The following is a 72,089-nucleotide window of genomic DNA, read 5'->3' as shown; positions in this document are numbered from 1 at the left end:
TCACGATATGTTTAACTCAACGAGCAAAATAAGAAACATTGCCGGTGAATAAGTTCCGGACATGTTCGCCATTTATATCTATCCAATAGGCGTAAAATAACACTAATTGTCAAAGAAAACCATTAAACTATGAAATTATTCAATTAGTTGATATACAATGTATATGCAGGCCCGGGCGAGTAACTTGACAGGTATTTGACGTTTGAGCTGGTCAGCGGAGCTTATAAACAGACATTCGGTCTGACTCTGGTCACGGAAATCTATCCAAACGATCGTAACCTTTGCTAATACAGAATCATAGCAAAGGTCTCGATCTCCATTTAAATTGTACAATTGGCTTTGACAGTTTAATTGATCCTTATTTGGTAATTAAAATTAATTAAATACATAATATTCACAGATAATTGAATATTATGTACGGAACAAGTTTATGAATATTAATTTTCTCTGGTGAATTTGATAGAGTTAATTTTTTTCTACGTTCCCACGATAGGATTAATTATCAATACTACACTTTAGGGGGTAATTATCAATAGTTTTCTTGACAAGCAACATAAATAATACATAATTAATTATATCTAACTACAATAGCAAATTATGATATGTGAATCAAGCGAATTGTCCAAAACTAATTGATACATGTAAATGCATCATGGCTATATAGTCGATCTTTGTGTATTGCATGGAGTCAAAGATTTTATTGCGATAATCAAAAACATGGATTTCATCCTTAATTGAAAGAAGTACTAACTTACCTCTCAATTACACTGATTAGTGGATTTGGTATGTTTATTGCGTTTGTCGTCAACTTTATTTAGGCAGCGTCTCCTTGTACTAGCTGATGGCTGTCTCACTGAACGCTATACAAAAGGACCGCTAAATGCCTTCCATAGTAATTTGGGTAAAGTGCCTGTCTAGGAAAACAATAACCACAACTCGTGATGGTGCATTTCTTCCTGACAGACATAACCGCCCGAGTAAAACTTCGATCCACAGCCCTAGGATCTTCCCGAAAATTATCGCAAGTCAAAACGTTCTACTGACTAAGATGTCGTGCCCACTGTCCAACTAATGCTTCTATTATTTTTTATCATACCTGTTATCCCGTAATTTCATCCATGTAATACTTCTATAGCGAGTGTAATATACCATTGACCGTTTTTCACTGGCTTTACCGGTCAGAATGATTGTAATATCATAATATGTAAATATGAAAATGCCGCAACAAAACGGCTGTCTCCGGTTGAAAATCTGTTAAAATTGAACGATTCTTAGTTCTATTGTAGAAAGTTCCCGATAAATGCAATGTTTAAATTTCATATGAGATTTTATAAAACTCGTTTCGAAGTTAAACTTATTCTCGCAAAGGCTCACAAAAGAAAAAGTAGACAGATAAATTAAATTATATAGATCAAAAAGATGGAAGACTCGTTTTATTAAATCACATATGAAACGAAAGATGAATTTAAACTGTATGCTATATTCACATACCTATATGCATTTCAAACAGTTGACATTTAAACAATAAAAAGAAGTTTGATGTAACCTACTTAATCTAAAAAATAACTTAATGTTAAGCAAGTCTACATCATACCATGCACTGACAAGATAAACAAATTATTACAGCAATGTCTATACATATAACGTACAATTGTTATAAATCTGCTGCAGGATTTTTGAATTATTTAATTGGATACGATTATGTTCTTTATTTTGAATTTTATATCCCATGCTCAGAGTATTTGATAGTAATGTTGTAATGTACATGGGATATGAAAACGACTAAAGAACACGAGAGCATTAAAAATAGTCCAGTGTGTGAAGTTGTGAAATGCATTGGTGTTTATGTTTTGGGTCATCAAAGCTGAACCCGTTCATAGAAATTTACACCAAACATTGTCAGATTTCACGAAAGGTGATAAATATATCACCGATTTCCGTTTCGACAATTGTAATTGTGCCGTATTTTGACGTCTGTTATCATACAAAGACACCTTTAAAATAGATGTCATCGTTAAGAGATGTCAGTTTCGAACGGGGCACACGTAAAGTTTTAACTGGTACTATTAAATTATCCCGATTATCTCAAGATTTTCTTTGTCAGAGCGTTGACATGGAAGATAGCATTATCAATATAACATTGTCTACTTTGACAAATTTTAATTCACATGACAGTAGCGAATTGTCAACAGAAAAGACGTGATCATAAAAATACCAGTTACGCTCATACACCAGATGGGCTAGATTTCTGCAATCAAAATGACTTATTGGACATTTTAGACCAAAGTAGAAAGATTTCAATTGCTCAAGTGACATATTTAGCATAACGAGGGGAAATATATTCCGAGTCGTCAACTATCCCATTTCATGGTGACACGCTGTTGTCAATTTCCCTTGCAGAGCGTGCGCCGGAAGTTAGTCCATCGTCTTGCTAATAAACCAGGCTTGTACACTTGTGGTCAGTGTTAATTAACTGTCTCTAAGTTCTGTACAGTTTTCCTAAATCAATTAGAACACAGAAACAAGATAGTGCTTGAAGCTCGAAGGCATATAATTTTCGTATTGTATTGCCATATGAATATTTCTTAATTTTCCATTGTTTTCTTATCCTCAATTTCCTAAAGTGACTTGTGAGACATGCCCCGCCCACAGCATTGAAATAAATTAATGCGATGAGACGACCCCCTTTATGTATTGCACGCGCTCTCTAAACCGGATATTGATTAAAATGGGACGAAACTAACTAATTGTAGGGTAGGAACCGGAAAAGTAAATTTCTACCGAAAAATGCCCAAAGATTTAAAACATCAAAATCATAACAATTATTCACAAGATGACAAATATGGACACAACACTGTTTTCTTTCCAATTTCCTTTCAGAACCAGTCTGCTTAGTAAAAATAACGAAATAATTAGCTAGGTCGTAAAATCGTCATAATAGAAAGTGGCTATAATCAGATAATTTGAGAAGGATCAGAGAAATAGATTCACCGAGTTGAGTAAAGAATTAAAAGAAATGAAAATTTCGATGTCAGATAATTACTGACAAATCCATTTACAGGACGAGTGAAATAGCGTGACACGTCACAATGATGTTGTTTTAAGCTCGAGTTTTACGGAATCATAACACCCATTAAAGCTAAGAATTGCTATTTCATCGTTTATCTGCTTGTGTTGTGACCATTAAGGCCGATCTTATTTTTAATGAATCAGTGTAGCGACGCTTTCTGCATTCATTCGGTCTTTTTAGTAAACGTGTGTCGTTTATCTGAATTTAGTATCGGAGGGTACATTTTTTTAATATATATATATATATTTTTTTTTTTTGAATTTATCTATATTTGTGTTATACTCGCTGTTCTTGATTTGACCTCTTCACAAACCCCTCTACATGTCTCATTTTCTTACTTTGTGTGTGTAGGAGAGGTGTTATTGTTGTATTTATTTATTTGTTCATTTATTGTTCTGATATTCGAATAGCACGAAGCAACTCAATCTCAGAAGCCTATTTTAGGAGCACTTTTAGAGTGCTACTCTAAACAATTTATTGGAGCATAATTTGTTTGCACAGTTTGGTTTTTGTGAATAATAAAATCTACATGTAGTTAATCCGTATATTCGGGTTTCTGTTTACAGCACCATAACTCCTTAGTACGGAAGATTCGGTCTGCGTGATTATGAAACGTTGATTTTAGTTCATATACAGTGGAAAATTGTCAGTTTGGAAACTTGTGTTAGTGTGGATCCTAGGACCTTGTTTGTCCAGACTATTTAGTAAGGATGGACGGTGAAGCATTGCTAATCCGGACCATCTTAAAAAACTCATGACGGAACCTTGTTAGTCCGTGAATGTGGGCAGTGAATCCTTGATATTTTGATATTTCTGGGAGCTCTGTGGAACCAACCCCCCCCCCCCCCCTTCCCCCCCCCCTTTTTTTTTCTGACACTTTAGTTTGGGTGTATAATGCAACCTTGTTAGTCGGGACAACAAGGCTTGAGTGTTCATATAGACTTTGTAGGTACAAACTATCCCGTTCTTATGATTTACACATAAAGTCATGCCAATTAGCACAGACAATTTAATATGTGTGTACCTGGGATCCTCGGAAGTAATGATTTAATTTGTGTATTCTGATAGAGCTAGTTAATACGGACATATTTATATAGATTGGAGCCTCGTTAATCACAAGACTTTTATCATTCTGTCCGGAATTAAAACCGTATAAGTCCGGAAAAATGAGCTTGTATCTACTAGATAAGAAAAGATAGTCGCTAGTAATGATCCTATTGTTTATTTTGCAAATGAACCTGGTTAATCTTTCATTTTCGTTAACTTGAACATAGTTTCAAGTCCGGTACTTTTATTTCTGTTAACAGTGGACACTCGTTAGTCCGGTACAATTATTTCTGTTAAAAGTGGACACTCGTTAGTCCGGTACTTTTATTTCTGTTAACAATAGACTCTCGTTAGTCCGGTACTTTTATTTCTGTTAACAATGGACTCTCGTTATTCCGCTACTTTTATTTCTGTTAACAGTAGACTCTCTTTAGTCCGGTATAATTATTTCTATTAACAGTGAACACTCGTTAGTCCGGTACTTTTATTTCTGTTAACAGAAGACACTCGTTAGTCCGGTATAACTATTTCTGCTAACAGTGGACTCTCGTTAGTCCGGTATTTTATTTCTGTTAACAATGGATACTCGTTAGTCCGGTATTTTTATTTCTGTTAACAGAGGACACTCATTAGTCCGGTACAATTATTTCTATTAACAGTGGCCACTCGTTAGTCCGGTACTTCTATTTCTGTTAACAGTGGAGACTCGTTAGTCCAGTACTTTTATTTCTGTTAACAGTGGACACTCGTTAGTCCGGTATAATTATTTCTGTTAACAGTAGACTCTCGGTAGTTCGGTACTTTTATTTCTGTTGACAATGGACTCTCGTTAGTTCGGTACTTTTATTTCTGTTAACATTTGATACTCGTTAGTCCGTTACTTTTATTTCTGTTAACAGTGGACTCTCGTTAGTCCAGTACTTCTATTTCTGTAAAGGGTGGACTCTCGTTAGTCCGGTACTTCTATTTCTGTTAACAGTTGACATTCATTAGTTCTGTACTTTTTTTCTGTTAAGAATGGACTCTCGTTAGTCCGGTACTTTTATTTCTGTTAACAGTGGACTCTCATTAGTCCGGTACAGTCATTTCTGTGTACAGTGAACACTCGTTAGTCCGGTACTTTTATTTCTGTTAACAGTGGACTCTGGTTAGTCCGGTACTTTTATTTCTGTTAACATTGGACATTCGTTAGTCCGGTACTTTTATTTCTGTTAACAATAGACTCTCGTTAGTCCGGTACATTTATTTCTGTTAACAGTAGACTCTCGTTAGTCCGGTACTTTTATTTCTGTTAACACTGGACACTCGTTCGTCCCGTACTTTTATTTCTGTTAATGGTGGACTCTAGTTAGTCCGGTACTTTTATTTCTGTTAACATTAGACTCTCGTTAATCCGGTACAGGTATTTCTGTCAACAGTGAACACTCGTTAGTCCGGTACTTTTATTTCTGTTAACAGTGAACACTTGTTAGTCCGGTTCAGTTATTTCTGTTATCGGTGAACACTCGTTAGTCCGGTACAATTATTTCCGTATATAGTAGACACTCGTTAGTCCGGTACTTTTATTTCTGTTAACACTGGACACTCGTTCGTCCCGTAGTTCTATTTCTGTTAACAGTTGACATTCATCAGTCCTGTACTTTTATTTCTATTAACAGTTGAGATTCGTTAGTCCGGCACTTTAATTTCTGATAATAGACGACTCTCGTTATTCCGGTACTTGTATTTCTGTTAACAATGGACTCTCGTTAGTCCGGTACTTTTATTTCTGTTAACATTGGATACTCGTTAGTCCGGTACTTTTATTTCTGTTAACAGTGGACTCTCGTTAGTCCGGTACTTCTATTTCTGTAAAGGTGGACTCTCGTTAGGCCGGTACTTCTATTTCTGTTAACAGTTGACATTCATTAGTCCTGTACTTTTTTTCTGTTAACAATGGAGACTCGTTAGTCCGGTACTTTTATTTCTGTTTACATAGGACATTCGTTAGTTCTGTACATTTTATTTCTTTTATTACTGGACAATCGTTAGTCCGGTACAATTATTTCTGTTAAGAGAGGACACTCGTTTGTCCGATACAATATATGTGTGTTTAGAATGGACACTCGTTAGTCCGGTACTTCTTTTTCTGTTAACGGTGGACTCTCGTTAGTCGGTACTTCTATTTTTGTTAACAGTTGACATTCATCAGTCCTGTACTTTTATTTCTGTTAACAGTGGTCCATCGTTAGTCCGGTATTTTATTTCTGTTAACAGTGGATACTCGTTAGTTCGGAACTTTTATTTCTGTTAACAGAGGACACTCGTTAGTCCGGTACTTTGATTGCTGTTAACACTGGACACTTGTTCGTCCGTTAAAATTATTTCTATTAACAGTGGACTTTCGTTAGTCCGGTTCAATTATTTCTGTTATCAGTGGAGACTCGTTAGTCCGGTACTTTTATTCCTGTTAACAGTGGATGCTCGTTAATCCAGTACCTTTATTTCTGTTAACAGTGAAGTCTCGTTATTCCGGAACTTTAATTTCTGTTAACAGTGGAGACTCGTTAGTCCGGTACTTTTATTTCTGTTTACATAGGACATTCGTTAGTTCTGTATTTTTTATTTCTTTTCTTACTGGATAATCGTTAGTCCGGTACAATTATTTCTGTTAAGAGAGGACACTCGTTAGTCCGATACAATAGATGTGTGTTTAGAATGGACACTCGTTAGTCCCGTACTTTTATTTCTGTTAAGAATGGACAATCGTTAGTCCGGTACTTCTATTTTTGTTAACAGTTGACATTCATTAGTCCTGTACTTTTATTTCTGTTAACAGTGGAGACTCGTTAGTCCGGTAGTTATATTTCTGTTAACAGTGGAGACTGGTTATTCCGGTACTTCTATTTCTGTTTACATAGGACATTCGTTTGTTCTGTACTTTTTATTTCTTTTATTACTGGACAATCGTTAGTTCGGTACAATTATTTCTGTTAAGAGAGGACACTCGTTAGTCCGATAAAATATGTGTGTTCAGAATGGACACTCGTTAGTCCGGTACAATTATTTCTGTTAAGAGAGGACACTCGTTAGTCCGATACAATAGATGTGTGTTTAGAATGGACACTCGTTAGTCCCGTACTTTTATTTCTGTTCAGAGTGGACACTCGTTAGTCCGGTACTTTTATATTTGTTAACAGTGAACTCTCTTTAGTCCGGTATTTTAATTTTTGTTAACAGTGGAGACTGGTTAGTCCGGTACTTTTATTTCTGTTTACATAGGACATTCGTTAGTTCTGTACTTTTTTATTTCTTTTATTACTGGACAATCGTTAGTCCGGTACAATTATTTCTGCTAAGAGAGGACACTCGTTAGTCCGGTACTTCTATTTTTGTTAACAGTGGACATTCATTAGTCCTGTACTTTTATTTCTGTTAACAGTGGAGACTCGTTAGTCCGGTACTTAAATTTCTGGTAACAGTGGACACTCGTTAGTACGGTACTTTTATTTCTGTTAACAGTGGTCCATCGTTAGTCCGGTATTTTATTTCTGTTAACAGTGGATACTCGTTAGTTTGGAACTTTTATTTCTGTTAACAGAGGACACTCGTTAGTCCGGTACTTTGATTGCTGTTAACACTGGACACTTGTTCGTCCGTTAAAATTATTTCTATTAACAGTGGACTCTCGTTAGTCCGGTTCAATTATTTCTGTTATCAGTGGAGACTCGTTAGTTCGGTACATTTATTCCTGTTAACAGTGGATGCTCGTTAATCCGGTACCTTTATTTCTGTTTACATAGGACATTCGTTAGTTCTGTACTTTTTATTTCTTTTATTACTGGACAATCGTTAGTCCGGTATAATTATTTCTGCTAAGAGAGGACACTCGTTAGTCCGATACAATAGATGTGTGTTTAGAATGGACACTCGTTAGTCCCGTACTTTTATTTCTGTTCAGAGTGGACACTCCTTAGTCCGGTACTTCTATTTCTGTTAACGGTGGACTCTCGTTAGTCCGGTACTTCTATTTTTGTTAACAGTTGACATTCATTAGTCCTGTACTTTTATTTCTGTTAACACTGGACACTCGTTAGTCCGGTACTTATATTTCTGGTAACAATGGACACTCGTTAGTCCGGTACTTTAATTTCTGTTAACAGTGGTCCATCGTTAGTCCGGTATTTTATTTCTGTTAACAGTGGATACTCGTTAGTTCGGAACTTTTATTTCTGTTAACAGAGGACACTCGTTAGTCCGGTACTTTGATTGCTGTTAACACTGGACACTTGTTCGTCCGTTAAAATTATTTCTATTAACTGTGGACTTTCGTTAGTCCGGTTCAATTATTTCTGTTATCAGTGGAGACTCGTTAGTCCGGTACTTTTATTCCTGTTAACAGTGGATGCTCGTTAATCCAGTACCTTTATTTCTGTTAACAGTGAAGTCTCGTTATTCCGGAACTTTAATTTCTGTTAACAGTGGAGACTCGTTAGTCCGGTACTTTTATTTCTGTTTACATAGGACATTCGTTAGTTCTGTACTTTTTATTTCTTTTCTTACTGGATAATCGTTAGTCCGGTACAATTATTTCTGTTAAGAGAGGACACTCGTTAGTCCGATACAATAGATGTGTGTTTAGAATGGACACTCGTTAGTCCCGTACTTTTATTTCTGTTAAGAATGGACAATCGTTAGTCCGGTACTTCTATTTTTGTTAACAGTTGACATTCATTAGTCCTGTACTTTTATTTCTGTTAACAGTGGAGACTCGTTAGTCCGGTAGTTATATTTCTGTTAACAGTGGAGACTGGTTATTCCGGTACTTCTATTTCTGTTTACATAGGACATTCGTTTGTTCTGTACTTTTTATTTCTTTTATTACTGGACAATCGTTAGTTCGGTACAATTATTTCTGTTAAGAGAGGACACTCGTTAGTCCGATAAAATATGTGTGTTCAGAATGGACACTCGTTAGTCCGGTACAATAGATGTGTGTTTAGAATGGACACTCGTTAGTCCCGTACTTTTATTTCTGTTCAGAGTGGACACTCGTTAGTCCGGTACTTCTATTTTTGTTAACAGTGGACATTCATTAGTCCTGTACTTTTATTTCTGTTAACAGTGGAGACTCGTTAGTCCGGTACTTAAATTTCTGGTAACAGTGGACACTCGTTAGTACGGTACTTTTATTTCTGTTAACAGTGGTCCATCGTTAGTCCGGTATTTTATTTCTGTTAACAGTGGATACTCGTTAGTTTGGAACTTTTATTTCTGTTAACAGAGGACACTCGTTAGTCCGGTACTTTGATTGCTGTTAACACTGGACACTTGTTCGTCCGTTAAAATTATTTCTATTAACAGTGGACTCTCGTTAGTCCGGTTCAATTATTTCTGTTATCAGTGGAGACTCGTTAGTTCGGTACATTTATTCCTGTTAACAGTGGATGCTCGTTAATCCGGTACCTTTATTTCTGTTTACATAGGACATTCGTTAGTTCTGTACTTTTTATTTCTTTTATTACTGGACAATCGTTAGTCCGGTATAATTATTTCTGCTAAGAGAGGACACTCGTTAGTCCGATACAATAGATGTGTGTTTAGAATGGACACTCGTTAGTCCCGTACTTTTATTTCTGTTCAGAGTGGACACTCCTTAGTCCGGTACTTCTATTTCTGTTAACGGTGGACTCTCGTTAGTCCGGTACTTCTATTTTTGTTAACAGTTGACATTCATTAGTCCTGTACTTTTATTTCTGTTAACACTGGACACTCGTTAGTCCGGTACTTATATTTCTGGTAACAATGGACACTCGTTAGTCCGGTACTTTAATTTCTGTTAACAGTGGTCCATCGTTAGTCCGGTATTTTATTTCTGTTAACAGTGGATACTCGTTAGTTCGGAACTTTTATTTCTGTTAACAGAGGACACTCGTTAGTCCGGTACTTTGATTGCTGTTAACACTGGACACTTGTTCGTCCGTTAAAATTATTTCTATTAACTGTGGACTTTCGTTAGTCCGGTTCAATTATTTCTGTTATCAGTGGAGACTCGTTAGTCCGGTACTTTTATTCCTGTTAACAGTGGATGCTCGTTAATCCAGTACCTTTATTTCTGTTAACAGTGAAGTCTCGTTATTCCGGAACTTTAATTTCTGTTAACAGTGGAGACTCGTTAGTCCGGTACTTTGATTTCTGTTTACACAGGACATTCGTTAGTTCTGTACTTTTTATTTCTTTTATTACTGGACAATCGTTAGTCCGGTACAATTATTTCTGTTAAGAGAGGACACTCGTTAGTCCGATACAATATATGTGTGTTTAGAATGGACACTCGTTAGTCCGGTATAATTATTTCTGTTAACAGTGGAGACTCGTTAGTCCGGTACTTCTTTTTCTGTTAACAGTTGACATTCATTAGTCCGGTACTTCTATTTCTGTTAATAATTGACATTCATTAGTCCTGTACTTTTATTTCTGTTAACAGTGGAGACTCCGTTAGTCCGGTACTTAAATTTCTGGTAACAGTGGACACTCGTTAGTCCGGTACTTATATTTCTGGTAACAATGGACTCTCTTTAGTCCGGTATTTTAATTTTTGTTAACAGTGGAGACTGGTTAGTCCGGTACTTTTATTTCTGTTTACATAGGACATTCGTTAGTTCTGTACTTTTTATTTCTTTTATTACTGGACAATCGTTAGTCCGGTACAATTATTTCTGCTAAAAGAGGACACTCGTTAGTCCGATACAATAGATGTGTGTTTAGAATGGACACTCGTTAGTCCCGTACTTTTATTTCTGTTCAGAGTGGACACTCGTTAGTCCGGTACTTCTATTTCTGTTAACGGTGGACTCTCGTTAGTCCGGTACTTCTATTTTTGTTAATAGTTGACATTCATTAGTCCTGTACTTTTATTTTTGTTAACAGTGGAGACTCGTTAGTCCGGTACTTATATTTCTGGTAACACTGGAAATTCGTTAGTCCGGTACTTTAATTTCTGTTAACACTGGACACTCGTTAGTCCGGTACTTTTATTTCTGTTAACAATCGACACTCGTTACTCCGGTACTTTTATTTCTGTTAACAGTGGACTCTCGCTAGTCCAGTTCTTTTATTTCTGTTAACAGAATAACGAGTGGTCACTGATAACAGAAATAATTGTACAGGGCTAACGAGTGTCCACTGTTCTTTTATTACTGGACAATCGTTATTCCGGTACAATTATATCTGTTAAGACAGGACACTCGTTATTCCGATACAATATATATGTATTTAGAATGGACACTCGTTAGTCTGGTACTTTTATTTCTGTTAACACTGGACACTCGTTAGTCCGGTACTTTTATATCTGTTAACAGTGGACTCTCGTTAGTCCGATATAATATATGTGTGTTTAGAATGGACACTCGTTATTCCGGTACAATTATTTCTGTTAACAGTGGACTCTCGTTAGTCCGGTTCTTTTATTTCTGTTAACAGTGGACTCTCGTTTTTCCGGTACAATTATTTCCGTATGTAGCAGACACTCGTTATTCGGTACTTTTATTTCTGTTAACAGTGGAGACTCGTTAGTCCGGTATTTTAATTTTTGTTAACAGTGGAGACTGGTTAGTCCGGTACTTTTATTTCTGTTTACATAGGACATTCGTTAGTTCTGTACTTTTTATTTCTTTTATTACTGGACAATCGTTAGTGCGGTACAATTATTTCTGCTAAGGGAGGACACTCGTTAGTCCGATACAATAGATGTGTGTTTAGAATGGACACTCGTTAGTCCCGTACTTTTATTTCTGTTCAGAGTGGACACTCGTTAGTCCGGTACTTCTATTTTTGTTAACAGTGGACATTCATTAGTCCTGTACTTTTATTTCTGTTAACAGTGGAGACTCGTTAGTCCGTTACTTAATTTTCTGGTAACAGTGGACACTCGTTAGTACGGTACTTTTATTTCTGTTAACAGTGGTCCATCGTTAGTCCGGTATTTTATTTCTGTTAACAGTGGATACTCGTTAGTTTGGAACTTTTATTTCTGTTAACAGAGGACACTCGTTAGTCCGGTACTTTGATTGCTGTTAACACTGGACATTTGTTCGTCCGTTAAAATTATTTCTATTAATAGTGGACTCTCGTTAGTCCGGTTCAATTATTTCTGTCAACAGTGGAGACTCGTTAGTCCGGTACATTTATTCCTGTTAACAGTGGATGCTCGTTAATCCGGTACTTCTATTTTTGTTAACAGTGGACATTCATTAGTCCTGTACTTTTATTTCTGTTAACACTGGACACTCGTTAGTCCGGTACTTATATTTCTGGTAACAATGGACACTCGTTAGTCCGGTACTTTAATTTCTGTTAACAGTGGTCCATCGTTAGTCCGGTATTTTATTTCTGTTAACAGTGGATACTCGTTAGTTCGGAACTTTTATTTCTGTTAACAGAGGACACTCGTTAGTCCGGTACTTTGATTGCTGTTAACACTGGACACTTGTTCGTCCGTTAAAATTATTTCTATTAACAGTGGACTCTCGTTAGTCCGGTTCAATTATTTCTGTTATCAGTGGAGACTCGTTAGTCCGGTACATTTATTCCTGTTAACAGTGGATGCTCGTTAATCCGGTACCTTTATTTATGTTAACAGTGAAGACTCGTTATTCCGGAACTTTAATTTCTGTTAACAGTGGAGACTCGTTAGTCCGGTACTTTTATTTCTGTTTACATAGGACATTCGTTAGTTCTGTACTTTTTATTTCTTTTATTACTGGACAATCGTTAGTCCGGTACAATTATTTCTGCTAAGAGAGGACACTCGTTAGTCCGATACAATAGATGTGTTTAGAATGGACACTCGTTAGTCCCGTACTTTTATTTCTGTTCAGAGTGGACACTCCTTAGTCCGGTACTTCTATTTCTGTTAACGGTGGACTCTCGTTAGTCCGGTACTTCTATTTTTGTTAACAGTTGACATTCATTAGTCCTGTACTTTTATTTCTGTTAACAGTGGAGACTCGTTAGTCCGGTACTTCTATTTTTGTTAACAGTTGACATTCATTAGTCCTGTACTTTTATTTCTGTTAACAGTGGAGACTCGTTAGTCCGGTACTTAAATTTCTGGTAACAGTGGACACTCGTTAGTCCGGTACTTATATTTCTGGTAACAATGGACACTCGTTAGTCCGGTACTTTAATTTCTGTTAACAGTGGTCCATCGTTAGTCCGGTATTTTATTTCTGTTAACAGTGGATACTCGTTAGTTCGGAACTTTTATTTCTGTTAACAGAGGACACTCGTTAGTCCGGTACTTTGATTGCTGTTAACACTGGACACTTGTTCGTCCGTTAAAATTATTTCTATTAACAGTGGACTTTCGTTAGTCCGGTTCAATTATTCCTGTTAACAGTGGATGCTCGTTAATCCAGTACCTTTATTTCTGTTAACAGTGAAGTCTCGTTATTCCGGAACTTTTATTTCTTTTTAACAGTGGAGACTCGTTAGTCCGGTACTTTTATTTCTGTTTACATAGGACATTCGTTAGTTCTGTACTTTTTATTTCTTTTATTACTGGACAATCGTTAGTCCGGTACAATTATTTCTGTTAAGAGAGGACACTCGTTAGTCCGATACAATAGATGTGTGTTTAGAATGGACACTCGTTAGTCCGGTATAATTATTTCTGTTAACAGTGGAGACTCGTTAGTCCGGTACTTCTTTTTCTGTTAATAATTGACATTCATTAGTCCTGTACTTTTATTTCTGTTAACAGTGGAGACTCCGTTAGTCCGGTACAATTATTTCTGTTAACACTGGGCACTTGTTAGTCCGGTACTTTTATATTTGTTAACAGTGGACTCTCGTTAGTCCGGTATTTTAATTTTTGTTAACAGTGGAGACTGGTTAGTCCGGTACTTTTATTTCTGTTTACATAGGACATTCGTTAGTTCTGTACTTTTTATTTCTTTTATTACTGGACAATCGTTAGTCCGGTACAATTATATCTGTTAAGACAGGACACTCGTTAGTCCGATACAATAGATATGTATTTAGAATGGACACTCGTTAGTCTGGTACTTTTATTTCTGTTAACAGTGGACTCTCGTTAGTCCGATATAATATATGTGTGTTTAGAATGGACACTCGTTATTCCGGTACAATTATTTCTGTTAACAGTGTACTCTCGTTAGTCCGGTTCTTTTATTTCTGTTAACAGTGTACTCTCGTTATTCGGTACTTTTATTTCTGTTAACAGAGGACACTCGTTAGTCCGGTACTTTGATTGCTGTTAACACTGGACACTAGTTCGTCCGTTAAAATTATTTCTATTAACAGTGGACTTTCGTTAGTCCTGTTCTGTAAAAAGTGGGCACTCATTAGTTCGGTACTTTTATTTCTGTTAACAGTGGACACTCGTTAGTCCGATATAATATATGTGTGTTTAGAATGGACACTCGTTAGTCCGGTACAATTATTTCTGATTAGACATTCCTTAGTGTGTTATAATTATTTCTGTAAACAATGAACACTTGTTAGTCGGGTACTTTTATTTATGTTAACAGTGGACACTCGTTAGTCCCATACAGTATATGTTGTGTTGAGAATGGACACTCGTTATTCCGGTACAATTATTTCTGTTAACAGTGGACTCTCGTTAGTCCGGTACTTTTATTTCTGTTAACAGTGGACACTCGTTAGTCCCATACAGTATATGTTGTGTTGAGAATGGACACTCGTTATTCCGGTACAATTATTTCTGTTAACAGTGGACTCTCGTTAGTCCGGTACTTCTTTTTCTGTTAACAGTTGACATTCATTAGTCCGGTACTTCTATTTCTGTTAATAATTGACATTCATTAGTCCTGTACTTTTATTTCTGTTAACAGTGGAGACTCCGTTAGTCCGGTACAATAATTTCTGTTAACACTGGACACTTGTTAGTCCGGTACTTTTATATTTGTTAACAGTGGACTCTCTTTAGTCCGGTATTTTAATTTTTGTTAACAGTGGAGACTGGTTAGTCCGGTACTTTTATTACTGTTCAGAGTGGACACTCGTTAGTCCGGTACTTCTATTTCTGTTAACGTTGGACTCTCGTTAGTCCGGTACGTCTATTTTTGTTAACAGTTGACATTCATTAGTCCTGTACTTTTATTTTTGTTAACAGTGGAGACTCGTTAGTCCGGTACTTATATTTCTGGTAACACTGGAAATTCGTTAGTCCGGTACTTTAATTTCTGTTAACACCGGACACTCGTTAGTCCGGTACTTTTATTTCTGTTAACAATCGACACTCGTTACTCCGGTACTTTTATTTCTGTTAACAGTGGACTCTCGTTAGTCCAGTTCTTTTATTTCTGTTAACAGAATAACGAGTGGTCACTGATAACAGAAATAATTGTACAGGGCTAACGAGTGTCCACTGTTCTTTTATTACTGGACAATCGTTATTCCGGTACAATTATATCTGTTAAGACAGGACACTCGTTAGTCCGATACAATATATATGTATTTAGAATGGACACTCGTTAGTCTGGTACTTTTATTTCTGTTAACAGTGGACTCTCGTTAGTCCGATATAATATATGTGTGTTTAGAATGAACACTCGTTATTCCGGTACAATTATTTCTGTTAACAGTGGACTCTCGTTAGTCCGGTTCTTTTATTTCTGTTAACAGTGGACTCTCGTTTGTCCGGTACAATTATTTCCGTATGTAGCAGACACTCGTTATTCGGTACTTTTATTTCTGTTAACAGTGGTCCATCGTTAGTCCGGTATTTTATTTCTGTTAACAGTGGATACTCGTTAGTTTGGAACTTTTATTTCTGTTAACAGTGGACACTCGTTAGTCCGGTACAATTATTTCTGATTAGACATTCCTTAGTGTGTTATAATTATTTCTGTAAACAATGAACACTTGTTAGTCGGGTACTTTTATTTATGTTAACAGTGGACACTCGTTAGTCCGATATAATATATGTGTGTTTAGAATGGACACTCGTTAGTCCGGTACAATTATTTCTGATTAGACATTCCTTAGTGTGTTATAATTATTTCTGTAAACAATGAACACTTGTTAGTCGGGTACTTTTATTTATGTTAACAGTGGACACTCGTTAGTCCGATATAATATATGTGTGTTTAGAATGGACACTCGTTAGTCCGGTACAATTATTTCTGATTAGACATTCCTTAGTGTGTTCTAATTATTTCTGTAAACAATGAACACTTGTTAGTCGGGTACTTTTATTTATGTTAACAGTGGACACTCGTTAGTCCGATATAATATATGTGTGTTTAGAATGGACACTCGTTAGTCCGGTACAATTATTTCTGATTAGACATTCCTTAGTGTGTTATAATTATTTCTGTAAACAATGAACACTTGTTAGTCGGGTACTTTTATTTATGTTAACAGTGGACACTCGTTAGTCTGATACAATATATGTGTTTAGAATGGACACTCGTTATTCCGGTACAATTATTTCTGTTAACAGTGGACTCTCGTTAGTCCGGTACTTTTATTTCTGTTAACAGTGGACACTCGTTTGTCCGGTACAATTATTTCCGTATATAGTAGACACTCGTTATTCGGTACTTTCATTTTTGTAAAAAGTGGACACTCATGAGTCCGGTACTTTTATTTCTGTTAACAGTGGATACTCGTTAGTCCGGTACTTTTATTTCCGTTAACAGTGGACTCTCGTTAGTCCGGTTCAATTATTTCTGTTATCAGTGAACACTCGTTAGTCCGGTACTTTTATTTCTGTTAACAATGGACACTCGTTAGTCCGGTAATTGTATTTCTGTTAACAGTGGACATTTGTTAGTCCGTACTTTTATTTCTGTTAACAGTGGACACTCGTTAGTCTGATACAATATATGTGTTTAGAATGGACACTCGTTATTCCGGTACAATTATTTCTGTTAACAGTGGACTCTCGTTAGTCCGGTACTTTTATTTCTGTTAACAGTGGACACTCGTTTGTCCGGTACAATTATTTCCGTATATAGTAGACACTCGTTATTCGGTACTTTCATTTTTGTAAAAAGTGGACACTCATGAGTCCGGTACTTTTATTTCTGTTAACAGTGGACACTCGTTAGTCCGGTACTTTTATTTCCGTTAACAGTGGACTCTCGTTAGTCCGGTTCAATTATTTCTGTTATCAGTGAACACTCGTTAGTCCGGTACTTTTATTTCTGTTAACAATGGACACTCGTTAGTCCGGTAATTGTATTTCTGTTAACAGTGGACATTTGTTAGTCCGTACTTTTATTTCTGTTAACAGTGACCAATCGTAAGTCCGGTGTCCGTTAACAGTGGACACTTGTAAGTTCAGTACTCTATGTTATGTTAGTCCTCCTTAGTCTGGTTCAAGTAGATCTGCGCTGGTCGGATATTTCTCCCTGAACATTAAACACTTGTAGGTCCGTTATTTTATTTTTTTTTCTGTTGAATGTAGACCCTCATTCATCCGGCGTTTTGCTGGTGTTAACGATGGATCATCTTCAGTCTGATGCCTTTTAACAATTTGAACGCCGAACCCTCGCTAATTTGATCTTTTTTTCATGAAAAGTAGAACCACGTTAGTTCAATTTAGTTTCCGTTATAGAGGGCGTATGATGTGTTTACACTAACAAGTACGGACCGCCATTAATCAGAACCAAGGAATGTCGTTTTAAGTTTCGAATTTTGATTTTTGTGTTTTAATGTGTCATTTATCATCCTCGAAATTGCAAAGTTATGATAATTTAGATCTTTACATAAATCGTAAGTTTTCGTAACACATGGAATCGGTCATTGATCTTTTACATTGAACAACTCGAACCAATAAGTGTCAGAATACAATCGATTAAGATATTTTATTCTGACCGTTTTTGTCTCCGAACCTATACCACACGTTTCTGTGTTAATATACATTGTGTGGCCTTATTGTATCTAATAGTAACCGTGGAATGAAAAAGAAAAATCAATCGTGATAAAATTTACACCTATATTGTATAATAATTCAATATTCATTTGTTGTAGAATAAAGGAGCTCTGATGAGACGCGGACACGTGCACTTCAATCGCTGTTCTCTGTTAAAAGAAACAATAGTTCGATAAAGGTGGGGTGATGACAAACAAAATAATTTAAAGGAAAAACTAATGTTCTAGAGTGGTGAGCCCAAATCTTTCAGGGGTTTGAATTGAACCTTTTTTTATGATAAATGGTACATACATCTATGTAAGTCCTTTAACACAAAATACTGCGAGTATATCTTATGATGCATTCTGTGAAGTCTTGTGGAAGATGTATGTATTGATCAAGACTAGTCCTCGGTTGAGATCCGCGGTGCGTGGTTCGATGCTCCCTATCGGTTGCGGTTTATGCTCTCAGAAAGCTGAGAAACGGACCGGTCTATGCTGACGTGGCTGTGTCTTTTTGCGAGCCACTTTACCCTTACTGCTCTGAATGACATGCTGTCAATATCGCCTCTTCGAGTCATTCCGTAATACGGCCAGATGATGATGGAAGGGAGATAACTCTCCAAAGATAGCTAAATAATTTTGGGAACTGCTCCTGACGAAGTTGGTTTTCATTCTCTTACGTCCTATTTAATAGACGTTGAACACATAATATCAATATATGTCAACAGAGGCCAGTGAGTGTCCATTCTCCTAAAGCCCTGAAGGATCACTGTCTCTCACGTACACCGGCGAACCCAAGAGTAAAACCTGGTGCATGCTTACACATTAGCAACCCTGTGATAGGGGATGGACATAGTGCAGGTGATCTCAGGAGACCACTATTATGGTCTAGTGCACAACATAGAATTAGGAGTCACTAATGTCACCAAAATTCATCTTATGCCACCATACTGTATTAAAGATATTTGTCCATTCCTATCTTTGCTGTCCCCTTTTCATTTATCTATGTTTTTTGCTATTCTGATTAACACTCCTCCTTATGCAATATATGGTCCTGACTGTTACTTAACAGCCGTTCAATTTTTCTTTTTTGGTGTTCTGATATTCAAAATCAATTACTCCGAAACACTCTCTGGAGACGAGATCAAAGTCTTCAGCAGACAATTTTTTGTATATTAACGGTGAACTCTGTGAAACAAATAATCAATACCTTTCACCATTCACGGTTGGAAAACTGGAAACACGTATTTTTTGCCAAACACAAAAACTGTCTGAATGTGAAGCATTTAAAATCACTCTTTAAAACAATTCACAGTAACTATCAATAGGTAGTGAGGACATAGCTACTGTCAAAACAAAAAGCAATTCAAATCACTCTTTGAAATAAAAACACTGCAGCCAGAACAATGGAAAAAGCACAGATGATTTATTTATCGTAACAAAAAAGAAATCCTTCATAGAACACTCAATAAATACTTGCTTTTAACACACCACAGGGACCAGAATATATATCATTCCTAGGTTCACTATTACATATATTAATATCTCTGGCCCCTGTGGTTCACACTGGATATTTTCCTTAACATTGAAACTAGCATTCCAGTAGTATCAAGTTTATCCCTAGTCTTGTGTTGGGGATACAGAATACTCTTCTGCACCTAAGGTAGGCTGAGTGAAACAGATGTACTGCCTCCCTATCAGCCTATGCCTTTAGCCTACCAGACAATAACACACTTGCACATATGTTTCTACTTCCATCAAGGATAACAAGTCAAAAGATGAAAAAAAATAAGTGTATTAGTGTACCAGTCCTTAGTATAACTTGTTATACAATTTCGTTTTCTAGTCATGGTCTCATTTCACTGCGATATTTCATACAGACTTTCTGAGACAAACACTATTATAGTCAAAGTCATTCTAACCATGAAATATTATCTGAGTCATGGAGTTCATATAAAATTATTTCATAACGCTCTGTTCAGTCCTATTCATCCTCTTCAAAGCTATTTTTGCTCCAAATTAATATTTTGATGATGATTAAGTAGATATACATGTATCTGAGAAAATACACTGCCATGGAATACTAATGCAGTGGTACTTTAGTTACCCACATTTGTAGAACAGTACAAACCTTTGGACAGTTTATGTAGGCTTTTTAAATGAATACTATACTATACTATATATAACATGTGACTGGTTTTATTTTCAAATTTTTTTCTTGATCTAAACACATTATGCAAAATCTCTTTCCTTTCTTACTGAAATCATTCAAATAATTGAAAATATATCTGTGACTAAAGTACAAGTGATTACTTGTGAAATATGATCTCTACAATTAATTCCAATATTTTTACACATTTAAGTTTTCATTGCTATACAAAATTAAAATTCATCAACAAAAAAGAACATTGTTAATAATTCAATGTTAAATGTTTTGTTTTCAACCTCTGTTTCACCTTCTTATTTCGGTTGACTGAATTTAAAAGGAAGAAATGCTGGAATAACGAAAAACTAAAAAATAAAATTTTAATTTGCATTGCAGAAATTAAATGTTTTTCACTGTAGTGTTCAGAAGTATTTGATGAATACACAATGATGAATACACCAGGGTAATGTGAAGTCTATAATAATAACATCTAAATCTAGTATTATGCTATCGATATCATTGATGCCTACTGCCAAATATCTATTTATGAAATTTCTTTAACATTTTATATGTTTCAGCCATCAGAAAAATTCAGTGTTTATAAATGTTTTTTTGAAAAAATATCTAACTATTCATTATACGAATCATTCTACTTAATATCATATAGCAAGGTTAAATTGAGTGTTGTGTAAATTCACTTGGTGTATATGATAAATATGTAACTACATAGTTATTGTACTTATTAAAGCAGAACACAATGAATCATAGTATTTCCAACGAACATATATGAAATGCGTTTTTGGAAATATACTAATTTCTGTCAACCATTTCATCTTTGTCATAGTACAAAGTACCAGTTGTCTCCCTTAGTCATTTACTGTGAATAAAACTGGATTTTAAAAAGCACTTTAAGGACACATATCTTTATGTATCTCCTATTAACAAGTACTAAATAAAGAAAAATATCTTATATTTCAAACAACAAAACTTGTAAGATGGACAAATATTTCATTTATCCATACAGACAAATGTTCCGTAGACAGATATGCCTATGGACCAGCCATAGAGGTTTCAACCTAAACTATTCTACGATACTGTACAAACTATATTGCATAGCTGTAAAATTGAACTAGATTTCACTGAAATATTAGATACACTAATTCAGATAATCGTGGATAACTTATTTGACATAAATCTTCCCTTTTTATGTACTGCAATGTGATTAACTTTATATTTCCCCTGATAATTTAGATCCAGATGTTTATTTACTTATAGATAGTAAGGATGACTTAGATCCAGATGTTGATGTTGCTTTCTGGATCATTGTCCTCCAAATAATAGGAGTAATAATTATTTAGATCTAGTTATTCAGAGATTTTTAATCAAGAATATTAATACTAGCTGTCAGATTAAGAAACTTAAGTGTATAATTACATGAATCAAACAAACATTATGACAGACATAGCAAAAAATACATAAAGAACAAACATTGAATATCAATTACTCCGAAAGATCCTTCCATTTTGAGACTTAAATAGCTCTTCCTCAAAGATAGGGAGGCACTTATTAAAGATTGTTAACATTAATCAGACACAAGAAAAAAGTGTTCCCATTCCCTGTAGTACAATAGATTTCATCAAATTCTGAAAGTCAACAAGTATATTTGTAATAAATTTGTACCGAAAATTCAGTGTTGTGATTTTTACAAAGTCATAAGAATCATAATGAAAAAAATAAAAATCAGATAATTAACTTTGTTAACAATATCTGTAGGGATATCACAAATGACCTCCTTTCTGATACAAAAATCTTCTTTACAAGGACTTAAACAAATCCAACAGAAGTAATGCATTAAGGAACATGAAATACTTCCTCCCTAACAATGTCAAAGGTAATGAAATAACAATAGAGCTACCTGAAGTTGTATCATTACATCTCAACAGAATGTCAAACACTGTTTTTTAAATGAGGACCCCTATATAATTTGTGATACAAAACAATCATGAAAATCATTTACCACATTTTTGGATGATTACATTATTATAAAGGCTATTTTCACATGACCAAATTCAGAGATATTTAAACGATAAAAAATCAATTTGTGAGCTTCACATCATTTCTTACATCTTACAATTTTGTGAGTTAGCTGTTTATTTTATCTTATCACCTTTTTAAGTGAATCTTAATAAGATCTAATAACTTTAGATGCTGCGTACCAATGACAGCAGTAACATATCAAAACAACTAATTAACAGGACTTCACACACACATATATATATTATCAGCATGTGAATTTTCCTAATCTTAATGGGACAATTTAGAAAAGTACATGCATATATCATTTGTCCCAGGACTAGTAGACATATTGCTCACTGTGACAGTCTGTAAGATGTTATATACACAACACTAGGACCTACTACCGGTATATTACTCCAGCTTGAAGATTTTTTTTATTCTCAATGACTACAATTAGAATAATGTACCATTTGAAAGTTGTTTCTTAATCTCAATCACGCTGTCTTTTCATCATTTTCTATATAAATACTTATTTCAAATTCTAAATATTAAACTTCAAACTTAGTCCAAGAAAATGTAAAAAGATTTTGTAATGTCTTGTCAAATCCTAAAACAGTACTGTTCTAGAAACGATCCACAAGTAACATTTTCTCTCCAACTTTACTGCTCATTAAGGCTACATTGAATTCCACTTGAATGATTTAATCAAGTTCCACTTGGTTGATTTCTCGTGTCGAAGTAGTCATACTGCTGCCCATGCTTCCCCAACTGGAGGAGGACACCTGCATCATGTCTTCATCATCCTCCCCTCCAGAAAACAAACTCTGGATCAAGTTACCTGTAAAATAGTCACTGATCAATAACAGCGACTCTTTCCATTATCATAAACAATGAACTACTAGGAGATGGTGCTTTTGTGTGATATTTGGTGTAATGTGAGGTCATAATGAAAATGACAAAGGAGACAATCAAATCAAATTGAAGAAATTGGGAATGAAACTATTTCAGAAATTTTAATGTAATTTGAGAAACAGAATTGATTACTGTGTGTTCAAGATCAATTTATCTCTATATTTGTCTCAAATGAGATTTTATATAACACCAACACTGTATTATCCTATCTTCTTGTTTGTTTCAATTTCCTTCAACCAATAAGTATGTGTCTGTGTGTATTAGGGATGTTTCAGTAAAATATTTATCCCACGAAAGGACTCCAGAAATACAGAAATTATACCTAGGGTAGGTGATATATATAACATAAGTCCATATATAGTATTATCTTAAATTTAAAACTTATATCAATGGTTCTACATTGACAAACCCAAGGAGTGGATATCTTAATGGGAAATGCATAAATTACCTGACTCAATGCAGTCCATCAATGGTATCTATGTATAAATCAACTGATGTGATTAAAAAATATCATTATAAACTAATTAATGCAAATTTCATGGCTACATATACATCCATGAGTACATTTTAACATTTTACTTACCAAATAGACCCTGAGAAGGTGCCCTTGGAGGAGGAACTCCAAAAAACACTTGTCCAATTTTGTCTAAGTACTAAAAAATATCAAGCAAACAAGTGTATAATTGTCAGTAAAGAAACTGTTGCTTTCGTTAAAATCCTTTCCTTACATGCATTGTGAACATTTACAGATATCATTACAAAAATATATGAAAAATTTAATACTTTCATAATATGATTTCATTGGACATAGGTTTACATGTGTCTCTTAATATTCAAATACAGTTAAAACTTTTCATGATGCGTGACATCCTGGTCTAATCTGTTTTATAAGTTTTAAGGATATAAATTTATTTTGCACTATTTTCATGATAAAGTTAACATTTAAATCAGTTCCTTTCACCTTTCTATATGAAGCATCCTTCCACAAAGTAGGCAATTCAAATTTTTCACCTTTCTATATGAAGCATCCTTCCACAAAGTAGGCAATTCAAATTTTTCACCTTTCTATATGAAGCATCCATCCACAAAGTACACAATTCAAATTTTTCACCTTTTTATATAAAGCATCCTTCCACAAAGTAGGCAATTCAAATTTTTCACCTTTCTATATAAAGCATTCTTCCACAAAGTAGGCAATTCAAATTTTTCACCTTTCTATATAAAGCATCCTTCCACAAAGTAGGCAATTCAAATTTTTCACCTTTTTATATAAAGCATCCTTCCACAAAGTAGGCAATTCAAATTTTTCACCTTTCTATATAAAGCATCCTTCCACAAAGTAGGCAATTCAAATTTTTCACCTTTTTATATAAAGCATCCTTCCGGAATATAGGCAATCAAATTTCAGAATATATCACTAAATACAAGGTAAACATCACAGGATAATTTCTTACCTCTTTATATGTAGGATCTCTCTTTATAGACGTCTCATATTTTTCACATAAGATAGTAAATACTGTAAGGTGTCCCCTGTCAACATCAGATAACATAATTAGTGCTAACAACATAAGAAGCAGCAGTACTTATCATACATGGAAATAGCAATTAATATTTTTTGCATGAGAGATGCTTGTAACATGGTCACTTTCGATGATCGATTTGACCAGGGTTGTGTGTGCTCATTAAATAAGAATGAGCCTGTTATCTTATTTTGCTTTCTGGCCAGCTTCAACAAAGTAATTTGTAAAAATATCTGGAGGTCCATCGTGAAATGTTACATTTAAAGAAATTACTAACCATTTTTTCTTTGCATGAACCGAAGAGGCTTAAGTCTAAGGATGCCTGAGTTAAAAAGTAGGGAAAATATATAAACAAAATGAATTCCTTTTAGTGTAACTTACCTTAAAAGTGCTACAAAAATAGAGGAAATTGTTTTCAGACAATATTACTTACCCTTCCAGTGCTAACAACAGGAACCATATGAAGTTGAGTAACGGATGGACGTAAGGTGATCCCCGTCTCACCTGAGGGTGGTTTTGTGTGTATGTCTGAAAGGCATCATTTGCCGTTTCTTTATTCTGGAGACACAAATATCTGAAATGTACAAAACAATTAATTACTGCACAAATGAAACACAATCAAGAATGATTTGTAAATGGTGATGTTGATCCACAAACTTGAAAACTCCAATTTTTTTCTTTTTCTTCAATTTTCCTGATCAGCGTATGTTCACTAGCTATTGAATATTGGTATTTGAGAATAAATTCAGAAGGGTTTAAGGCTTTAAGATTTCTATATGACTAAATATTATTACCCAACTATATATTATTACCCAACTATATGACTAAATATTATTACCCAACAAGTTAAGATGAACTTTTGCAGAATTTCTTAGAATTTTTCTGTATTAACACTTGAACATGGCTAGTTTAAACCACATTCCATATTGAATTCAAAAAGATTAACAATTAATTATCATGTAAGTTATATTACAACAAATGACAATCACATCTGAACCCTCACATGTCATGATCCTCTATCAAAATTATCAATCAGCACTGAACACAACATTTATTGACGTTGCCTTACTGTAACACAGCCTGCGCTATAAACATGTCCACCTCTGACGTGTACCCTTTCATCAGATGATATTCAATCAGCATGGTTGCACATCCCTTGCCATCAGTAGAATGTAGGAAGTGATATCTGGCTTGGACATAATTTTTCTCTGCAATAACAAATTGAATATTTTCCATGTAATTCCTACACAAAGCCATGGTTTCCTAGGAAAACAATATAGTCTACTTCTGATGTTATTTATTGCCTCATAAAGGTGCTAAGAATACAGCTGTACTAAAAAATGCAGATTTCCAAAGACAACAAGAAGTCTATTCCTAACTGCTATTTTACCTTCCCAGAACAGTCTTCCAATCCTTTGGTGTAAGTCAGGGTGTCCAAGTTTGTGCCGCTGGTTGTCTGTTTTAGTCGACCACCTGATTGAGGATACCATGTAATGGTGGCGTTCTGGACAGTCTGGGTTCATGGCACGGAATAACTTCACCACCTTGTCTGCAAAAGCAATTCCAGATAGTGATACAGGATTGTTTTGCTAACGTATCAGTATAAAAATTTTAAAAATATCTATTATGCAATTGTCTTGGAAACAAACTAAGAAGAAAACATTTCAAGAATGCAGACCGTTTTGGTACAAGTATGAAATCAACTTCAAGAGCTAACTTTTTCAAAAACTTAAAATTTTGATGAATTTGTAACAGGAAACATTCTCTGTTTGCTTTGATACAAGAACTGAAAAAATATAAGAATTAAAAAATAAATGGGATCTTCATTAGATCTGCAGAGAACTATTACCAATGGTGTCATCTGTAACAGGAGTCAAGGACGTGTTGAGTAATTCAATCATCAGCATGGCTAGGTCTGCTCCACTGGAATGCTGCAATGGATAAATTCATCCCATAAAATATCCTGTTTACATAAATTGGTAAGTTATCATTAGTGTTTCCAAGAAATGAACAGACCACAGTGATCCTTAATTTCATGCTCAAATAATAAACTACATGTATACCCCAGAATTTCAGACAAAATCTGATGTTAGAAGTATTTCAAATCGATAGTTGACTAAATCGTTCTTTTAATTCAGAAAACGAGCAAAATGATTTAGGTATGCAGTACTGTGTAAAACAGACACAAATAACAATAAAAAATGTGTTTTTGTAGAAGGGCAGGAGAAGAAAAGTGATGGAGAATTGAAAAGAATTAGGGTCTCATGTCAGTGCCCTATCTTAAATCTCAAGATCTACAAAGAGGAATTTTCACTCAGGAAAGCAAGGATAAAAATCTGAAATTTTAAAAGAAAAACTTGAACCTGGTTGTGTTGCAGAAGGGTCAAGGATCCATTGTACAGTAGATTCAAAGCTTCTGTATATTTCTTTTGTCCCTTATACCTGCAAAATAAGCACCATTTTTGAAAATTTAAAACAAGGTGAAACACCATGATGTAGCAGACTTCCTATATAATATGCCATGTACTTCTTACCTGCCATGTGTTAAATATAAAAAGGTCATTCTTATTGGGTTTTCTTGTGTTATATATGAGGCTAAAAATTGAACATATCAGTCACATTTTAGAGTAGTTCCTCAGGATGTAACAATGGAAGCTAAACTGCATCAAACAAGTAGATCTTGGCTAAAATTTGTCATATTACTACACAAAATTTCGATAGTGGTAGATCTTCAACTGTCATTTGCAGTAAAACATATCAAATATTCAATGACATGTAATATTAGATTTGTTCCTGTTAAATTTTGTCATTTCAAACAACATCTTCAATGGTTGGTCTATATATTCTTCTAATGTCTGGGATGTAACATTGGACTTGCATCAGTCACTTCGGTAAATAGGTCATCTTTTACATAGTGGTATTGCAGACGTGCGTCAAACAGCCATGATGTCATAAAACATATACTCGGTGCCAATGAAAACGCAACACTAAAATTTTGGACATAATATATTCTTCACAACAAGGATTAGATTCTTATTCTGCTGTATTTAGCCACAACACAATGCACTACAAAACTAACGAAATAATGGTCGAGTAATATCAACTCCTTGTTGTAACACAGGGCATTGTCGTAAAAGCATGAGTTTGCACGTCGGCGCTCTAAAGTGCGTTATATCCTTGCTCAGTCACTACTAGTGAAAACTGTAGTTACAGTCAGACATTTTTCCGTCATCAATTTTTTAAATTGTCATCATTATTTGCTACAAATGCCTCGACTGACAGACAATGAAAGACACGAAGCTTGGGGTATGCTGGCAGGAGGGCTTTCTCAGAGGGAAGTTGCCAGGAGAATGGGTTGTTCTACTTCCACAATCAATCGACTGGCAGAACGAGTGCGACAAACCGGATCCGTGAGAGATCGACCTCGTCCGGGGCGACAGAGAGTGACGACGCCAAACCAGGACCGTTACATTCGACTAAGTCACCTGTGAGATCGTTTTCAAACCGCGACAAGAACAGCTAGACAGATGATAGGAAGTCATGGCAGACGTTTGTCAGCTAGTACTGTGCGCCGTCGCCTTTGCACAGCCGAATTGGCATCGCGCCGTCCATTTAGAGGAAACGAAATGACTCAAATTCGCCGTCAAAATTGTCTAAATTGGACAAGACAGCGCCGAGGATGGACCCAACGTCGGTGGGCTGGCGTCCTTTTCACAGACAAATCAAGATTCCGCCTCAGAGGAAATGACGGTAGAATTCGAGTGTGGCGACGTCCAGGTGAAAGGTTTTTGGACTGCTGTGTAACGGAAATGGATAGGTGGGGCAGGGGCAGTGTGATGGTGTGGGGAGGTATCTCTTTTGCATACCGTACCCCTCTAGTAATTATTGACGGCAATCTAACAGCACAGCGCTACATCAACAAGGTCTTAACTCCTGCTGTTGTTCCATTCTTTGCTTGACACCCAAACATAGCGTTATTACAACAGGACAATGCACGACCACATACCGCTCGTATCACTACAGACTACCTTCAACAGCAGAACATCGCAACCCTTCTGTGGCTCGCGTTTTCCCCGGATCTTAGTCCGATCGAGCATCTTTGGGACCAATTGGGTAGGGCTGTGAGAGAGCGACCACGACAGCCCCAGACGCGTCAGCAGCTTGAAATCGCTCTTCAGGAAGAGTGGAGGAACATTCTTCAAATCAAAATTCAACGCCTTATTCGGTCAATGCCTCGAAGATGCCATGCTTGTGTCGCTGCAAATGGTGGCCACATTAGATATTGAACGTGGTAATTTTGATTTTGGGGGTATGGACATGAGTCACCGGAAATCAAAGTATTCCCATGATGTAGTGCTGATTGCATTGAGTGAATTTTGTTATGGACATAATCAACTTTTAGGTATTTTATTAAATATTGTATTAAAAACTATAACTGGTAAATTTTGACAGTAATTTAAAGGTGTTGCGTTCTCATTGACGCCGAGTATATATAGCAACATACTCATAATATGAGATAAATTGCTTTTAATCTCAATGGCAAGGACATAACATTATGACACAATTCATCGGGGCCACACCCTTTTTCTTCGCAATTCCCATGGGGATGCTTTGTGCCTAGTTTGGTCAAAATCCATCCCCTGGTTCTTGAGAAGAAGTCATTTAATGAAGGTTTTTACATATGACCCCTTTTACACCCCTTATGGGCCCCAAAGGAGACATTATCACTTTTTCAACTTACTTTCATATGTCCTTCACTAAGGGATGCTGTCTACCAAATTTGTTGAAATCGGTCAAAGTTGAATTTTTGACCCTTTTGAGCTAGTGGCCCCTATTATGGCCATGCCCTTTTTCTTCGCAAACTTGAAGTGGCTTCCCATGGGGATACTTTGTGCTAAGTTTGGTCAAAATCCATTCAGTGGTTCTTGAGAAGAAGTCGAATATGAGAAAGGTTAACGACGCACAATGCACGACGCATGACGACAGACAAATCATGATGGCAATAGGTCACCATGAGCCTTCGGCTCAGGTGACCTAAAAACACTAACAGAAATAGATATAAAACGTTCTATTTTCCAATAGTATGTTACAAAACTAAGACTTTCTGTTAATTACTAAAATTAAAAGTCACTGCAACCATTTTTATTGATATCTAAAAAGAAAGAATGTAAACAGTGCGGTCTTGATCTAATTCATATATTACCGCTCGTAACCCTGATGCTGCACTTGCGTATAAGCCTAGAAAGAAGCAATATGGTGGACGCAAATGCAAAAAGGCCACGAGGATCAAAAAGTTACCTTACAGAAAGTGCCAGAAAGCGTAAGAAAAAGGAGTCAGACCAGAAAAGAGGACAGACAAGAATTTATATTAGACAGAAGATTGATAGATGGCGAAAGATGAAGGGGAATCTTGGACTGAATACTGATTCGGAATTTGCGAAGCTGCTGCTTGACTGGTTAACTTAACGTTAGCCCTATTCTTATAATGTATCTGCCTGTCATTGACTATACCAGGTAATACAATATCCAGTGTTGGATGTGTAAATATGTTATGAACAACACATTAAAAGTGTTATCTGATAAATGTTGAATGAAAAAAGTTGTGTTATTCACTTGAATTTACTATCAACAACGTGCGTTTGTTGTTGACTGCAAGGTGGCGTCCAATTTGGGGTATTCATTTTAAGTGTAACAAGAGGCCCAAGGGGGAATATATGTCAATAATCTGAGGATTTTAAAATGTTGCAAAAATGTAACAACACATGTGCAGGACCATGTGTAAAACATCTGTACCAAGTTTGAACATGACCCACCCAATGGTTCTTGAGAGGAAGTCCATAATATCTTAGCCAAACAGGGGCCAGGGTGGCCATCTTGGAATTTGAATCGCCCCAAAAAAGTTAAAACACTTGCCAGGACCTTCTGTAGAATATTCCTATCAAGTTTCCACCTTTTTCCCCCTCCTGGGGCCCCTATTGGGGCCACACCCTTTTTCTTCGCAAACTTGAAGCGGCTTCCCATGGGGATGCTTTGTGCCAAGTTTGGTCAAAATCCGTCCCCTGGTTCTTGAGAAGTAGTCATTTAATGAAGGTTTTTACATATGTCCCCTTTTACACCCCTTACGGGCCCCAAAGGGGACATTATCACTTTTTTCAACTTAATTTCATATGTCCTTCACTAAGAGATGCTGTCTACCAAATTTGGTTGAAATCGGTCAAAGTTGAATTTTTTACCCTTTTGAGCGCCCCCTAGTAAGGCCGTTTTTGATCCGATATTTTTTCATTCGCAAACTTTGTAGACGTTGCCATAAGGACCCTAAATACTAAATATGAATTTAATCTGACTGTTGGTTCATGAGAAGAAGATTTTTAAAGATTTACCTAATTTTACCCCCTTTTTCCTCCTCCTGGGGCCCCTTTTGGGGCCATGCCCTTTTTCTTCGCAAACTTGACGCGGCTTCCCATGGGGATGCTATGTGCCAAGTTTGGTCAAAATCCATTCAGTGGTTCTTGAGAAGAAGTCCAATATGTGAAAAGTTAATGACGCATGACGACAGACAAATCATGATGGCAATAGGTCACCATGAGCCTTCGGCTCAGGCGACCTAAAAATATGACGGTACTGGTGTTACTGTGAGAATAACTACCGTGATGATAAACATAACCTTCATAATAAACAAATAGATACATTTTGAATGGTAAACAATATCTAATTAATGTGTACAGACAAAGTATCAATTCCTGTGCATTTCTGCACAATGAGTTTTTCTCTTTTCCGATTGTAATTAACCCCACAATTGACATAGACAATTCTCGCATGACAAGCCAAAACGAAACGAATTATTATGACTGATTGTTAAAAATTATATATTATAACACTATAAAATAATTTATTGCAAACAAGAATTAGCAGAAAGGCCCAAAAGCAAGTGTCATACATAAGACATGTGCGTTTGTTTACACTTTCCTCGTAATCCATTTTTTCTTTGTGGCGGAAGTAAATGACAAGCCATGTGACCCACTCGGCTTTCTTCGTAATAAACCGAGAGTGAACATGTTTATAAACAATAGTCAAGATAAACAATGTTCCGATGCTGAAAATATGTACAAAAACAACAAATTTGACGTTATAGGCGTGTGTATCGCTTTATTCCCGATGTTGAAATTTAAGGTGATAGCTGCTTTAACACTGAATTCCTCCTCATAAACAAATGTACAAATCTGGCTTTGGTCTTTACATTTTTATCTGAATTTCAACATTAAGTATTTACGGAGGAGTAGAATCAGACTTAATATATATGCATTTGATGGAAGTTGACAACTAACCATAATAATAACAAGAGATCCCAGAGGGATCTTGGCACCCACCATTTGAGGATCTGTTTTCAGTTCTTGAAGATTTGTTTATTTTTTTTTTGTGTTACAGGTTTTGTAAATGTTCATGAACTGGTCTTCGTTGAATGTACTCAATAATGGTACAAGACATTTTTATTAAGCACCTTTTAGCAAATATCACTTGTAAAAGATCCCAAAGTATTATTAGATAGCAGTCAGTTACAGGTGGATAATGGACATGGTCTTGAATCAATATTATAGAATATTGAAGAAAATATGCTTGTGCTGTATTACTGTCGACATCCAAGATGGCTGCCTGTGGGCCAACTTGATTTCAAATCAGTCCAAAAAAAGTACAATGCACAACTAGGGACCAAGGGAAACCAATACCTATCAAATATCAGAAGTATCCATCCAGTACTTCCTCAGAAATAGCGCTAACAAACTTTTACTTCCAAAATCCAAGATGGCCGTCTGTCAGCCATCTTGAATTCAAATCAGTCAAAAAAAGGTACAATGCACAACTAGGGACCAAGGGGAACCCGCATATGAAATTTGAGACAGATCCATCCAGTACTTTCCCAGAAATAGCGGTAACAAACTTTTACTTCCAAAATCCAAGATGGCTGCCTGTCAGCCATCTTGAATTCGAATCAGTCCAAAAAAGGTACAATGCACAACTAGGGACCAAAAAAGGTACAATGCACAAACTTTTACTTCCAAAATCCAAGATGGCTGCCTGTCAGCCATCTTGGAAACCTGCATATGAAATTTGAGACAGATCCATCCACTACTTTCCTAGAAATAGCGGTAACAAGAATTGTTTACGGACGGACCACGGATGCAGGGCGATTTGAATACCCCACCATCTGATGATGGTGGGCTAAAAATGAAATGACATCCCACTTTATTTCAATAGTCTGGTGACTGCAATCTTCTAGAGAGAATGTCTGACATTAGTTTTTAAAGAGATGTATGTTATCTGTAAGTTCTAAGTGTAAGCGTAAATATAGCTATGTCTGTGATCTACAAGGGAATTACCAGCGAATAAAACCTAAGCAAATTAATATCAACAAAGAGATGTTATGCAAAAATGTTGGAGGAAAGAAAAAAGTTTGGTAGTGAAAATAAGAGGCCCAGAGGGCCTGTATTGCTCACCTGGATTTTTATGATCAACAGTACTAAATCTGTGCATATGTCCCACAGTAGATGCTTAAAGCAATATGACAAATTACTCCATATAGGTTCTGTCCCTTAGTAGTCAGCCCCCTAATCTATGCAATGTTGAATTGAGAATTTCTTATGATGTTTCCAGTCAAATATAATTGATAGCTTTCTTTTGAATCAAGGAAAGAAGATGGTCACACAATATAGAAGAAAAACTCTTAGTTATAGCTGGACAGATGACCCTGGACAGCTGAAGCTTACTTGCCCTTTAGATCATTGTTTACAAACACAGATACAACATATTTGAGACTTGCACAAGTCAGCAATATATAGCAACAATTAAATATAAAGACATGAAAAATTAAGGTACATGCAATTATAAACCATAATCCTAATTCAAAACCAATAATAAAATGTTTCATACATATCATTAGTGATGTCACCATGGTCAGTTAAGCCCCGGTTACTGGAGATATACTGATAACAGTTTACTGTATGCCTATAAACACTACATATCAAATGGGATAAACTTAGAATTTCTTATCTATTTATGCTATAATTATGAAGAATCTTAAATCAAAATGAAGCTCTTGCAATTCTCTTTCTGATCATGTTTTCTGTATTTTAATGCTAGAACATAAGTAATTGGGTAACATGTAGTTTTTTAAATTACTTAGCTCAGGCCCTCAGACCTCCAGGGGGCTTGGCCTAATCTATTTTTTTTTTTGTAACAGTGTGACAGCACTGTGAAAGGTCTTTATAATAATCTATTCCAAATTATGCCAAGAAAACTACCAGCCAAATATGTCCTATTCATTAAGTCAATTGTATATAACCCTTTTCTGGCCAAATATGACGGCTTTTTGGTTAATCATAAGAAGTTGACTAACTATTTTAGCAAATTTAACCACAATGACCTTAAATATCATTATGGGTCAATCTATTTATCCACACATAATTTGGGCACCATTAAGGGAACCTTTTGGCTAAATATTATGATAATAGGCCTTTATGTTAATCAGAAAATGTTCAAAGGTTTAACACATTTGACTGTTGTGACCTTGCATATAGGTGATGGTCATTTCTGTTCTCAAATATTACCGGGCATCATTGAGAACCTATTTTAGAATGATATCACTGTCCTATATATTTTGGATAATCATTAATTGTAATTTAAAGGTTTAACACATTTGACCCCTGTGACTGACCTTGAGTATGGGGCAAGGTCATTTCTTTTTGCAAACTTTCCTGGACTTCATAAAAGGAACATAATGGCCAAATATAATGATTCTAGCCTTTTCGATATTTCAGAAGAAATTGTTTAAACATTTTAACACATCTGACCTCTATGACCTTGAATATGGGTCAAGGTTATTTCTTTTAGCAAACATTGTTAAGCTTCATCATAGAAACCTTCCAGCTAAATATAATGATTGTAGGCCTTCAGGTATTTTGGTAGATGTCGTTTAAAGGTTTTAACACATTTGACTTCTGTGATCTTGAATATTAGGCTGATCGGTCAGTCGGAAAACCTCACAAAAATTGCAACAAAAGAAATAACGGTATTTTTTCATCAAAATATATCATTAATTACTTGGGTAGAAAAATCAGCCGAAATCGGCAAGTGGGACAATCGATTTTTTTGCATTCAATATATCGGCTATTTTTTTTGCCATAAGCGTGATACCTATGGGCTGCCGTTAGATGGTTGCAGACGGCTGCAGTGATGACCAGCCGATGAAGATTTGGATTATTTTATGACGAGGAAACAATTTATTATCACAAATGAGAAACAGTAATGGTGAGCAACATGCCCCTGAATACTTTGCTATATAGTTATATGAAGAAAGAATGAAATTTAAACAAAATTGTCGGAAAGCTGATCATCGTGAGATTCTAAAAATAGAACAGAACTGTCAACATACCGGTAAAATATCAAATTTAGATATCTAGACATGAAATAAACTTATTTCATAGAGCTTTTATGAAGGAGTTAAGTAACTAAAATATATCCTGTCCATAACACAACATGTCAATTGAAAATTTCATCAATATCTAGCATATCGAGGTTTTGACAGAAAAAATAAGTATGGAAGCCCTTAAGCATCAAACATCGAAGTAATGTAAATCTGCCAGAATCTCGTTTTTCATTTAAACACGGAAGTTAATATACATTCCTTGGTGCTAAAATGATTTATTTGATATTTTCAGTATATATGGAATGGATACAACCTTGTCGCTTTGTTCAATCTGCAATCAAGAAGTTGGGTTTGACAACGCAGTTACGTTAACAGCAAAAGGGTGTGTTAATATAACGAAAGCTTATCAACTTAGACAAACCAATGTCTCTGTTGAACCTGGAGATAAAGTACATATATCATGTCGAAAATCATTCACAAACAATAAGGAAATAAACAGATTTTTAAATACACATACTGCTATTAAAAATACTTCTGCGAACAGTATACTTTCAACGACAGCTTTAAGGTCTCAAGGCACATTCGATTACAAAAGCCAGTGCATATTTTGCGGTTTAAGTGCAAAGAAATCGGGACTCAAACGCGGATCGAACGTATCTGCAATAAAAACTGATAATTGCGACCAAACACTAAGAGAAATGTGAAAACAAAGAAATGATGAGTTGGGAAACGAAGTTTTTGGAAGAATTCAATTCACTTCTGATCTGCATGCATTTGATGCTATATACCATCATCAATGCAGTACGAACTTTAGAATGTTCAATTCTAAACCAGGGGAGTCGTATTCTGCAAAAAAAGGATGACCTTCCACTCTCAATGAAAGTTTCCTTTATGCTGCGTCGTACTTGCGCGAAAATGCAGATTCACAAATCAGTATATCTGATCTTGTTGAGAAGGTGTCTGAACATTCTGGAGCAGAAAATGCATATGGTCAACAATACATGAAGGACCGTCTAAAAGAACACTTTGGAAATGAGATCGTGATAACTGAAATGAACGGAAAGCAAAACATAGTGACATTAACATCAAATGCAAAATCTATATTGCATGATTTTTATAAAAGACCTAAATCCAAAGACCAAGAAGAAGAGAAAAGTGCCATAATCAAAGCTGCTGCAGCGTTAATAAGAGAAGATGTCTGTGCTGTAGAAACTTCAAAAACTCACTATCCATCGGCCGAACATCGGCCGAAGAAATTTCGTCTGAAGAGAAACACATTGAATACCACCGTCCATCTATTTCTCGTTTTTGTCTTCCCTTATTCTTGTGAAAGATAAAAACTTGAAGATATCTTCGACTGGACATGCAATTGTGCAGGCTATCAAACCAAGAAACTTTTTGGCGCCTTTACAAATTTCAGTTGGTGTACAATTTCACCACCAGTTTGGTTCCAGATTCTTATTGGATACTCTGAATAAGCTGGGTTTTTGTGCTTCCTACACAGAGGTTCAGACATTGAAAGCTGTGCAGCAACGGTAAATGCAGAAAGTGATATTTCTATACAGGAAGACCATTGCATACAATACATCGCGGACAACGTTGACCACAACACTAGAACTATTGATGGCTTTGGGACATTTCATGGCATGGGTATGCTAACTCCGAATTACAAATTTGGAAAACCTATTCCAAGACCAATGATATCAAAGGAGCACGTGGTATCTTTGGCAAAAATAAATATCCAGTACTATGCAAATGAGAACACCAAGGAACTATTATTTGAACGATATTACTGTGCATGATTTGCAAGAAGAAATTTAGTAAATTCAGATTCCTGTGATAATTATTTTAACGACAACAGCCACTTGTTTGCCCGGATGTTTGTACAATTTTAACAGACATTATTTGAATTTATCATAATTTTACTGATAATGATTTCTTCAGTCAGTAGCATATTGGAAACATATTATATAATGACCAATGCAGAGACATTCCGGCTATATTTAACAGTCATAATATAGGAATATTCTTACACACTGTAAAACAATATAGAAATGCACTTAATTGTAAGTCAGTTTACCACAAATATACTCATATTTAGATGACCATTATTTTAAACGCATCTAATACAACTGGGGTCATTGATTATATAGAAATTGTAGGGTGTCCTTTATAATGACCTTTACAAAATGTTTCCTGCCAATTTTTACAGTCACTATTCGGGATTGATATATTGCGCCTTCATTATTTCATGGGAATGAAGTTCTAAAAATAAGGCAGTCCTGCACGTGTTCTTATTTAGATGACCTTGATTGTAATTTTCGCAAATGGAGCAGAGCATCGATGATTACATGCAAAATTCAAGGTGTCCTATATACTGACCCAGAAAAGGGGTTTCCCACCTAATTTGAAGGGACGATTTTTTACCTGTGTTTTATAGGACCCTGATCTATCAAAATATGTGAAAAATACATTTGTTGCAATTTTTTTGAGGTTTGGCTAAATCGGGGCTAAATTGACTAGCCTATATGGGTCAAGGTTATTTTTTTTAGCAAATTTTATTGGGCTTCATCAAGCTCAGCTATTAATCAAGGGGGAAATTTGTCTCCATTTTTTGAAATTCAGAGAGGCTGTAGGCAGGGAGAACCAATCGCACCATATATATTTATAATGTGTGCTGAAATTTTAGCTATTAGAATAAGGAACAATAAAAATATAAAAGGTACTGATATTGATAATATTCCGATTTTACTTTCTCAATATGCAGATGACACTACACTTATTTTGGACAGTATAGAGAGATCACTTAAAGAATCAATAGATGAACTAAAAGCTTTTGCAAAAATATCTGGATTAAAATAAACGTTTCTAGAACGCAGGCTATTTGGATTGGGAGTAAAAAATATAGTGATGAAGTTGTGTACCCTGAATTAGATTTACAGTGGGGAAATAAAAAAATTATACTTTTAGGCATTGAGTTTCATGTGGATCTACACCGAATACCTAAATTAAACTATGATAAAAAACTAATAAAGAAAAAGGCACTTAGAATTTGGGAAAGAAGAATTTTGACTCCAATAGGTAGAATTCATATAATAAAGGCATTATTAATTTCTCAGTTTAATCACCTCTTTATCTCATTGCCAAATTCAGATGATCGTTTTCTGAAAAAGTTAAACACAGAACTGTACTGTTTTTTTATGGAAAAGTAAGGTGGATAAAGTCAAAAGAGATATAACTATTAAAAAATACATTGATGGAGGTCTAAAAATGATACATGTAAAATCTTTTATCGAATCTCTTAAGCTAACATGGTTAAGGAGACTCTATACAAGTAAATGGCAAGTGATTTTAAGAACTTTTGTTGATAATCATATTTTAGCTAACTGTGGACCTGAATATATTTCAATATGTCATTAAAATTGTAAGAATTTATTTTGGAAAGATATTTTTGAGACATGGATAAACTTAACAAATAAACACATTTTAAAACAATCCCCAGATATATTGGCTAAAACACCATTATGGTACAATAATATAATAAAAGTAAATATAGGGACTGGTACAATAAGGGTATAATTATCAGTGACTTAATCAATAGAGACACTAATTACAAAATATATACAATATACAAAATGCCTTTTCAAATTACCAAAAATTCAAAATTACAATGGCTTCAATACAGAATCAATCAACATATTCTAACAACAAACTCATTCTTATTTAAGGCAGGAATAGCTGATAGTCCCTATTGTAATTTTTGTAAAACATATGGAAATAATAGAACATACCCTATGGGAATGTGATAAGGTTCAGGATATGTTACAAAATTTTGAATTTTTAATAGATGCTTTAATGATCCCTTTTGCTCATAATATAGAGACTTTTATCTTTTAACTTCATAATCAAGAAGGTATAAGAACATCAATAGACAGCACAATTATTTTAATTATAAAACAATATATTTATTCATCAAGATGCTTCCAAAAAAATCTATCAATAAATGGTCTGAAAAAAGCAATCAAGGACAACTACATTACACAAAACTACATTGCAGCAGGTAAAGATAACACATACAATAACAATTTTCAAAATGATTGGAAAAAAATGGCAAAATTTAATTACTATCTCCTGAATCTTCAATTTGCTGAATTTCACTTTTAAGACTTATGTATATCATTGATAAATTGTATAGAAATTATTAACATCTATTCTTTTTCATTGGAAATACAAATATTTTAACAAAATTTGCTATAACTGTATAATATGACATTTGTCACTGACATCACATATTCTCCACTCACTCCTGTTTTCCTTTGCCAGTCATAGATATAGATATTTACTTATGGGTTCCTGACATCTCTCTCTCTTTTCCTGACATCTCTCTCTGTCTCTCTGCATGTGTGTGTGTGTCTTGTCTTTTTTTCCCTTTTGTGTGTATCTGTTTTGTTTGTGTCCTTTTCTTACCCATGTGGGTATTTGTGTTTGTGTCTTTTTCTCATCCTCTTTCTACTTTCACACTTTCCTTTTCTCTTTTTTTCCCATGATATACTATGCAATGTAAACATTTGAGAATTGTAGTGAATGTGTTTGTATGAAATGGAAGTGAGGGAAATGTATGCAAGACTTTTGAACATTACAATTATTAATTATATTGTACTTTGCATTGTATAAAAAATTCTGAAAAAATAAAACAAATACAAAAAAAAAAAAAAAAAAAGAAATAAAATTGATTCATTTTACAACAATTGCAAAACATGTTATTTCAACTTATACTAATCACTCTTGTTGGCCCAGAAGTGCGTGATAGGTCTTATTGTGGGAGGAAACTGGTGTACCCAGGGAAAACCCAATTGTTGACAGGTCTGATAAGGCAGTAGATGCAGGGCTCTCGATCTGCCAGATTTGGGGCAAATCCCAATTCTAAGGAAAACACCAATATTTTTCCCAATTCTAAAGGCCCCAGTCCCAAAATGGGGTGTGAGAGCCCTGAGATATATATGTACCTGGTATCAGAAGTTCTCCACACTAGTCCCATGTTTCGTCAACAAGAACATATAGCCATCGATATAAAAGCTATACATTTATCATTTGCACATTTGGTGTTTGGGCTATTCGTTTTGACATCGATTATATATTGCCTCTCTATTTGTATTGACAATAACAGGGCTCTCGATCTGCCAGATTTGGTGCCGATATTCGGCCCCTTTCCCAATCCAAAATGGGGTGTGAGAGCCACACATTAATACATGTAATGTGATAAACTCTATCAAAGTCAATTGATAATAATCATTTCAATTTTTCTTGACATGATCATATTGTATGCGCACTTTACTGATACAATAACGCACCTTAAAAATTCAGAACCGGCCGTACACTCAAAGCATCTCATCGTGAATGAAACATCAATAAGAATCATTCACATCTTAATCGTTAATCTAATTTGACGTTTTATTTCAATGTTTGTTACAATCTACAACGTGGTCTGTTCTGTGCAGATATCTAAGGTTAAAAAGGGAACATGCCAGAAAAAGTTAGCAGACGTCACCGAAACCGTTCTTCTAAAATACAAAAAAAAGTATGCGCGCGTAGTACATACGTAGTAAATTGAATAATGTTGATGCTAATTTCTCACCTGAAATAAAGTGTTCTATACATCTGATGAGCTTCATAAAAGTTCCCTCCCTCGACACATGCTCTGCATTTCGCTACAACACGGTCGATGCCTCCGCTTTTCGTCGCCATCTTTTCAGAAGATAAAATTTCTACAAGGCTCAAACAAACGAAATACATGAAAATTGATCTCTTTAGATATAGATATACTGACAATAGTAGTTTATATAAATTATTGTATTTTTTTCTTATGAATATATTATTTATTTCTATGTATATCAGAATAACTATTATCAATGCTAAAAATATTTCGTTTCGAGAACAAATTCCTTTCGGATTTGGAAAACGTTTCCATTTCCATTTCCGGTCGAACTCGCCATATAAGAAGAATGGAAAAAGATATAGTGGTATTTATTATAATCACATCTAACATTTGAACATCGCTCGTGTTTCGCACCGCGGAACAAATAAATTTAATTTATTTTGCAACATGAATAACCACATATGAATTGATTTAACTTGCCCTTCACGTGCCCCACGCTGTTTTGTTTTTGTTTGAAATTGTGAGACAAATCGTCCACAAAAAAACATTATATTTTTTAGGACGAAATATCTTAAATACTTGAACTGTCTTGACTCTGTCAGGAGTAATGATTTAACAAATATAGCACCGAGCCGAAATGTGGAATACTGCCAACCAACGAAGCGGTTTTTCGCGATTTTTGAAATTTTGTATTACTTTGAAGAGTAAGAAAAAGTGCTAAGGTATAATATGAGTGTTAGAAATGCCAACTCTAGACAATAGAAAAGTACATGTATTTTATAAAGCTTCCATCAGCAAGAATATCCTCAAAAAAGATAACAGTTTTTTCAGTACAAGTGTCACACCATCAACTCGAATTTGTTGTGTGTTGAACGTTTTTTTATTAATACCCCTGATTTAGGATTTCAATCACATCACTACACCGACCGTCGGGTCGTGTCAGTCACTTAACTGTAGCTATATGTGGCGCCTGGACTCCCGAGGACGTCCAGAACGACGTGGCTAATCTGTGATTCTGCCCAGCACCCAGGGGTATCCCTAGTTTTATTACCCTACACACTCACTCTTGCACGACTTCCTCACCTGTCATACCTGGACATGTACACATCTCAAGACAACACCATATAAGGACAGACACTGACACTACCTAACAGGTAACACCAAATAAGGACATACACATAAATGCACGTACAGTAACGAATACAGATTAAACAGGACGTTACAGACACTTGCTCCAATTTACCCTGTTACACAAGTGTTTTTGACTAAGGACGCATAATATGGAGGGATACATTAGAAGAAAGCATAATGATTTTCAAATTGATTGTGCTGAATTTTACAACAAATGATTTCTGTTACATTTTGATATTTGTAAATCTTAAAACAGATGACATTAGAAAGCTGAGTATTTTTCTAGTTGACTGAACTTGACTTGTGTAACTTTGTGATACATCACTTCGATTGATAGGTATTATTTTTATTATTCACTTCTTACTGGTTAACATAATGGATACTGAAAAAGATGTTGAAGGTTAACAAATTTTACTTACTGCACATCTTGAATTACACTGGTACCTTTATATTTCTTTTAGAAAAAGGATGCTTTGGCTTCAAATCCAAACTCTCCTGTCACTCCGATAATTAGTAACCCAGGCACACCCCGATCTGATGGAGAACAACAAGTGAGAGCCACACCTCCTCCAGGTCCTGCCCAACAGATTCGGTTGTCTCAGCAACAGATGATAGCACAGCAACATCAACTACACCTACAGCAGCTGTCATTGGCTAATCAAACCAAATACACCCAGCTGCTGTCTGTTATTGAGGAAATGGGACGTGACATTCGACCAACTTATGCTGGCAGTAAAACATCATCAGAGCGACTCAAGCGTGGCATTGTGCATGCAAGGATACTTGTACGCGAATGTCTAATGGAGTGTGAAAGAAGTGCGAGAACTTGACTTTTGGAAGATTTTATTTTAGTTATTTATTTGAGGAAAAATATTTTGATCTGGCTATAGTTTCATAAACATCATCAACTTTCATTGAATACTCATATACCGTTTATCATACAAAGTGTAACATCATTGTTCAAAGACATTCAGATCTCTGTGAAGAACTCTTTCTAATCAAGGTTTGTGTTGTCAAAACACATAGACAAGATATATCATTAGCTGAGATTGATTTCTGGGACGGCTGATTTATAACCAGTTAGATTTTTGTAAAATTAGCTTGTGACTTTTACTGGACCAGAGTGTTTTTATTGTTTGGAATATCACAATTGCTTGTGGAAGAATGGCTGCTGATTCTGAATTCTTTGAATTGCAAAATTTATGAATCCGACTATGATTTATCACAGAACTCACTTAGATCAATGAAAAGGGATGTTTGTAACTACCATTAACATCAGAATACATTCAAAATGAACATTTGAAAGTAAAATATAAAGATGTAGATCCTAAAATTTTTTTAATTTTTTTTTTCAAATTAGAAGATGGTATACATTTGCATTTGTAGAAAAGTATAGTTATAAAATAGAATGTCTAATACAACTTCTATGTATAATTCTGACATTCTGGATATCATTGATATCATAATTGCATGTTCATAATTGAATTTGTTCATAATGGAAGATTCTCAATTTGAAAATGTTAATTTTCTTCTGAGTACAAACCAAAGCTTTCGATAGGATGTTGAAAACCATTTAGAAAAATTTAAATGATGCATATATTTTTTCTGAACCAGTAAGGATAAGGAATATATCAAGAAGTTATAACATGAACAATTGAAACTAGGCACATAAATCATACATGTATGCTCTTCAGGCAAGGGAAGTAACTCAAACCAAACAAAATATGAAGATGCTGAAGATATGTATAGATCTATGTCTTTTCATTAAAAATTCTGATGGAACCATAGATTTATGTTTTATATTTTAAATGTTATTCTAATCTTTTACAATGATAAGTTTTGATGCTATAGTTCCATCTGCATTTAGCAGCTAAGTTAACTTCTGCATTCAATCCTGGTGATTTGACAGATTTTTCATATTATTACACAAACGAGGTTGGGTATCAATTATTAATTATATGAATTAGTATACATTGTTATATCAATTTTATAAACAACTCAGAATGAAAACATTGATTTGGACAATTATGTTTGTCTATAAGATAAAATTTGTTACTTGTTACACTGGTGTAACCAAATTTGTTGTGGCAAATTAATCATTTCTACAAGTTTGTTTTCTAATCTATTGATTCTTGTAATAAACTGAATTTTTTAGATGTCTAAATGAAAGATTTGTTCTATTAAAGATTTTTGATGAAGTTAAGTTTTTATTGTCTGTGTAGATAGATTAAGGATTCTATAGAAACTTTAAATTAAATTAATGAGAAATTTGAAAATATTAAATTGTTGAAAATTTTTATAGAATTGGATGTCTGGTACTGGTATTAGTACATATCCAACTTACTACAATGCACATCACTAATGTTTAAAATTTGCTTACAGTATTTGAGTCAAAAATGTGTTTCAATACACAGTCACATGTATCTTATGATATTTCTTTGTGATTAAGTTGGAAGATAATCAGAAAAATAAGTTGTACATGATGTCTTAACGTTTACGTGATTTTCAGTTTATAAACATGTTCTACACCAGTCTGATATAAGAAACAAAGACATTGACTGTGAAATCAAAAAGAAAGAAATTAAAATGATTCCATAAACAAAATGGTTTCTGTCCTGTTGTTTTTTTAACATTTTGGCCCACCGTCTTCTAAATAATAAACATAATCTAATGATAGCTACTTGGAATATGTTGAATGTTGACACTGTTGCATTAATCACTGCTAGAAGTTTCTGGATCTGACACATAGTTCTCAAAGGGTTTTAGCAAAGATCATAGTCAATGAGCTCAAAATTCAAGAACTTATTTTTATCCAGATCTCCTGCAATGCACCCAAAGACTTACAACATTGGAGGGCTGCTAAGCTTTGGTCTCTGTGGGTCAGCCTTTTTACTTACATGTATTATATCCTTACACTGAAAAGCTCTACATGAGTGCTAAGTTCTTTTGACATTTTATTTATGTAAGTTTACAGAATCTGAACATATTTTGGGTTATATTTGCTCAAAAGGGCAAACACATGAACTTGAAATTTAGAGTATATTCAACACCCATTACTTTAAAATATTTGTTCTATATACACATAGCTGGCTTTTGTAAATTGTTCTATTGGTTTTTTTATCACTGACTTGGAGATTTCACCAACAAAATGATGATACATAATCAGTCAACATTTTGATAAGCTTCTAAAAACTTAAGAGCAAGAGTCCAGTGGGTACTGGGGATAGAACCAAGTTTACAAGGGTCATATTTGTCTATAAGCAGAACAATATGGTTGCTATATACGTACCAAGGATATCTATAGAGTGCTGTAAAATTTCTTTATAGAACTGACCTTGACCTTCTTAAAAAGGTCACAGTTGGCCACATCATGGAAATGTTAACCAGTTAAAAACATTGCATTGTCTTGACTTGCTTGGCTTGATTTTACTCATTTTTTCTTTTTCAACACAGGTGTATTAACTATAAAGAAACTTCTGACCTGAATATTAATGTGTTACCATGGCAACATGTTCAACTTATCAAACGCTAGATACAGAGTCCAGTGCAGATTCCACAGAATGGTGTCCCCATAGCAACCATCATGATATATTGTTGTGTGGTACATATCAACTGGATACTTCTAGTTCTAAGTCTGACACACAGGTAAGATAGAAAAAATTGTATTCAGTACATATCGAAGAATATTAACTACCTGGGTTTGTAAAAATTCATTTGACTTCATAATGCCTCTGCCATAAGTTGACTGGAATAGATATTGTGTTTTTACCCAGATCAACATTCTATTTTTCTGTCATAATATTGTTCTGTTCTGTTTTAATGGATGTAGATATTATTTACCTGGTAGATATTTATTATGTAGTTTTATCATGAGAAAATGCAGTTCAATATTCTATTTTGTGTTGGTCAGCCAACATTTTCAAAGAGTTAGGGCCCTTTCATGCAGAGAATATGAAAAAAATGAAGAGTATTCCCTCTAAAGCTGATGGGGTTATTAAACTGAGATTTACAGCTTAGATTGTAAAAACATGCATGACAAGTTCAATTATTGTTATGGTTGACTTATTTTTAGGGAGTTATGGCACTTGAACTTTCAAGAACTTCTTCAATTTACACTTATTTTCTCTGTGCTGAATGAGATATCCAAACTGATTGAAAGAAACATCAAAATCTACATGAGGAGGTGCACTAACTCCATGATTCAGTATATTTTTTCTGAATATTTTAGAAGTACATGTATTCTGTACTGTACCACTATTAAAATGAATTAAAACTTTGGATGAAGGTTACAGCAAACTTCGAGCGCTAAAAGATCCACTGGCAGTGTCTGCCATCTGCAATCTCAGAGGTTGTACAAAAGACATGTACAAGTTTACAGCACCTTTTAATACAAATTAAGAGTTAGATACAACAGAGCCTAATAATGAATTAAACTACATCATACAGCTGTTTCATCCTTCTATGATGTGTTGGTGACCTATGAATGTCAAGGCCTTAAAGATGACTGAGGAAAATCCAGAGTGATCATAAGAATTGTTAAATACAAGAATATTCTGATATAACACTTTATATACTTCACACTGGTTGACATTCATGTGGTATTTTTGGAGTGATATTGAATGAAGCTGGAATGCAGAATTTAGCAACCTCCTTATATGAAATTGATTGTGATGAAATTAGAGACTTTTTTTGTAGATTAAAGCTTAATAAGATATGCTGTACTTATCTACCATGACCTAAAATTCATTGTTTGCAGGATATCATTTGTACCATTACAGCATTATTCTCAGTATCCTATCTAATATGAGATTATCTGATATTTCATTTTCAGGCATCAGATGATAGCACTGCTCTACAGCGACGACAGACCAGACATGGAAGATTATATGTTCACAGACTGACCAGTGGTCAGGAACTGACCACAGAGACTACACTGGACATGCCAGGGATTCTGGACATAAAGTGGTGTCCTACATCAACTCCAGATGGATCTCTAATGGCACTAGTTAACTCAGTCGGTCAGTTACGACTCTATAGGATGACCACAAGCGACACTGACACTTCAGGCCGAAAAGTTGACTTATCAGAGGTTATAAACTTTGACCTTGGAGGTGATTGTCTAGGATTGTCACTTGATTGGTCAAATCGAGTTCACAATGAGTGAGTATTTTCAAAATGAGTAGCAAAAAGAGACTAGGGGGATTATGTGGCTATTTTTCATATATACAGTCACAGAGATAAGGAGATGACATTTTGCTTGAGCTAGTCCAAAAAGTCAGTTGACTTTAAGCTGGCAAGGCATTTGTCATCCACTATCTGTATCAGCTAATTTTTTTTTTGTTTTTCAAAACTGCTACTCATCAGGAAAAGTTCTGGTGAGGTTTACTACAGTATAAGCTTGGAGAATTGTTGGGTCAAGAAAAATTCAAATCCTACTCCTCCAAAAATAGATGAAGAAGTTTTATCCAAATTTGTTATGAAGCATTCTTCCAGGGATAATGTTGTTTAAGTAACAACCTGAATTTAAGATCATTGACATATTTGCTTCAACCAATAGTGTGCTGAACTTATATCTTCAAAATCCCAATCAACAGTCCATATATACATATTATAGTGATATACATGTATATGGACCATGGATTAGGAATTTGTGTCAAGTCCCTGTGTTCAAAATGAAATGCTTCTTCTCCCACTATGCATACCTGAGTATGACATCTTGTGTATACCACTGGAATTTGTCATGTTAAAATCCAAAACTCACAATCGTAAAATAGTGACTACTCACAAAGGCTGACAACCATTTTGTTTTAATGTGACATGAAACAATTCTACTGCTGCTTCGTGTTGAGTTAAACTCTATCAAAGCAACTCAAACATTGACTTCAAATTAGCCATTACATATTCTAAGGGAGTAGAAAAAGTATATTGAATTAGTGCATTACCCTTGCATTTTGAAGGTATGTGAATCAGCATTATTTAATAGCATCAAATGCAGCCAATTTAAGATTCATTGTTTCCATAGTACACCGCTGTTTGATTGTTCTGTTTATTACAAAATAATTACATAATTACTTCATATGAGGCAATTTCATTGGCTCCTCTTTGTCTGCAGATCTGCTCACATATGTAGTTCCACATCAACTGGTGATATCCATGTACATGCAGTGGATGGTGGTAGCCTTCAGCCTTTGACAAGTTGGAAAGGTCATGACTTTGAGGCTTGGATTACTGCTTATAATTATTGGGACACCAATCTCATTTACACAGGTAAATGTTAAGTCAGTATAACAGACTATTAAAGCCAGAGAGTAAAAACAATTCTGGGAAAATCAAATGTAAGCAAGGTGGATGTTTGAAGTGAAATTTAAATTTTGAAAATATTGAAAGGTTTGGTAGATCTATAGTTATAAGGAATATAATGTAAAGTGAATGATAGAATGAATTTAAACTTATGCAAGATCAAAGGTTAGGTGGGAGTCAAATTCACATCAATAGATAAAGACAGACAGGTCGGATGTGCTGGCAAAAGTAAAAGAAATACTGAAAGATTTATTTAATTGACACAGTAGACATTTTTCATTTAACATAAAGATTTTACACCATCATGACTTTGAAGAATTATCTTGTGATTTTGGATTCTACTTAGATGTGGTTTTACAATCAAGTTCTAAGGTAACGTCGCTTACAAATGTAATCAGCTATTGTGCAGAATGGCAGACTTCAAGTTGAATATTTGCTATTCCTTTGAAGCATTTCCTGTCTGTTGTTGCTATGGCAACTGAATAAACAATTCTGGATTTTTGTACAACTTTGAAGTGCTTATATTGTAATTATGTAAAAAATATTTGATTTTTAGTTACATCATAACAATTGGTCATGACCTTTTTTGTCTTCATATAGGTGGCGATGACAACAAGTTGAAGGGCTGGGATATGAGGATGAATCCCAGACAAGCAATTTTTGTGAACAGGAGGTGACAATTTTATTAGAACTAGTGCTACTAAATAAAGTAGAATTAATTTTTAAAAAGCGTCAAAACAAAAACAAAATTGGAATTATGAAATTCTGGTGGTTCTCCTAGCAGAAAGCCTTTTTACCAAGGAACTGAGCAAAACTATTTTGGACATGAAGCTTCATCAATTTAAAAGTAGAATGAGGACCTTCTAAAAAGGAATAGACCCCCTTGATACTTTTAATTGTGCATAATTAGGTAAAGGAAAAAACATACATAAAACATTTGTAAATTTCATTACACATGGACCAGATTGATTAATATTACACATGGACCAGATTGATTAATATTACAAATGGACCAGATTGATTAATATTACAAATGGACCAGATTGATTAATATTACAAATGGACCAAATTGATTAATATTACAAATGGACCAGATTGATTAATATTACAAATGGACCAGATTGATTAATATTATAAATGGACCAGATTGATTAATATTATAAATGGACCAGATTGATTAATATTATAAATGGACCAGATTGATTAATATTATAAATGGACCAGATTGATTAATATTACAAATGGACCAGATTGATATTATGTTATGTAGGAATATTTTAAAATTTGTTAAATTTGATAATTATACCACTACACAGACATACTATGGGTGTCACCAGTATCCAGTGCAGTCCAATCAAGGAACATCTACTCTGTACGGGCAGGTAATATATAAACCCAATAAAATGTAAAGTTATCTCCCTTTGTTTAATTGATTGAGTCATCTCTGTGGTAGTCAGATAAAACACATTATAATTGCGGCTAATCATGTTTTATTGGTTTATCCTGGTATAATTTATCCAGACATTTTAGAACTGTTATGTATCTTTGTTACAGCTATGATGAAGATTTGATGTTGTGGGATACTCGTAACATGAGGTCCCCCGTAGTGACGACTCCTCTGGGTGGGGGAATCTGGAGAATCAAATGGGAGCCAATGCATGGACAACACATTCTCACTGCCACCATGTATAATGGCTTCCATATTGTAGATGCTAGCAACATTACTGGTTAGTTTTATTGTACATTTGTGTGTTTATCAAGTATGTGCAGATAATTTGTCCTTGCATGGCATTGAACAGTTTCCTTAGATGTAATAGATCTGTTATCTCTAATTCCAGTCCTACTGGAAACAACTTTCAGTTTTGGACACCAGTCTATGTGATCTATGATTTATTGTCCTGCGAAACTGGGGAAGGGTTGGGTTGTTAAATAGCCTATAATCCGAATCTGAAAACTGTATAAATTTCCATGTCTTACCATATATTAAAATGATAATAAGAAATTTGTCAGAAAACTAAAATTAAAGAAAATACTAAGAACACTTTGGTGTTGAAATGATGGTATTTACTACAGGTGAACCCTGAGCAGAAAAAGAACCAAGATGTATATAGGAATACTTAAGCCACTGCATGTTAAAAACAAATTGTATGGAAAATATGTGCATTTTTAGGTCACCTGAGACAAATTCTAATCTAGACTTATCTTAATACCCTTCATCCGGCATCATGCGTCCATGAACAATTTAACACTTTCGACTTCTTCTCAAAAACTCCTGATCCAATTTCAAAGAAATTTTGCAGAAACCTTTCCTAGCCTAAGATGAACCAAATTTGTAAATGATACAGTCTCCACCCCCGGGGACCTAAGGGATGGGGCAAAAAGGGGTCAAATTGACTTAAATTTAAAAAATCTTCTTCTCAAGACCCGGGTATGGTAGAATCAAATGCTCTTTGTGAATGGAAGCATCTTAAGGGGCTTTGCCACAAATGTGAATTTCATTGCCCCAGGGTCTCACATTTCTCCGTGGGGAGGGGGGTAAAGTTTACTATAGTTTATATAGGAAAACTAGATTTTTGAGCATAATTTGATTAATTTCCATTGGAAATATTTCAAACTTTGAAATTATGAATGAAGGATGACGGCTTGATGGGATGCCCATTTTGATTCTGACTGACCCCCAGGGGCTGATTGGCAGGGCCAAAAGAGGTCAAATTGACTTAAATCGCAAAAATCTTCTCTACACCAAAATATAGTAGAATTAAATGGTCTTCAAGTGCTTTAATTACCAAAATGAGTCTCACACTTCTTCCTGGGGAGGAATATTTTTGTTAGACTTTACTGTAATTTTCATAGAAAAATAGCATTTTTGAGCATAACGTTGGAAATAAGTTTATAGGAATTATCAGTATGGAATTGCAGATTTGATGGAATGCATGTATTGACCCTGTCTATATTCAGTGTCACAATTTCTGTTTCATGACACTTGATAACTATCCTTTAACCTTTATTTTCAATATTGCTTATCTCAGGTAGTCATCAAGGCTGCTAGTCCTCTTGTATGTCAAAATTGTCTAAATTGCTTTCAAAACTTTGGCTTGAGAGGACTACATTTTCACTACTTTTTCAATATTTGTCAATATTGTCACTGCAAATCATTCATATTTGTCACTGTTGTCACTGCAAACCTTCCGATATTTGTCACAATTGTCACTGCAAATCTTCAGATATTTTTCACAACAAACCTTGATTTTTTATCTTTCAGAGGAACCACTTCCTATCCTGTGTCATTATGACAAACACACATCCCTAGGTTACGGGGCAGACTGGTGCTTCATGGATCTCTCCTCACAGGCCTCTGGGAAGGGGAAGGATAGAATGGGCTCGCCAGTTCCCTTAGGGAATACAAACATTGTACAAGTACAAGATAAATTAAATATCCCAGTAAATAAGAACTGCTTAAAAACTGTGGCGACGTGTTCATTTTATGATCATGTTCTTCATCTGTGGCAAATTAATCTTCATTTAACATCATGACAGGTTTTACATGGAGGCTCTGTTTGACATTAAATACGAGAAAACACAAAGGTTTTTTGTCTTCAGTCTATATATATATCCTGTACCAGGGTAATTAGGTGATGAACAGGAAATGGTAGGAGTTTGAATCCCCAGTCAGACATGAAAAATTATACCCTGCCAAACTATGTGTTGGTTTTGCCCAGGACCATTTTTCCCTACCACAGTAAGACTCCTTAAGCACTGCTTCATTTCATCCTTGGCAAGAAATGGGATGGATCCATAGAAGTTTATATAACTTGTCTTGCATTCAGTTCTTGTAAAATAAACCTAAAATTGCTAATGTACTTTGGAACCAATAAGATTGACAAGTTATAGTTAAAAAAAGAAGGAAAAACATTAAATGAGCATAACATGTTGCATGAACATCTCAATGAATTAGCTAGACTGTTACATTTTGGTGATGATTCAGAATAGCGACCTAAGATTTCACCAAGTATTGTCTAATGCACATTTGGTGAATAGTTAATAGCCCTTAGGGAGCCTAATGTGGGAATAGGACTAATTTCATTCTGCAAAGCTTTCTCTTTCTGCAAATATTGTATCATGATGAGAATTTTAGTGTCAGAAGCATTATTTAAGGAGTCACAATTTTGTATAGATCGCAGAACTTCCAAGATAGGCAGAAAATAAAATCTTTCTCACGTTTCATTTTCAATCACATGGCATGCCACGCTAATCTGCAGTCGTCCACATTCCACACCTCCATCTTTAAACAGATAAAAAGTTATAGCTTCTGGACAAATTTGGAGATTGACACTTTCTGGAGTTTGGCTTTTGTGGTTGTTTGTAATATGGTACTCAAATTCTATTTGTACAGAATTTTGGATTTTGACAATATGGAGCTTGTTATAAATGATTATTTCTCACGTTGTTAAAGCTATGTATTAAAGTTGCCCTGAAAATCAACGTATGGAGACTTTTCAAAGAATAAATTGCCGAGCTGGGCCATTTTTTAATTTTGACAGTTAAAGTCTTATATTGATACTAAAATATTTTTCAAAAGTAGGCAATGGATTGTTCTCGGTATTCTTTTTTGAAAAATTCACGTTGTCCAAAGTTGTGCGTGTTTCTTTTTGAAAATGTTTTATTGATAAACAATATGACCAAGAATCAAACATCTGTACTCTGCTTGATTTTTGTTGTTGTTTGTTTGATTTTTGTTTGTTTGTTTTTAGGACTTTTCACCCAAAGGTGAAGAGACCTATTGTTTTTGTTCAGTTTCTTATTCTTCTACTATTCTTCTGTATTTTGTAGATTCTCTATCTTTAGAAGAGTGAATGAAAGGTTGATGGTTTAGTTATCATGTTTTTGATGAAGGTCTGAAGATGTTACAGGAACATCTTCAAATAGGTCAATCATCCAATATGGCCGCCATGACGTCATAAACTAAAAACATTAAAACTGCTCTAACTTTAAAACCATTCATCGTGAAGAGTTTGTGCAATTATATTATTTGTAGAGATTTCCTTATCTTAATTTTTGTCATGACATGTTATCAGAAAATTTGTCGAATAAAAAAGCTCGCTGTTGGGTCAAAGGTCACAAATTTTTAAAAATGTTCATTTTTCAAGATTTTTGAAAAATTCTTGCATCAATCAATGCAGAATGATTATCTGATGAAGTTGATATCTTCATTTTTTTCCGTGACGTTTTTCGTTACCGTTTAAAGCCATTTTGAAAATTTCCTTTGAGCTTTTGAAATGCCAACAAAAAGTTTGAACTTGAATTTTTCCAAAATCTTTTATAAATATCTGATTTAATTGGTCTTGAAAAGTTTCCCCATAGTCATTTTAGTAATTGGTGAGACTGTGAACCAGGTTGAAAAAATAAAATGGCCGCCATGACGTCATTTCCGATTTTAGCTTAGTGTCAGTATCTCATGAACGGCTCCATGTACTGAATTCAACTTTGGATATGTGATGTAGAATTAGATATATATTAACATTACTCATGAAACATTTTTCTTTCAAACGACAACTTCCGGTTCCTGGTAGGGGTCAAATTTCAAAAGTGCGATTTTGTGATACAAATTTCAAAAATCTTCTTCTCAAAACCCAAAAGGTCTAAGGTCATAATATTTGGTCCAAGTCATACTAAAGTGGTGGAAAATTAGGTTTGTTAATATAAACAACCTTGACCTATGTTCAAGGTCACTGGGGTCAAATATTTTAAATTTATTAAATTAATGTTTTCCAATAACCAAAACATGTAGGGCTCTCATATTTGCTATGTAGCATGCTCGGATGAAGTACTACCAAACTGGACAAAAAATACACCGTCAACTTCCGGTTTTCGGTAGGCATCGAAGTTCAAGGGTTCAATCTTCTTCTCAAAAACCAAAAAAAAAAGGCCTAAGGTCATGATATTTGGTCAATATCATACTCAAGTAGTGGAAAATAAAGTTAATTAATATGAACGACCTTGAATTATGTTCAAGGTCACAGGGGTCAAATATATTTTAACCTTAAAAATGGTTAAATTTTTTTTTGATGTAATATCTCCTTAACGTTTAAAAATAGAAAGTTCGTCTTTGGATATGTTATAGATATTAACAAACGAAGAAACTTTCTCGTAGATTTGTTATCAGGAAAAATGTCAATTTCCGGTTTCCGAAAGGGGTCAAAGTTCAAATATACAAAATAGAGTACCAGTGTTTAACAATTTTCTTGTCAAGTTCCACAAGGTATTGAGAACTAATATTTGGTATATGTTGATCATCAGATGGTACATAATAAGGCTTGCAAATATGAACATCCTTGACCTACACTCAAGGTCACAGAGGTCAAAATGTTTGAACCTTTAAAAAGTGTATTTCTTCGTTATTATGTAGTTATATCTCCTTAACGTTTCAAGATACAAAGTTCATCTTTGAATATGTTGTAGAGATGAACAAACAAAGAAACTTTCTTATATATTGTGATCAGGAAAAATGTCAACTTCCTGTTTCCGTTAAGGTTCAAAGTTAAAATATATAAATAGGGGACCAATGTTCAACAATCTTCTTCTCAAGTTCCACAGGGTCTAGAGAACTAATATTTGAAATATATTGATCATCAGATGTTACATTATAAGGCTTGCAAATATGAATAACCTTGACCGACATTCAAGGTCACAGGGGTCAAATATGTTTGAACCTTTAAAAGGTGTATTTCTTCGTTATTATGTAGTTATTTCTCTTTAACGTTTCAAGATACAAAGTTCATCTTTGGATATGTTGTAGATATGATACTTTCTCATATATTGTGATCAGGAAAAATGTCAACTTCCGGTTTCCGTAGGGGGTCAAAGTTTAAATCATTGTTGAAATGTACAATATAGGGTACCAGTGTTAAACAATCTTCTTTTCAAGTTCCACAGGGTCTAGAGCACTAGTATTTAGTATATACTGATCTACAGGTGTTGTTTTTTAAGGCACGCAATTATGAATAACCTTGACTAACATTCAAGGTCACGGGTGTCAAATGTATATGAAATCTTCAAACATCTTTGATCAAACAAAAAGCAAGGGGGAACTGATATTAGGCTTGTAGCATCATCATCATCATTTCTTTATTTCCTCCAAATATTGAAGAGTAATTACAATGACAAATATTGTATTTAGGTGAAAATTAAAGAAAAAAGTGCAAGAATATATGTATATAAATATTGAACAGTGAATGTGAATAACCAATCCATCAATAATGGAGATTTCTAGCAGAACACATCAAACATTAGATAGGAGATGGCCTTTACTGAAAAGTCATATTGTAGGCCTTTTCAGAAAACATTAGACACTCTTTAATAAAAAATGTAAACAAAGATGAATCGTCATAAAATGATTCATAAATGTCCTCACTGGGGGCACCCAACAGAGCCGCTGTCTGGACATCTCTGTCTGCCTGGTCAAATGATACATACACATTAACTGGATATTTGTCCACAAAACTGGTAAAAAGATTATCTCGCAGAGACGTTAATATGGGCTCTTTGCAGTCAAGTAAACAATGGGCGACTGCGTCTTCAAAAGTGCCTTTACATCGAGCACATAAAAGTTCACAAGTAGGAGGGGCAATCCACATTTTTGCCACAGTTTTACATGTCCTGTTAAAATTTGAATGGCGTTTAGAAAATGACCAGATTACTGCAGGAACCATATCAGGATGAAGAATTTTGAATCTATGAAATTCTAACGAACTGTTTATACGTAAACGCCAGTCATCAGATTCTTTACACAGAAGGACATTCTTTACAAGATATTTCCAGCCAAGTTTGGATGGAAATTTCCCAGAATTAAGAAAATCAAGTAAGATGCCTCGGAAGTGGTATTTGTGCAAAGCATCCCAAACTTCGTTGATGAAACCTTTCTTAGCGTTATTTACCCCAAGATGTTTTTGATGTAAACGCAACAAAAAGAGTTGCTTTGAAGTACAAGTTGTTTTGATATTACACAAAGCCCCGAAAAAACGAAGCTTACATTGCTCTACGTAAAGATGTATAGAAGATAAACCTAACATTCCCAATGCTACACTAGACCTAGTACGAAGTGGGAAATTTTGTATCAATTTTGCACATAAATGATGGACTGATTCTAGGCGATGCCAATCAGAGTTGGACAGAGAGTTCCAGAGCTCACAACCAAACATACCTCTAGGGAGTACAACAGACAAATATAGATGGACTCCAGTCAAGGGATTGATACTAGGACCAAATAAATTACAATTTAGTAGAGCAAAACACTGACCTCGTAGTTTATGGATAACATCGTCAACATCAGGCCGACCTGGTTTAAATTTATTCAAATTAATACCCACGTGTTTAACATTTGTGCTTTCATTAACAACATTGTCACCTAGATACCAAGTACGATACGATTGTGAGCGAACATTGCTACTTTCATTGAAGACAATAACTACTGATTTGGAGGCATTATATTTAAATCTCCGTTTACAACTATACTTGTAGCAAATATCTATAAGCATATCTAAATTGTGTTTGGTAAGTGAAAGAAGACAAATATCATCTGCTTGCGTAGGGCACGTGACATTAACATCAGATATAGCTAGCGAGTATACAGAACTACAAAGATCATTCAATAAATCGTTGATATAAACAGAGTAGAGCCAAGGGGAGATAATACTGCCCTGACGTGTTCCCTGGCTTATCTCGAACACTTCAGACACAAAGTTTTGATGCATAACAACAATATACATATCCTTGTGTAAAGACATAATCATACTAACAATTTTTCTGTCAAAACCCAAATGTGATAGTTTTAAAAACAGACCGTCGAGCCAGACACAATCAAAGGCTTTAGACGCGTCTAAAAAACAAGTGAACAATTTACTATCATGTTCAGAAGCGTACGCAATTGTTTCTTGCACGATATATGAAGTCATAGAGCTGCTAGCTTGTTTTTGAAAACCATGCTGTAATGAATTTACATGAAAAAGGTTCATGGACTCTAATCTTTTCAAGAGTAGTTTTTCATACACTTTTAGAATAACGGGTAGAAGAGAAATCGCTCTGTAGCTATTTGGGTCATTCTTTGGCTTATTATGACCTTTATATAACGTGCAAATCAAACCATGTTTGAGTGACACAGGTACATATTCAAACCTTATGAAAGCATTAAATAATGTACAAAGACATACATAGAGTGAAGTGCAAGCATACTTTAGGTGTTCGTATACAATAGAGTCAATGCCAGGAGCTTTTCCAAGAGGAAGACTTTTACAGGTAAGGTTAACTTCATCCACTGTAAAAGTTATTTCGGAAGAGCTTATTGCTGGAGCATCATGGCATAGGAATTCTGCCAACTCGGATTCGACAGACGACTTAAAGTCATTGTCAAAGAGGCGGTCAGTATAGTGGGAGTAAATACCGGAGAAATACTCGCCCCAGTGCAACGCTAACGCAGCAGGGTCTCTGACAGTCTGGTTTCCAAACATTACTTCAGCTCCCGCTGAACCACGAGATCCACCACCAGCACGAGATCTCACCATAGACCAAAACGACTTTTGATTTATATCCGCCGCTTCTTCGATGTCGGAATTCAGAGTAATAAGATGGTTCTCTGATAACTGGCGGGGTTTACGCCGGAACTTACGTTTCGCGTCCTTGTATAACCAAAAGGACTGGGAATTAGGATCACGAGGACGACCTTCGTCAACCGCCACATATCGCGATGTAACTTCTTCAGCTCTCCTTTCCAATAGGGTTTCAAGAATTTATTAAACTTCCTCTTTTGGAGAGACGATAAGGCTGTGTCATGAATACCTTTAGTCAATAGGTCTGTATAACTGTCGATGTCTGAAATATTGTTTAACCAAGACTGATGAGATTGGACTGCGTTATAAACTGATGAAGGTTATCGTGATAGACTTCAGTACCTGAAGAAGTGCCATCTGAAGGCCACTTGAAAACACTGCGTTCAATCTGAGGAGATTTTACGGCCGATGCGGTGGGAAAAAGAATATCACAGAAAATTGGTCTGTGACTGGATACGTCCAAATAAGGTTGGTCGCCGATATAACAGTTTGATATGAGGTCAGTTTTTGATGAATCGATTATCACATGATCAATAAGAGATGAAATGCCGTCATCAGAGTGTACATAGGTATATAACGGTCCAGAGCAAAAGGAGAAAGTAGTCAGAGCACTCAACTGATATCGGTCTAAACATCGTTGGAGACGGAGACCTCGATAATTTTGATAGTTTGGTATGCGAGGGCCACTGAGGCGAGCGTTAAAATCTCCCATGATGATGACAGAACCTTGTAGGGAAAACGAGGCACACAAAGAATCTAACTTGTCAACGTAATCGTTAAAAATATCTGAACCGTAGCTCGTGTTAGGTATATACACTTGTATAAAATGCCAAACGCTAGAATTAGAGACCAGCTTCAAGATAACGATATGATCGTCATCTGAGTCAACGACAGTCACACGACTCGAGATGTTCTTTTTCCACAAAAAGGCAACACCACCCTTTCTGGTTTTATGATCAGATAGAGCGTGCGTCGAGAAGTCACAAACTGCGAAATACAAGTAGTTTGGATGTATACTGTTAAGCAGGTGAGCATTTTCGTCAAATAACCAGTGTTCGGAGATTCCACAGATGTCGACATCTTGCTTCTGCAGGGCATCATGAAGGTAGGAGGCTGACGACATGATACCGGTCACATTCCAGGTCATCAGACGTAGAGAAGCCATGAAAAGGACAACTACTCGCAGAAATATCGAAAGATCGCTACTGTTCATCAACAGGTTCAACGTTATTACCGTTCCCATAATATTGGTTATACGAATACCATTTCCTGCAGCGAATACCTTTGGGCCAGAAACGATCTACCTTGGTTTTACCAACATCGGACGAAAGAATATTTACACGACTAGAGACGGAATCAGAGTTCCTGCTTTTGAGGATACGGACAAAAGTAGCAGCCACGTTCCTTTGCTCGAGATAAGAACGGATATCATCGGCTGTACAACCGGAGGACATACCACTCAGAAACAGACGTGTGGTCTTTCTCATAGAAACAGCAACAAAACCGCTAGCATTGTCATCACTCCGTGAATATGAATCCTTAGACAGAATAAGCTTAGGCTGGGGAGCATGATTATCCGGCGCAGTACGTTGATTTCTAGTAACGGTATGCTTATCGGACTGAATTTCCTTAGAGTGTTTTGGAATAATAGTGACAAGTTGATCAGACGGACCAGCGGGGACTGGTGGCACAGACAAAATATCAGCAGAACACACCTTTGCATAGGAGCATGACGAAGATGATGGACAAGCAGGTGATTGAGGTGCCGATATAGATGGGGACGAATCAGGCGAATGTGAAGATAAGTTGCCTATTTCCTGTCCAAAATCGCGAATAATGGAATCCGTTCTCAAGCGAGACTCCGCCATAGAGTTCACAAAGAGTTCCTCGGAGCTCTGGAGGCTGGAGCGAACCGACTCCTCAAGTGTACTGACTTGGGATAAAATGTTGGACCGAAATTTGTCAATAGACACCATTTTCGAAGAAAGTAGGTGAATACGGTCATTGAAATTCTTTGGTGGGGAACCATTCGAGATTTCATTGACGAAGATTTTGTCGACTGTATCACACGACATTTTAAGTTCTCGTTTAATGTCAGCAACATCTGATTTAAGTTTAGAGTTATCTTCCTTTATCAGTCTAATACTGTCTCTTATTTCATGAACGTTCTTCACAAGTTTAGCAATCTCCAGCAGTATCGACTCGATATCGAGCGAAGGAGCGTGTGCGACGTTAACTTGTTGGAAATCGGGAGGATTCCGTGATTTAAGGGAAACTACATCACTTAAACAAACATCTGTGTCCCCAGCTATGAACTGTTCGAGTTGATAGCAATCGCGGGCGTACTTACATTCAGCAGTACTTTTTGTGGTAGACTTTCTTGTCACTAGCCTTCCAATAGGACAGCCATGTATCTTACTTGCACGGTCGTATAAATCTGAACGGTACCATTGCAGCTTCGATTCAGACATGTTAGTTATTTTCAATAGTTTGGTCACATATGCATCTTTTGGAAGGGAATTCAAAACTGAGAAGTCAATGTCACTGTTACCTAAGCCATTAGCATCAGGTGTCAGATCTGGTAGCGTTGCATCAACAGACCCGAAAGAGTCATTAGAAAACAATTGGCTCGAATCCATAGTAACGTATACGTAAAACAGCACAGTTCATGTATACTCAAAGTTCACCCCTGTGGAGCCCCAACAATGATAGCCAGGTATAGGCTTACCTGTACTGGCAACACCTGTAAACGCCTATTGTAATGTCCAGTGAGTACCACTGTCACGCGCCATTGCCCACTCTTGGAATGGGAAATATACACAAAGCAAAAGATCAATTTTCAAAGTTCTTTAGAACAAAAATGATTTTGATCAAAATATATGCATTGCATGAAAGTACAAACTATGAGACGTACACATGCCAAATTGTAGCGATGTAGAACAATGGGAATAGGGTCAATACCTATTACTTACAGGACCTCAAAATCCGTGTCCGCACAAGCTCAGTGCCTCCCGTCCTCCACACTATATACTACAGCCTCACACCATTATGTTCAAGGTCACAGGGGTCAAATATATTTTAACCTTAAAAATGGTTTAATTTTTTTTTGATGTAATATCTCCTTAACGTTTAAAAATAGAAAGTTCGTCTTTGGATATGTTATAGATATTAACAAACGAAGAAACTTTCTCGTAGATTTGTTATCAGGAAAAATGTCAATTTCCGGTTTCCGAAAGGGGTCAAAGTTCAAATATACAAAATAGAGTACCAGTGTTTAACAATTTTCTTGTCAAGTTCCACAAGGTATTGAGAACTAATATTTGGTATATGTTGATCAACAGATGGTACATAATAAGCTTGCAAATATGAACATCCTTGACCTACACTCAAGGTCACAGAGGTCAAAATGTTTGAACCTTTAAAAAGTGTATTTCTTCGTTATTATGTAGTTATATCTCCTTAACGTTTCAAGATACAAAGTTCGTCTTTGGATATGTTGTAGAGATGAACAAACAAAGAAACTTTCTCATATATTGTGATCAGGAAAAATGTCAACTTCCTGTTTCCGTTAAGGTTCAAAGTTAAAATATATAAATAGGGGACCAATGTTCAACAATCTTCTTCTCAAGTTCCACAGGGTCTAGAGAACTAATATTTGAAATATATTGATCATCAGATGTTACATTATAAGGCTTGCAAATATGAATAACCTTGACCGACATTCAAGGTCACAGGGGTCAAATATGTTTGAACCTTTAAAAAGTGTATTTCTTCGTTATTATGTAGTTATTTCTCTTTAACGTTTCAAGATACAAAGTTCATCTTTGGATATGTTTTAGATATGATACTTTCCCATATACTGTGATCAGGAAAAATGTCAACTTCCGGTTTCCGTAAGGGGTCAAAGTTTAAATCATTGTTGAAATGTACAATATAGGGTACCAGTGTTAAACAATCTTCTTTTCAAGTTCCACAGGGTCTAGAGCACTAGTATTTAGTATATACTGATCTACAGGTGTTGTTTTTTAAGGCACGCAATTATGAATAACCTTGACTAACATTCAAGGTCACGGGTGTCAAATGTATATGAAATCTTCAAACATCTTTGATCAAACAAAAAGCAAGGGGGAACTGATATTAGGCTTGTAGCATGCTGGAATGAAGGACTACAATTTTTGTCCTGACTAAGAGTTGTTATTTTCTAAGTTGGTCCGAAATCCAAGATGGCTACCATGACCGCCATTTTGAAAATGGATGTTTTTGAACTGCTCAGGTCAGGTTGTGGAATTCTGTTTAGGTTTGCCGTGAATGAAGCTGAGATTAACTTAAACTAGTGCTGTTTTTCGGGGAGTCTGTCCGATATCCAAGATTGTCGCCAAAGTGAAAAGCCCGCAAAATTGTTAGCAACAATTTCTAGTTTTGTTTTGTTTTTGTTTTTTGTTTTTGATTTCTTTTGTTTTTTGTTTTTTTTCTTTTATTAATTTCTTGTTGTTTGCTAGGAATAATATTGAAATTAGGCGCGATAAGATATGGGATATAAGTGCACGTCATGCATTATACAGGGAGATAACTCTGTGCAACAATGGTATTATTTGTCCAAAACTTTCCTTCACAACAGCGACGGCAAGCGAAAGCAACGGCACGGATTCTTACAGGACTAAACAGATCAATATCTTACACAATATGGACAATGACAATCAGGTACTGTACATCACGTTAATATTTGTTTCTTGTACATGTCTTTTTCTTCAGTTCATAAATATATAGTTGCTATGTGAGATGACCGTGTGGCTTGTGGGACTGTTTGGGCAAATTTCATGAGTAACCGACCATTTAGAAAAAAGCAATGTATTACGCGAAATTCTCAGAACAATTTGTGCCAATCTACATGTTTTTCATTTTCATATATATATATATAGACACATTTACTTGCGGATGTGTTCTAAAATATATCGTATTATTGAATTCAGATACAATCATGACTTTACTGTAATGTTCCAGAAAATGAACACCTATGGTGTTATTCACTGCTGTGATAAAGTATTTTTGAACAAAGTTCATGTAATGTATAATGACGTAACAACACATCTATACATGGTATACGTCTAGATTTCGTAAATCTAATTTCACGTTTCTTGTTTCCATTTTTGACAAGAAATTCTTATCAAGTATTTTTAGTACTTTTAGAAGCTGTATGGGTAGTTTGAGGCTTCCACGGGATACGCCAATCTCTGATGAAATATTGAATAATTTTCAGAGTAGTAGGTGCGAAAAATCTATTACATGTAACTAACCAAGATCGAGGTATCTCAGTATCTGGCTAAGATCCTGTAGCATCCTAAACTCGGCTAATGCATCTATTGGGATTATGTTACAGGATCTTAGCCTTCGACCGAGATACCCCGCTCTCGCTCAGTTACAGATGACAGATTTTATTAATCATTTACGACTGTTTTGATATCATAACTAATTAACGGTACTCATAAAATCAAGATTGATTTTTTTCACTTCAATATCTATTCTCTCCCACGTAACTACAAACTTGCAAGAAATCCCCAATACGTAAAATTAATTTCTATTTCAAGCCGATTAAAAAAGAACTTGTTAATATTGCTGTCATGGTGACAAGAAGTAGAAGTTAACATGAAAGTACCAGTCAAACCACCTATATTTGAAAATATCGATTTTAATGCAACAACATTTTGATCTACACGAAGTAACAAAACGTGTCCGGAAACTACGGGACCTCAGCTTTACTTTTAAAGTGATATAACACTGTACCACAGAGGTGTGACGTACGGTCCTCTGTTCCACATTTCCTTCACATCAGAGGTATCTAGCTAAAGCAACGACACGAATTTTCGCATGAAAAATCAGTTTTGACTAAATGATTTAATACGGCACTGATAACAACTGATGTGACTAGCATGAAGGTTATTACTCAGCAACTTTATGGATTAACATATTACATTTCATTGCTTATCATGTAGAAAACTATTGAAAAGTTGATGGTGGCCTAGGAAGCGAGATATTCATAAAGATGTCATGAATTTACTTCATTTGATACAATTCAATCCATATTCATTAAAGAATAATCACTTGAACACAAAGTTGACAAAGTGAGTTATTTATGAAAAATGATGGGAAAGCAATCATTTCTTTGTAACAAGATTATCACCCAGTATCTTACAATGAAAGCATACAGGATGCTACTAGATTCTTGTAGTGTTACTATAGAAATCAGTCAATATAGCAGAAAAGCGATAAGAAATGAGAAGGAAGTAAATGATGTCAAACCGATATTTACCTCCAACCTATATCTTACACAAGGTGCCATAATTGCCACGCCCCCCATGCTACTTCCAATACTCCCTTGAATATCGTTAATACTGCTTCCGGTTTTGACATTGCGGTAATTATTTTGATATCGTTTTGATATTTTCTATCTAAGACATCGGAACGCCGTGCTATAGTTTGATCACGATTTTGTAAACATATCTGTCGCTCGTTATTAGCATATTCAGCCTGTTCTTTGTATCGTTCAGCTTCTTCTTCAACATCTCTTAATTTTTTCTTGATTACCTCCATTTCTTTATCTGTCACATTGCTGTTTTGCAACCTTTCCTCCAAGTTTTGTCTCTCTCTCGTGCAATTAACTACTTTTTCCTCTAGTATGTTTTTTTCAGTTTCCCAACGATTTAATTTCTTTTGAAACTGTTTCTTTAGCTGCTTTTTCATTTCGTCTTTTTCTTTCTGTTTTTCCAAATCTTTTTGACGCCGTATTTCTTCTTCCCTTTCGCGACACTTCTTCTCAGCTGCCTGAAACATCTCATTCGTGTAGTAGCCACCGTGATGTTCCTCCACAAGAACGTTGATGTGTTCCATCAGTTTCTTAGCGTCATCGTCACGGAAAGCATTTTCCTGACCGTTATCAACAGCAATACAACGCCTGTTGCATTTCTCTATAATTTCCTCCAGTGAAGGCGGTATCGACTGCAAAAACTTCTCTAATGACTTGTGTTGTTTTTCTAAGTTATCTTTTCCGTTGAACACCACGATTGTGTGTTTGAACATGCCTTCTCCGAAAACTTTCGCAACATGGTTGACAGTGTGGCTTTCCTCCGGCGTGAACCTCCCTGCCTGGATGACAAGTAGAAATACATGAGGTCCAGGTAGGGACATGCTGATACATTTCGCAATTTCTGACAGGATTGTCACGTTTGGCACATTTGTATCGAACACTCCCGGAGTATCGATCAATAGGATTGATTGTCCAAATCTTTCAACTTTAGTTGATTGACATTTCTCAGTCACTGACAATGCTGCAAAGGAAGTCTTGAACGACTCTTTACCTAGAAGGGTGTTACATGTACAGCTCTTCCCAGATCCCGTTTTTCCGATGACCACAATTCTTTTGGACTGCCTGTCCTCTGCACTTTGGCGTCCTTAAAATTTATAGCGAATTTAAAGTAAAAATGACACTTTAATTAAGGGATAAAGAACGAGTGTTATTTTGTCCGTTTTACCACAATTCAGAAAGATACTTTTTTCGCAATACACCCCTTCATTTTGACTCCGAAATTTTCTGAGAGCCCGCACCAGATCTGACGTTTTGAATAGCATACTGTATAAAACTGGCATAAAAGTAGTTTCCTACATTAAAATAACAGAATGACCATCGAATGCATAAACTAAGACTTCATAATTCAGTAGATTTTCCCTCGCCCGATCAATTGATTGTTTTGAAAAACGCGGCCTGGTAGACAAAATGAAGGAGACATTCGTCAAATCGCAGTCTCAATAAAAAGAAGTGGACTGGAAGCTTGTTAGAATGGTAATCAATGTTAGATGAACATTCAGTAAATCGAGAGTTGGTAGAATTGTAATCAGTGCTGAATGAAAGTTCGGGAAATCGAGACTTAGTAGAATGGTAATCAATTTTCAATAAAAGTTCGAGATATCGAGACTTGGTCGTAAATAATAAACCAATTTGTATTTATCTAGTTATACATTACGCGCTAATTACCTTGCAAAACTGGCTTCGACTGTTGCTCCAAGTCTTGAATTGATATGGCACCAATTGAACAAGGCAGAGCCTGTAGATCTTCGAGGTACGCTATTTGTAGAAAGGAAACATGATCTTCAATGCAATATTTTACAGTACACTTATGGTAAAGAATACTCAAGCAACATAAAACGAGATCTTTCACATTGTAGTCACACTCTAGGCCAAATACATATAGTTAATAAAACTGCTTCACAGATGTCCCGGTTTTCTAGGACTCGGTAATGATACTATGTCCAGGTGTGTGCAAAATTAGAGACAGATTTTACGGAAAGTCAAAATCGACGTTAACAAACGTTGAAAGATACATATTACACGTATGCCAGGAAATATATGTGATGGGGTAACGGTGCATTTATGTGATTGTGTTATATAATCATTGAAATTCGTTTTACCTTTATCATCAGTCGGGTGCCTGGTATCTATACAATAGTCCAACAGATGTTGAATACACCGATCTATGTCATTTTTGTTTCTGTGATCAAAGACAGTATCGTAGATTACGTCATCACTTAAGTTAGGAAATATACAAGACAGTTCTCGCTTTAAAGAAACCAGCTCAGGGGGAAGGCTCTCTTCAAATTCCATACTTCACACCTGGAGAAGAAGTATAATTCAAGAAAATATATATGATTCTTATCATATATGGTCACATACCGAATAGTCGGGTTATTTGAGCGGGGTGCGAATTAAAGCTAATTTGGCGAGTTACTTTAAATTGTTAAAATCTATTTCGTTGAAATTTGTATCGCTAAAAATCGAATATGCTATCAAGCAAAACTCATGCATGAATTAATGATCCTGTGGCTTTAGTGCACTGATTTTCAGTTGAGTTCATCTGTACATTAATCTATTGTGTATGTGATAGGAGTTCCTGGCTTGCTGGTTTAGAGAAGAACTACGCGACATTTTTTATATATTTATATATATTTTCTGGCTATGATAGTACATTTTCAAATGATTCGTAGCCTGTTTAAGATTATGGTAACGGCTAAAAAATTGTGAATGGTTACTGCCAGTTCTTATTTTATAGAAGAATATGTTATCTTTTAATTACATTAAGAAAAAGTGATTTAAACTGTACTTGACAGACACGACTCTAGTTTGTGATTTTCTTAGAAGTAAATTATTTTCTGTTTAGTAGTGGGGTTAATTGTATTTCATTGTTAATTACCTCCTATTTCTAACATAATCAATACACTAAATCAGATTTGATGAACACCAACAACCAGCCCCACACCCACCCTAGAGAAGGAAAACAGTACAAAACGAGACACAACACATAAGTTACCCCATTCACAGTCTACTGAATCCCCATTAACAACATGCACACAATCAACCCCGAAAACACCCATAAACATACCCCTTATACGACAATCACCATCAACCACAAACCAAAAAAACAAAAAACAACCACCAAATACACCACAAAGGCCCTCAGAACATCTGGAAGAGCAAAACAAAAGCTCAACTACAAATGTTAACAAACAATCACTAATCCTCCCAAAAACACACTATAATAAACACCTATAATGACAGAACAGACAGGTAGTCGGACCGCAGGACGCCCTGTCTGTTCTCAGCTAGGACGCTCGCGGTTTTTTTGCTAACATACCTACCATCAAGGATATCCTTACTGCTCTAGCTGATCCGGGTCCCAACAATACTGATCTTAGTCTCCCCTTCACCTTAAATGAATACCATAAGGCTTTAAAACAACAGAAAAGTACCACACCAGGCATAGACAAACAGTCATATACTATCTTAAAAAAAATTCCACACAATATAAATATGATTATTATAGAATACATAAACACTAACTGGAAAACATGAAAATACCCCAAATCCTGGAATAATGCTGAAGTAATCCCCATTCTAAAACCTGGTAAGGATAAAGAAGACCCGGCTTCCTATAGGTCTATAGCACTAACCTTCCACCTCTGTAAGACAATAGCAACGATGATAAACAATAGTCTTAAACGCTACCTTATGGCAAATAATATAATCAGTCAGAATCAAAGTGGATTCCGGAACCGGATGTCCACACTTGATTCCTTAATCAGGCTATCGTCAGATATAAAAAAAATTCATTAAGTAATCATAGACACACTCTAGCAGTATTCCTCGATCTAGAAAAAGCATACGACCTAGTTTGGCACGAGGGTCTTTTGCTATCCCTTAACATAACCGGAAATATTTTAAGATTTATCACAACTTTTCTTAAGGATAGAACAATTAAAGTGAGAGTAAACAATAAAAACTCCAATGAACATATACTAGATAACGGAGTACTCTAAGGTAATATCCCCAACCCTATTCAATATTTATATAAATAAACTTGATAAAAAACTAACAGAAGTTAGACATAAATATAACATAGGAACAGTAGGACAGTTTGCAGATGACATCAGTGTTTGACTCACAGAGAACAACATTGAAAAAACACGAAGCATTGTACAAAGAACACTAGACACAATACTAGAATGGGCGGGTATCTGGGATTTCAAAATTTCTAAAGAAAAAACAGTTGCCATGTTATTTTCGAGGCGAATCAAATTTATTACTCTTTTTGGGGGAATCCGAAATCAAATTTGTTAAAGAAACTAAGTATTTAGGAAAGATTTTTGACCGCAAACTAACATGGATTTCTCGCATTAAATATGTAAAAAAAACAGATGTGCAAAAACTTTAAACAGAATCTTTTATATCTCAGGGAAAAATTGGGGAACCAACAAAAGAAACCTACTTAAACTCTATAGAGTATTGATCAGATCAATAATTGATTATGGCTCCCAGGTTTTCAACACAGCCTCAGACAGTGCTGTATGTGTAATGACTTTTAAATCAAATGACAATAAAATGTTGTATATGTTTCAATTTTAGTATGATATGTTCTGTGATGTGTTTTTTTAATGAATGACATTTGAATTAAAATGAGCAAAAAATCTTTGTTTATCATAAATTTATATATTTTGATATCGAAATAAAAAGGATGAGTATAAATATTTTGCATATTGTTTTACTGTGCTTTTTATTTCAATATTGCTGTTAAAGTGAGAATATTTATATTTTGGTGAAATATTTGTGCAATGCATTTAAGTTAAAAGATGTATAAGAAAATATCAGAAAGTCACCCTTATATACATATATCAGGTAAACTATACTGATTTTTATGAAAGAGACTATACTTTCAGGGCAATTAAAACCCATTTTTCTTAAACACACACCAGTTCCGTCTAGCCCACATTTTTTATCTGTAAAAATAGAATATGGGATAAGTGGGAATACAGGAGCTAAAAACATGCACTTTCCACAATCGATCAAAAATACAGAAAACGCATTAAGATATACACTGATGGATAAAAAAAAACCCAAAACAGATAGAGTAGGACTAGGTAAATACGGGGTGTTCCCGACTTGTCCACTTTTTTAACAAAGAAAGGTGTTGTTTTAGGAAGACAATAGAAAACCAATTATAGTCCGTTTTAGATTAATCATAGATTTCACCTGAGTTCATTTACCTGTGTTTTTACCTGTGTGAGCTATTACCAGAGATTCTACCTGTAGTCTACACTAAGTACTTTTTATTGCATTTTCATTACATACATATATATAAAATTAAACATGCAAAGCAGAAAGTTTATCATTACACATCACATACATACAAATACATACCAAAGCAGAAAGTTTATCATTACACATTACATACATATAAATACATACCAAAGCAGAAAGTTTATCATTACACATTACATACATCATTACACATTACATACATATAAATACATACCAAAGCAGAAAGTTTATCATTACACATTACATACATCATTACACATTACATACATCATTACACATTACATACATATAAATACATACCAAAGCAGAAAGTTTATCATTACACATCACATACATCATTACACATTACATACATCATTACACATTACATACATCATTACACATTACATACATATAAATACATACCAAAGCAGAAAGTTTATCATTACACATTACATACATATAAATACATACCAAAGCAGAAAGTTTATCATTACACATTACATACATCATTACACATTACATACATATAAATACATACCAAAGCAGAAAGTTTATCATTACACATTACATACATATAAATACATACCAAAGCAGAAAGTTTATCATTACACATTACATACATCATTACACATTACATACATATAAATACATACCAAAGCAGAAAGTTTATCATTACACATTACATACATCATTACACATTACATACATATAAATACATACCAAAGCAGAAAGTTTATCATTACACATTACATACATATAAATACATACCAAAGCAGAAAGTTTATAATTTCTTATACATATAAATACAATAAAACACACAAAAAGTATACATGTATACATACATATAAATAAAATAAAAGTCCAGCAATTCATCCCAGGTGTAGAAGATGTGATGCTGCGTCGGCGTACACCATGATGTTGATCCTCTGAGTCTGGAATCGCTCCTTAAGTTGGGCCAGTCTTTTGTCGATGCTTCGATATCTCTTCGCACGTGGTCTTGTTGTTCCTCCTGCATCACGCTGTATCCTGTTGATTTCGTTGGCGGCTTGAATCTCCTGGAACACTTTGATGATGGTGTATATGTTGAGGTGTGAGTGGTATACCTTCTTCTTCAGCTTCCCATGCCAGGCTTCTAGATGGTTGGTGGTGCTAGGTCCCTCTGTGGTGAAGTGGTTTCAGATACGGCGGTCTCCCTCAACCACTGTGAAACGACATAATCTGTAAAGGGCGTAGTGTCTACGGGTAAGTCAACATCTTCCAGTTCCTCCAGCGCGTTGAACCAAACATCCTTAACTCCATCATATGCAAGATTGAGTCCACCAGGCTTGTTTCTAAAAAACTTGACTTGTATCTGTGCATTGGCCATGTCTCAAAGTTGTAAGTAGTTGTCTCGAAGTGGGTAGATGTCGGTAGATGTCTCGAAGTGGGTAGTTGTCTCGAAGTTGTAAGGTAAACAATCTCAGATAAAATTCCGGAGAATGTATCAGCTGTGTAACTGCATAATGATTATGTGTGTACATGGAACAGTGTTCACTATCTGCACTATCGTCACCACTTCTGAGATCATCTTATAATTGTTTGTATTTGAGGTCGATGGCTTGGGTAATTAAATAAGGTAAGTATACTTACATTTAGAAAACATAAAATGATTTGTATAGGGATAATGAAAAATGAATACAATTAATACCAATGGATATTTTGTTTAATTATACATAATGATTAACATCCTAAACTATTTCATCATCATTATCAATTTACTTAATATGGGGCCCTTAATATATATATTCAAGTCTGACAAATTTATCAAAGATGTAAAACTTTAATACTGATATAATGTAATATTTTAGTGAATTTTAACCTCCTCTATTAAATGATAATAAATCAAAATAAATTGAAATTTATATATTTAAGAAGAAAAAGTCTTTAATTTGTTAAAATTTTCAGTGACGTATATATCAACATAAAGAAATAAAATGAAATGCTTATTATTTTATATATTTTTAAAAACTCAATAGAATAGCTATCATTTAATAGGCTAGATGGCACAGGTGACCATAGGTAAAATACGGGTAACAACACAGGTAAACAGAGGTAAATTAATATGAAATAGACTATAATCCTTATCACAACATTCTTTTGTCCATGTTATTTCAAAAGTGGGCAAATAGGGATACAGCCGTAAATACTCTCCAGAATTAGGCATCACACTATCCATCAGACTTACAGACAGACGCTCAGTCTATACCTGTGATATAATAGCAATAGGGTTAGATCTAAGACATGTAGATGACATCAAACCCCCAGGCGGTGCAGTAATACTCACAGACAGTCTCTCATCATCACACTCGATAGAGACAGGAAATAGCACTAGGCCCACAGAAATACACTCAATCATGAACACACTAGGCAATCTACACAAACAAAACATACCAGTAGACTTAGAATACATACCAGCACATGTAGACATACCAGGGAATGATATGGCAGATAAATTAGCAAAGAAATCTCTAGATAATAACTTCTTTGCAAAGATGATCATAAATAAATCCATTAATCTATCGTGGACAAACCTTTGGACGAACATCAGCAGTTATGATAAACTAAGGAGAGTAGTAACAAAACCTACAAAAACCCAAAACTTTTCGGACAAACACAAAAAAGACAGGATTATAACAAGGCTCAGATTGTGTCATTGCAAGTAGTTTTTCCTATTGATTTGTCTCTTCCAAGTCTACCGTTTGCAATGTACATATTATTTT

The 72,089-nt window shown here is 35.1% G+C and overlaps 4 protein-coding genes across 4 annotated transcripts; 2 read left to right on the top strand and 2 right to left on the bottom strand.

Moving 5' to 3' along the window:
* Window positions 1–19,599: 19,599 nt before the first annotated feature.
* Window positions 19,600–40,763, bottom strand: LOC132560437 (Golgi to ER traffic protein 4 homolog). The gene is made up of 9 exons (XM_060225102.1): window positions 40,654–40,763; window positions 26,962–27,040; window positions 26,448–26,529; window positions 25,989–26,147; window positions 25,668–25,806; window positions 25,032–25,172; window positions 24,533–24,608; window positions 23,662–23,731; window positions 19,600–23,004 (listed from the first exon to the last, which is right to left on the bottom strand). The coding sequence occupies exons 1-9, from the start codon at window positions 40,761–40,763 to the stop codon at window positions 22,868–22,870; spliced, it is 993 nt and encodes a 330-aa protein (XP_060081085.1). The 3' UTR covers window positions 19,600–22,867.
* A 241-nt stretch (window positions 40,764–41,004) lies between these two features.
* On the top strand, window positions 41,005–52,805 carry LOC132560418 (diphthine methyltransferase-like). The gene is made up of 8 exons (XM_060225084.1): window positions 41,005–41,038; window positions 45,259–45,450; window positions 46,637–46,965; window positions 47,918–48,072; window positions 48,706–48,778; window positions 49,422–49,487; window positions 49,660–49,832; window positions 51,368–52,805. The coding sequence occupies exons 2-8, from the start codon at window positions 45,307–45,309 to the stop codon at window positions 51,637–51,639; spliced, it is 1,212 nt and encodes a 403-aa protein (XP_060081067.1). The 5' UTR covers window positions 41,005–41,038; window positions 45,259–45,306; the 3' UTR covers window positions 51,640–52,805.
* Window positions 41,021–42,635, top strand: LOC132560435 (cyclin-dependent kinase 2-associated protein 2-like). Its single transcript, XM_060225100.1, has 2 exons — window positions 41,021–41,038; window positions 42,267–42,635. The coding sequence occupies exons 1-2, from the start codon at window positions 41,021–41,023 to the stop codon at window positions 42,633–42,635; spliced, it is 387 nt and encodes a 128-aa protein (XP_060081083.1).
* Window positions 52,806–64,028: 11,223 nt separating the features above from the next.
* On the bottom strand, window positions 64,029–67,433 carry LOC132560433 (GTPase IMAP family member 7-like). The gene is made up of 4 exons (XM_060225099.1): window positions 67,392–67,433; window positions 66,168–66,369; window positions 65,734–65,823; window positions 64,029–65,152 (listed from the first exon to the last, which is right to left on the bottom strand). Exons 2-4 carry the CDS (start codon window positions 66,358–66,360, stop codon window positions 64,029–64,031), a joined length of 1,407 nt encoding a protein of 468 aa, XP_060081082.1. The 5' UTR covers window positions 66,361–66,369; window positions 67,392–67,433.
* Between the last annotated feature and the right edge of the window lie 4,656 nt (window positions 67,434–72,089).

This window comes from Ylistrum balloti, unplaced genomic scaffold (assembly GCF_031769215.1).
Source record: "Ylistrum balloti isolate Yb309-2 unplaced genomic scaffold, AGI_CSIRO_Ybal_v1 Utg371060, whole genome shotgun sequence".
Lineage (NCBI taxonomy): Eukaryota > Metazoa > Mollusca > Bivalvia > Pectinida > Pectinidae > Ylistrum > Ylistrum balloti.
Note: the sequence above shows the minus strand (reverse complement) of the source record. Positions and strands in the feature narration are given on the sequence as shown.

Coding starts and splice junctions, on each gene's coding strand:
- LOC132560437 (XM_060225102.1), bottom strand. CDS start 40,763: ATGGCGACGAAAAGCGGAGGCATCGACCGTGTTGTAGCGAAATGCAGA. Junction 25,807..25,988: donor TGGAAGACTGTTCTGGGAAG/GTAAAATAGCAG, acceptor TTGTTATTGCAG/AGAAAAATTATGTCCAAGCC. Junction 24,609..25,031: donor CTGTTGTTAGCACTGGAAGG/GTAAGTAATATT, acceptor TGATGTTGACAG/GGGACACCTTACAGTATTTA.
- LOC132560418 (XM_060225084.1), top strand. CDS start 45,307: ATGGCAACATGTTCAACTTATCAAACGCTAGATACAGAGTCCAGTGCA. Junction 49,488..49,659: donor CATCTACTCTGTACGGGCAG/GTAATATATAAA, acceptor TCTTTGTTACAG/CTATGATGAAGATTTGATGT. Junction 49,833..51,367: donor AGATGCTAGCAACATTACTG/GTTAGTTTTATT, acceptor TTTATCTTTCAG/AGGAACCACTTCCTATCCTG.
- LOC132560433 (XM_060225099.1), bottom strand. CDS start 66,360: ATGGAATTTGAAGAGAGCCTTCCCCCTGAGCTGGTTTCTTTAAAGCGA. Junction 65,824..66,167: donor GCACCCGACTGATGATAAAG/GTAAAACGAATT, acceptor TTCTACAAATAG/CGTACCTCGAAGATCTACAG. Junction 65,153..65,733: donor GTCGAAGCCAGTTTTGCAAG/GTAATTAGCGCG, acceptor ATAAATTTTAAG/GACGCCAAAGTGCAGAGGAC.